Raw genomic sequence first — 72,089 nt, 5'->3', positions numbered from 1 at the left:
AGGTTTCTTGTCATCTGTGTGTCTGTACCTCTGTAATACAGCTTGGAATGTGTTCAGCTTCATTTTCCTGTGGTACATACTTTTCCTATATTCTTTGTGTCAGATAACTTGCTCTTTGGTTGGATATTTGCTCCCAGGAAGGATACTTTTGTCTGAGATCAGGAGATGCAGCTGCTAAAGCAGCTGCCTGACTTTACCCACTGAGACTGGTGGGAACTGAACTGCAGTCCTCAGCAGCACTTCCTGAGGACACTACCACAGCCTCAGCTTGTGTGTGTGTCTTTGCTCTGGAAACCAGTGTGACTTGACCTCAGAATAGATGTTCGAGGTTTTGGGAATGACTTATCTTTCTTTCTGGAAACAAATTATGTCCCATGTTCCCTGAAAAACATCCTGATTCAACTCTTCTGGTGAGGGGTCATGGACACAGTGACTATCAAAGTTCTGTAGCTTGTTCAGTGCCTCCCATCCTGAGAGAACTGGAGGGATGTCAGTGGAGGAAGGGCTGTTTGGAGAGGTGGGGGGAAGGAGACAGAGAAGATAAAACCGAGACTGCATAAAAGTACTGGTATTTTAAGGGGATGATTTAAAATATTTCAAATTTTGCTGAGTCTCATGGAACAATAAATATTGTGAAAAGAAATGATAAATCACTATGTTTTCATTATTTCTTGTTGGTCCCACTGGCTTCTGTTGAAAGTAAATATTCATAGTTAATTTTGGTACAGCCCCAAAACAGGATCTTACAGCAAAGCATTGTTCTTGTTACAAATTTTAGAGTGTTTATGAAAATGAATCAATTAGTCAGCTAGCAGAATTGAATTTCAAATGTGAAATGAGCTACCCATATTAGGTATAGCCATACATAGAAATGATGTGCACTCTGCCATAAATTACACAGACTCTTTATGCTGAAATACTGAAATGCAATTAATTGAATTTGGAAGATTTGAAACTCCTTTAATTTACATTCTTTGAAAGATTGCTAATAATTCAGACCTATTCATTGGAGAACATGGCTAGAAAGAAATATATAAATCCCCTAACATGGCAGCTTTTGTCACTATTTTACTGTTGCTAAGCTAAAATTTACCATAAGAAGACCTGTGTGGGTAAATCTTCAACCCCCATAAAGCCATCTCTAGACAGGCAAACAGATCAACCTAATGCTTTTCAAATTCCATGGACTAATGATGGATTTTAGACCTCATTATTTCAAGAAGTCTATTTAATTTTGTTTTCAGTGGAAATATTATGTAATTGGTAATTCCTTGCAGGACTGATTCACCAGCCGTGACCTTAATTCCCTCACGCGTTTATCCATTTCCCTTCTTCCTCCTACCTTCCATGTGAACAGACAACTCCCAATAAAATAAAAAAAAATCAGCCTTCTGAACAAAATTTCATTTCTTCAGGAAAAACAGGCTCTTGCCCACATCTGCTGTGAAAAAAACCCATATTTTTTCTTGGGTTGATAAAGAAGAACCTCCTGTATCAAATAGCTGAAAATTAATGTGCTGATATATGCAGAAGAGGGAGTGGATTTTTGACAGGTTGTGGTTCAGTCAAGAGCAGAGAAGTAGGCAGCAGTATGTAGGGCAGAAAGCAGCTCACAGCAGCATAGGAAACCCCGGTGATCTCTGAGGGTGATGTCCCTTGCCATCCTTGCTATCTCAGCGTGTAATCTGTCACGGTTCATGAAGCAATGTTTTAAAACCAGCAAGGTATCTTCCTACCATTGTTCCCACTGACAGCTCTCCTAGAACCTCCCCAGCTTGACTGTTGGAAACCTTCTAACTTCAGGCCTGAATACATTAAGGAACACGACATAATGTGAAAATATAAAAAATAGCTGTTCCTGATCAGCCTAGAGCTCTTTCTAGCCAAGCATTTGTCTCTGCTGCAGTCAGTGGCAGGTGCCTCGTCTGCAGGAGCACTAAAGCAAAGCAAACCAAAGCTGATGCTTCCCTGGGGTGTTCTCCCTGCTCTTTTTCTTTTTGCCCCTGGAGAAAGACACTGGCGTGGGCAGACACGTCCTGCAGGCTGAATCCAGCCTGTGGTGCAACATTTGGGTAATACAGTTCTGTGTAATAACCATGGAAGAAATTGTCCTTCTTGGGCAATACCATGTAGCCTTTCCGAGAGGGCAGATGGTGATTTTCCTCCTGACACTGAGTGCTATCAAATTTCTAGCAGAGTACCACTGAGGTCACTATCAAGTCATATAAGTGAGGGAACCTTAGATGTGAAGTTTGCACTCTAAGTTCAGGGTTCATTTCCCTCAGTGGATTGTAGCCTCTCATCTTTCTAAACAGGACCCCAATTTTTATGCCATGCTGTGAGGCTAATTATTCTCAATTTATTTGCACAGCCCTGCATTTGCCATCTATTATTCCTGAAATATAAAATGATCTAAATTCTTTTATATCTGGCTGCACTACCTAATTGTTCCTCATTTGTTTTTATTCTCTTCCAATTTAGTATCATCTGCAAAGTTGGAAATCATGTTTTAATATCATAATTAGACCTCTAAGAACCTAAGAAAACTGCTTGTTGAATAAGCATACAAAAGGCTTGTTTTTGGTGTTTTGTTTTGTTTTTCCCCACTCCTGTTCTCATTTTAATGGAGACTTAAAGTGAGACAATAAATTAGAAATGCATGAAATTATGAGCTAGAAAATTCAAGTTGTTTGCCTGTGGGCCATAACATTGCAGCAACCAGAAGTGATATGAAGAAGTAGTTATAAGAAAGTTGTTTAGTAATGATGATAAGGATGCAGAAGCTGAGCTGATACATGCCCAGCTCCTCACCAACTGTGCTGCATTAGAAGGTGTGCTTATTTGGATGGTGTCAGGAGGTTATGCTCCTGACATTGCTGGTGTCAGGAGCATAAAAGTTCCCTTGGCCAGGTAGGATGATACTTCGAGTGACCTTGTCTAGTGAAAGGTGTCCTTGCACATGGCAGGAGGGTAGTAGCTAGATGATCTTTAAAGTCTCTTCCAATTTGAACCATTCTATGATTCCTCTTCTGCCCTATCAATATGTAGTCAATGTGCAGAGGGAAGTCAATTAGCAGCTGTGACTTCGATGCAGATATTATTTTCTTACTTGAGCAAGTCATTCTCTGCCCTCAACGTTAAAGATTATCCCATCTTTACAGTATGGCTTACAGCATTTCCTGCACCTCAGAGATACCCCTATCTTACACCTGTATAACAGAGAAGAAATTAGCACACTTACAGGATGACAGAAGAGGGCTCCTTTAATTATGCTGCTTACCATACTGCAGCAGAAAACAGTTTGACATTTTCTAAGACCAGCAAGGCAGAGCAGCTCAGGAGTGTTTGCTTCAGTCATCTGGCAGTCTCTGTCTTAAGAAGAATGAGCACCATATAGTATCAGCCTTTTTTTTGCGTCCCTTCGGCTCAAATTGTAGCAGGTGAATGCATTATTTCAAGATGTTACAGAGCTGTATACATTCCAAACCACTATGTATTTTCTCAAATGTGTAGAAAGAGAATGAGGGAATAACTGTCCCATAAACAAACAAACAAAAGCAAAGCACACAGGAGATCTCTCTCCACTGTGCATATTTCAGTCCGTGTTCTTCTGAGCAAGATGAATGTTGGCATCTGCAGCCCTCTCAAAAGAGGAGCAAATCTGATGGACCATCCACATACAGAATCAGCCCTGAAGCTGCAGGCCCTGTTCAGACCCCGAATTGCTTTTTCCCTTCATTTCCAGGTAGAATAGATGCTGCTCCTTCTTGCGCTATACCAGCATGTAACCACCCTCAGCTGATTTCCAGGAGGGAGTCACAGACTTTTTCCTGTGTGAGTTCAGACAGGTGCGGACTTTGCATTTGTGCCAACAAGTTTATGTTGACTGTGATGCCCTCCTCTTTCCAGTTCAGACAAGGCTCAGAATAGGGCACTTGCCTTGAATCACTCCCTCATGCTGGCCCATACCATGACTCCATTGTGAGAAGTCATAAAACTAAGGGATCAGGCCATGGGGGGACAGCTACGCGTTGATGTTGGCTGCTTTGTTGCTCTTGATAAACTGGGTGTGAAGAGTGAAGCTCATTTTCCAAAGACACTGCCATTAGCAGAGGGTGCAACAGATGCTGTTGGACATAAGATTGGGTGGGCAATCAGACTTGTGGAATCCACCTGATCATGTGAGTATCTCTGGGCCTGATTCTGACTTCCTCAATGGTGTTAGTGAAGAACAGCCCTTCAAATTCAGAACTGCTGCAGTAGTGACAGGATCATCATATAGCACAAGATCAGAGTCACGTTGGACCAGCCAGAAGGGATAGATTTTTTAATTGCATCCTGTGGATTTTTGGGCCCCCACTTTGTAGGCACATTCATTACAGGTGCAACTTAAGTCATTTATATGTCTTCCTGGCTGACAGATATGTTGGTTAATGTTCTATCTGCAAAATTGTGCCCACAGGTATGTGCAGCTGTTGTTCTGAGCAAGCAGAAGGAATGCATAGGTGTGGTACTTTAGCAACTTTGTCTCTTCTCTGTAGGATGCCAAAAAGAAGGAACACATTTTTTAAAAGTCCAATTGATTCTAATAGGATAGGATATTTAAATATAGTTATTAAATATCTTCTCTGCAGGGCAAGGTTAAGGGCATTTGTGTAATGTAACTTCATATTTTTCCCTAAGTCTATCAGACGTTACTCTTAATTGTAGCTTCGTCTATAAATTTGCAAGGTTTGGAGTGGCCTGGTTTTACATGACGACATCCCTGCAAAACCTATGATGTTGCTGGGTGACTGAGTCACTTAGCTTGGGAAGAAAAAATGTTCATGAAATGGTTGCAATGAACACTTTAAAGTCTGACTTTGCTTCTGTAGAGATCATCCTGAATATGGATTAAATTGTTCTTTGAGTGCATGGTTACTCTCCTAAATCTAACATAGACTTTCTATTCTTTCATGAGATGATTCAAACATTTCCAAGAGAGTTAACTGACTACAATTTACAGATTTTAAGAAAAATGTTCTTTAACATTAACACATACCTAATACTATTTTATAGTTCAGGAGTACTTTCAAACATGCCCATTATTTCTTTAAATATTGAGAATTACTGACAATGAAACCCAATACGTTACAGCAATCTGAATGTTATTCATATGCCATTAAAATGCTAAGGCAACTCTAGGAGTTTAAGAATCAATATGCAAAATAAAAAAAAAGGAAGAAGGACAAAGGCACCTGAAAATGCCATCTCAATTAAGCTTGGAAATAGGAACTGTGGTTTTTATGATGAATAAAGAATTGTCAGCAGAGTTCTTTCTTTTCATTTCTACCACTATTGTATAGCCTATTGCTGTTGCATTTTACCACAGCCCTATACTTGCAGGTCTTTGTGACACAACACTGAAGTGTGGATAAGACAAGCACCAATATACTCAATGCAATTTTTTAAAAGAATCAGCACACCATTATTTCCCTCATACCTTACCTTGTAGTAACACAAATGTTTCCTTAAACTCCATACTCCAAAACACTTCTTGTAAAAATGTACTTTGAGACAGTAAAAAACTGAGTTCAAAAGGAAAGCCGAAGATGAGATCCCTCTTTAAATCCAGTATGTCCTAACTGTGAAAATGTTCCAATACTGGCCCAACTGAGTCCTAAATGTCTCATTTCTCTCCTTCCCATGTCTCATCAAGCAAAAACAACTGGATGAAGCCTCCTAGTCCCTGAGAGTGACATGGCTCCCGTGCCATCCCTGGGGTGGCCACAACCCTTCAAACACACAGAGGAGCTGAGCATCTATGGGTTCTTGTACACCATGCTTTTCTGTCTGGATCAGTACAGATACCCTACTGTGCAGTATCTGGTGAAAATCTGGCACACAGATATTTTCTGTAGTAGTTGTTGGTAGAAAAATTCCAGTCGTCTCTTTGCCTGTATTCCCTCAGCCCCATCTATCCAGCACTGTCAAAAATGTGAAGTCCTGTGGAGAGCCCTGAATGTCTGCCTTTGGATAAATTTTATCTTCAAATGGCATTCAATGTAATTAAGTAAGAATCACACCAAATTCCCACATTACAGCTGGATTCAGTGGAGAGGGCTGTGGAGTAGTTTTGCAGAAATCGATGTGTTCTTGGACTCTTTGTGATGCAAGTTCCTTCAGATTTCATGGCTTTGTCACGCTTTAAATTGCGTGTACTGGACTGATCAGCCATAAAACTATCCTTTATTTGAAATTAAATGTGGAGAAGTTTAAATTGTTCTGTGTGTATACAGACATAAGTAGCTCATCTTTGGCAGTGCTCAGATTATTTATACTGCAGCTGCAGTAAATTTGAGTTGCACCAAATGTCGCTCTCTAAATGCCAAACTGATTTTCTCAAGACCTACTTTTCACTTGTTATAAATATTACTTGTTACAGCTGCTAAAACTCTTCAAAAGAGGAATGTCACTTGGAGTGCCAAAACAGTAATGTGGATCACAACAGGACATTTATTTATGTTTTTCTAAAAAATTAACAAAGTGACCTTTGTATGCATTTAAGGACTTGGGGGTTGCAGGAATTTGCCTTCTCTGTAGGTAGGTACGCAAAGCTTTCCCATAACTTCTGATGAGTGCAATTAATATTAATATAAAAGTTTGGTACATATGTATGGAGGCAAGTTCAACATGACCGTTTTTCTAAAACTGACTTAATGCAACCAAGTCCGGGAAATATTCATTTAAAAGCTGACAAAGGAAAGAAAAGAAAATATGAATGTCAATTTATGTAGTCTTCTTGCTGATTATGTTATTTTTTTATTATCTCTAAATATTGTCTCGTTTTGTTTTGTTTTGTTTTGTTTTGTGTAATGAAACCACAACGATAATTCACTCTTTGTAATTTAAGACCTTCAGTTGCTGCCCAGCAATTACATGATCCATAATTCACAACTTTGAAGTGAAAAGGAAAGTCCTGCATCCTTTTTAGAAACTCAGAAAATGCTGACCTCAGGTTCAGTTCAAATTTTCGTTAATTGAGACAAATGAAAGATTCATCACTACATATAAGAGTTGGATTACAATAATATTTATTGTAATTTTCTTGATTGAAGGGAGGGGCAATTTTCTGTTTTTACATCAAGTGACAAAACAGAAATGAGGAGAATTTGTGTGCATCTGTGACAGATCAGCCACATTTGGAAGAAAAAGGAACTGTCTTAGATAACTTGTAAGTAGCCAGGTAACTCTTAAACTTCCAAGAGTGTTCTGTCTCCAGTCATGCAATTATAGCCAAATATTTTTGCTTGGACCAGGTGAAAAGAAAAATCTGTGTTCTTAGATGTCCAGTTTTTAAGACCCCAGTTATCATGATTATTAGTATAGATGTTAATTCCACAATGGGGCAGTGGCAGCCTGACAGATCTTGCCCTTCTGCAGCTTTAACTTTCAGACTACATTGATCCTAGTTACTGTTTGTTATTATTTTATTTTATGACCAGTCACTTTTAATTACTCAAAGTCTTAGCCTCACTTCATTGCAACTCTAGAAGCTAAGTTTCCAGAGTGAAGAGTGATTTTTCATCGGGTTTTCACCGGTCATCTTGTTTATCTAAACCAGGAACTGTTTGAATGGGATGGTGCAATGGGAAAAAATGTCAGGTCAGGCAATTATCCACAGAAATGGCCTTATTTATATTTAATTTTTTCTGCTTCACATGTCGATTTCTGAAATACTTCCAAACCATTTTATGTACTATGTTATGAGTGTAATTTTTATTGATCTCACAGATCATTCATTGAAATTTTCACCAGAGTTACATCAGCATGTATGGTTTGCCATGGTTTTATTATTATTATAACTTACGTTATGCTTCATTACTAGTCAAAAAAGATTCTAGCAAGACAAGAAATATTATAACTTAATAAAATTCTTGCCAGTGGAGTTCTTTTGAAAGAATATTAAGAGGAGGAGTGTAATGCAGTTGCTCTGAATCCATTTCTGGAGGAACAATTATTTTCCCCTTAACTGTAAAGGGAGCCTTGGAACTGCAATTCCCTTGGGTTTGTGACTCCCCTTGGCCATCCCCAAGCTCTGGAGGAGTCAGTGGTGGCCACCACCAAGGCCTCCTGGAGGGGTGGTGTACAGTGATGCTGAGCCTGTGAAATACCCTCAGGCATATTCTAGGGGCCAAAATATGTTCCACATAGTCTGGGATGAATTTGTTGTTATTGTTATAGTTAGAAAAGGTTACCGTACAAATTAAAGCAGAATTTTTTCTTTGCTTTAGGTCCAAGCACAGAAAAAGAAAGAATTCCTTTTGATTGTTGGCAGGCATTCTGATTTAATTTATCAGAATGTGGGGAGCTTGTCCTGTATTCAGCAGTACCAGTCCTTTGACCTGTCCAGAGACTAGACATAGGAAACCTGAAAACAGATGGGGAGAACATACATGGGGTAGAAAGGAGATAAAAAAAGAAATCAGTACAGCTAGAATATTCCAAAACAAATTCATGCTCTGCTGGAAGAACAAGAACTTTGAATGTTTGGGTTAGCTGGGGGGACATCATCTGAATTAGATCCCCTTGAAAGGGTGAAAAAACATCGCTACTCTCTACAGTAATGCCACAAATCTTCAGCATTTGTGATTGTTGTTATTACCGTCGCATCTTGCTTTCAGTAACGAAAGTTTACATTTCAATTGTAGTTTCCAGCTTGAGCTCACAATTCACAATTTCTGTAAAAGAGTTAAGCTCCATTGCAGTGAAGCCCAGTTAAATTTTTTGTTCTGAGTTTGCCATATAAACTTGATTTCTTAAGCGTATTTTCCAGCTCTGCTTTTCTCTTATTAGACTCAGGATATAATGACATTTTCAAAACGCTTTCTATTTATAACTTAACATTATACAGTGTCAAGAATAATCAAAAGCATAAAGAGATGACAGAGAAAAATCCCATTTAAATGAACGTTACGAGTCACAGTTTTACTTAGAATGCCTGTTTGAGGAGCTAAAATTACCTTTTTAGCAAATGAAACATGCAGACAAAAGCTAACAGAAAATGGAAATGCTCAGTACAGAACTTTATTAGCACAGGTTGTCAAAGTTCAGAGCTAGGTGGTTTCATCACAGCCGTTTCAGGACCAATCTCCAGCCCTCAGTGTGACTGACTTTTTCAGTGTACAAGGAGTTCACCCCAGCTGACAGTTTCTCTTTCTGTTAGGCACCATTTTCTCTATTATTTCTTCATTTGGTCTTCATTTTCATTGCCCCGGGAACAAAGTACAACTGTAATTTCAGTATATCTTTACTCTTCGTGTCTTTATTTAAACTGTGTGTTTGAAAGAAGTGCTACCTTCAGAAATCTGAATAATTGCTATCATTTCGAGGCAATGACTTTATGACAAGCAAATTTTGATTAAATATTTTGGTCATTTGTATATATATGTATCGTCTTAAAAGATATCTTATTATTATTTCCATCAGTTGATTGCTTTATTGTCTCTAGGATTAAGGCTTCATTAAGATTCAGCCTCTCAACTGCTTGCATAAGGCCAGGCTACTTGACAGATAAATGCTGAATCAGATGATGGCAGTGCCTGTTTGCATTCAGAGCTGGTAATACCATTTGAATCTTTCATGGTGCTGATACAATGAAAGCAAAAGGTGTGTAGAAACTGTTAGGTCCTTAAGACAAAGCTTATCTGGGTTTTTGAGGGACTGCGGAAGTGAGAGAGTTATCACCTCAGTCTGTCTTGTTGACTGTGGAGCTGACGGTGTATTTGGCTAAGGACAGGAGAAAGAGACCTTGAAATCGTATTGCAAGTTGTGGCATAAGGATGCCAGGAACCTTGAAACCTTCCTGTTCCCTCTACTGCTTCTGAAATACAGACCCGGTACAATCTGCTCTTCTTGTAGGACCTACAACTTCCAACCATCCCTGGGCATCCAGCAGCTCTGCTCTGCTCCTTTCCCCTGGCCCCTGCTAGAGCAGTGGGATCATGGAAATAGCACGAGCCTGGCTCTGGTGAGGGCTTCAAATTCAGAGCCATAGCAAGGCCACAAAACACAGAACAGGCTGAGGCATGACTTATGACATGTCGTACATTGATGGTAAGGCACGGGAACTGTAAGGTAAGGCACACATCAATGGTGTCAGCACCTACTAAGTTTTGTACCTTTTGGTACATTAAGGATTTTGATACACTGCATCAATATATTCCCTTATGATGCTGGTATGGCTATGCCTGTGGATATACCTGCATGTATATCCTGATCTGTTCCAGGTGCTGAAACATGTCATGTCCTGATAATCAAAAGCATACAATGTTACATGTGTAAGAGAAATAAATAAGTTATTTATAAATCATAGATATTTAACTTTGGTCAAAGACTTTGATACTACTTAATATTTGGAGACTCATGGCAGAATCTGTAGCCTTGAGTTTGGGTCTTAGTTTTCCTATACAATGTAAAAGAAAGACTGTGTGATTCATAATGGTATGCACAGCCCTAAGCAGTGAGCCATCTGGGGTAGCAATAGCAAAGCCCTGAGGACTTACTCATGTTTTAAATCCCCACCCTCTCAGAGGCTTAGGTGCTTAACTATGCATTTCCCTCCACGCATGATTTATAGCCATAAAAGTAGGCACTTAATCCTCTTCATGGAAAAACAGCTAGAACAAGAATCAATCTTTCCTTTTAAAAGGGAACCAGAGGAGAAGTAGGTGGTGATTCCTCTCACCTCCTCCTCAGCTTCTTTTCAAGAGGACATCTCGTTTCAGTCCTTTTTTTCTGCTGGCACACACTCAATCTGACCTGGAAAGTTCCCCAGTATACAGGCTACTGGAAAGGATAAGTACTTTCAAACTCTGCCCCAGAAGATGTTGCTGATTGTATAGAAGATTTAAAGATTCATTGAGCTAGAGAGTAGAAGTAAGAGTAATCCTGATTGGCAATGTAGTGGTTAGGCCACTTCCATGAGCATTGAAGGCTAATCTATGCTTCAGGGACAATTTAGATATTTTCTATTACAGAGGTTTTGGATAACGTATGGCAACAGCTGTAGCAGAGACTGGTAGTAAAGACTTTCCCTTTGGAAACAGTTTCCCTAGCCAGCCACTCTACAGAGTCAAGTTTGCCTCTTTATCCCAATAAATGAAAAAAAGCTCCAAGATGACCTAAATTAATACCCTAGAAAATCATAACACGAACTTATGCATTATGCATTTCCTTTAGAAAGTTTTGGAAATTAATCAAAATAATTTGGTTAATTACCTCATTGTGATAAAGGTTTTGGGAGCCAATTAGACAAAGCAAGCAAAGAGAGCTGCAAGCTTGAAATACAGAAGCAATAAAGTGGAATGCTCCTCTAAGGAAGAAGTTGGAGATGACAGTATATAAAAGGGAAGTGTCTTGTAGGTGAAAGGCACAAGAGCAGTAAAGGACACACAGGGAGGGTGATAGTGTGAACTGGTGGGGAGTGCAGGTGGGATCAGCACAAACTGGCATAGACTCATTGAATGGCACTGCTTGGAAAGAAAAAGCTGGCATTACAGCAGTCAAACAAGGACCTGCTACTGCTGTGTGAAAACCATGCAAGGCTAGTTATCTAGCATATATATAAATATATAAATGTGTATGTATTTTAATTTAAATAGTGAAATGCTTGCCTTGCACTGTGTTGTGTCATGTTGTAAGACTTTCGCAACAGTGACTGCCTCCTTGGGTATTTGGACAGTATCTAATTATCATTGTTGGTGTAGTTATTTTCTCCAGCCCCTCCACACCACACAAATACATACATACACTCACCTTCTCTCTTTTTCTGCATATGCAGAAAACATTTGTCAGGGAACATTTAGGGAAATGATACAGAATAATACAGGAGCTATCAACAGGCTGTAACCTCTGTTAGAGAGCACCAGACCAGTGCTTTCTACCTGGGCAGTGTGGAAGAAATCTGAATTGAAATCTTGAGGTTTTCTCATGTGTGTAATATCATACAGATATATGCAAGGATTGGCCCTGGCAGCATCATCAACCTCTGTCTACAGTAAAGAGTTCCACAGTCGTCAGTTGTACTGTGTGAATGAATGAGCTGAACAGGGCGTGTATGGTATTAGTCCTCTTACTCCAGTGCTCTGCACCACTAGCAGCACTGCTCGATAGTGCTGCTAGACTTGCAAACTGTTGCTTCCACCTTATAAAACCCAGTATCACAGGCACAAGTCTGATAGTGTGAAGCAAATTTAGAATTTCCCCCTTTCTGTATGTGTCATTGTGAATGGCTACAGATGGTTCTGTTCTGTGCAACGGTCTGTTGCAGAAGGTAAGAGGTATGAATGTGTATGCTTACATATGTGAAAAGCACGTGCATGTCAAATGTAAGCTAGATTGGTTGGATCAGATAACCCAGAGTTTACCTCAGGTTCAATAAAATTACTTATGGAGGGAGAAAATGCTTCACATGGAAAAGGGAGAGATCTTGTAGCTGCAAGGAAAGCTGATGATATTGATGATAAATTGATGATAAGCAAAATTTAGACCTTAATGTTGGTAATAATAATGTTGGTAATAATATTTCTAATTGATGACACTAATACGGTAAAAGATATGGTCTTAAAAGCATATAATGTGTACAGAGTTATCTGTCAAATCTAGCTTGCAAGGCCATAAAGCAACATGAATGGGAGCTATTGTTAGTAAAGAATTTATTTCAGAGAACTCATTGTGTTTTCTCTTCCGTAGTATAGACTAATCTGAAAAGACGCTGAAGGTCACATCTGGAAGATGAAAATACATTTTCCCATAGAGATGTTAAGGCTTTATGATTATGCCAGAGCACACATTTAAGTATATGGAACCATTAAAGTTTGACAAGGCACCTGATCTAGATGAATAACATTTCCAAATTCCAGAGGAATCATTAAGGTAAAGTAAGAAAAGCCTTTAGAATGGCTTGGGTTTTTTTTGTGTTTTTTTTTTTTGTTTTTTTTTTTTTTTTTTTTAACATCTTTTTAACAGCTAGGGCAACATCAGAAGAAAAAAGAGAGAGTAGTGGTATTTCCGTATTTTTGGGAGAAGGTCAAAGAAAGAAGTCTATGGAATGAGTAATATGGAAAGAACAGCCACTGCTTTTAAAGACCAGGTGATCAAATGTGATGAAAGAGTAAGATTTCTGTGCAGATAGCCCTGAATAGCTAGAGAAAAGTAAACTAAAAGATATATTTTGCCTGCGCATAACAGCCTCTTGAAACTATGTCATATGTAGACATGCACAAAAAAAAAAAAAAGCTAGGCTGAGATAAACACAGAGGGCTGGTGAAATGAATTTTAAATGAATTTAGGAATAAAAAATACAGCATATAAGCTAAAGGGAAATGCTTCATAAAAAGAGATTAAACAAATGAGGCAGAACTAGTGGTCAAAGCTGTGCACCAGTCTTTGGTATACAAGAGGGCAGTTGCTGGAAAGAGAGCTGATTTTGCAAGAAAATGAATGGAATAAATGCAAAAATATGGCTCTGTAAAGACAAAATAATAGTTTTAATAGTATGCTTCTAGGAAAGTGAGACTGCTTCATTTAATTTAAAGTAGTAAAGGAATGCAATTAACCCCATCCCCAGCAGCACAACACTGAATGTCAATCAATAATAAGAACTGGACATTCAGATAATAAACTATCTGTGCAATGCTAACCAAGGTTAATAAATAGAATATTTAATTTCTACATATAAATATACTTATACCATATACCTGCATGTAATACAGTTATTGTCATAAGTGCTAAACACATACAACATAGATTGGCGGCAAAAGATGGACAATACTGTGCTGAGCTCTAAAGGTTTTAATGTGGTTTGCAGAGTAGCCATCTGTCTATCTGTTTTATTTTGCGGAGGACCATTCATCCTCTTAGCATCTCTGTCATGTTCCCATTCGTCGAGCAAATAATCTTCGGGTAGAAGCTGACAGTTCTTTAATGTAGCTGTAGGTTATTTCTGAGGTTAATCTCTGTCAAGCTTGTACTGCTCCTTTGGTTTTTGGATGGTATCTTTAGGTTGTGGGCAGAATGAGAAAAGCGTGTTGCACAAATGGTGAATCAAGCAGTGAGTAATGCAGGTCAGTCCAAGTGAAGTAACAATAAAACCTTTAGACCACATCATATTTTCATCTTCATGCCACTTATGTCACAGATAAATGTTTTTAAGAATATACAAGAGAATTTTACTGTGCATTTTAGCATGCGTTTCTTTCTGCTTGTAAAGTCTCTTATTTCTGTATTGTAAGATCAGTTGTGCCGAGTTACCCCCATGAAGAGGGAAAAAGACATAAAGCTCTCTAAAATTAAGTAGAAGACCAGCTTCTCTCTCATAAAATTCTCAGAGTTTTAAGTGCCAGTTTCTCACAGATCTGCAAAGTCAGAAAAAGATGTGAAGTTCCTACATGGGAGCTGGGAATCAGCTCTTGTGAATATTGTCATGTGAAGCCAAACTTGATCTCCCTAAAGGACTATTTGTTATTGAACCTCACAGCTGTGGTGGCTTGGGGTATAGGAGGGGTGCTGCAGATGAAGAAGTGAAAGGTTCTTAGAGCCTTTGTGCAGAAGTAATTTCAAGGAAAGAAATACATATTTTGGTGGTTGCCATTTTTATAAGTTTTTAAGATTTTTTAAAGTTGAGTCTCTGGCTTGGACTGTTAAGAAAATCCCTAGATAATGAGAAGTGGGCATAAGAAAATAATGTCTATTTTGAGCTGGAAATGTGGTTGGCAATAGCCACATGCTGAGCTTATGTATCCACAGGTTTAAATTCTCTTCATTGAACTTATTTCATAGCTCATAGAAGTTTCAAATGTACTTTATTAAAATTGCTGTCCAGAAAAAAAATATTAAAAAACATCCCTTCTTTGTGGAAAATTTATCTCACAATTACAACTGCTCAGGCAGTGTGCTTGCCCACTGCATTTTTTTTTTTTTTTTTTTTACAATTTAACATTTTTATTTATAGAAACACAATTTTTAAAAGCACCCACAACAAACAACATCATGCTCCCCAGGCCAGTGTGTAAGATGTGTTAGAATCTCCATTTGTCTGTGCTGTGCATGCTCATTTAGATTATGGTAAAGTGGGTATGAAACACTACTGGAACACAATGCAAATGATGTATGCCTCTGTGCAGTGAGATAAAAGATTATATGTGGTATTAGAGCCATAATTTTATGCTTGTTAGTCACCCAATTTTGATTAAGGGAACATTTACTTCAAGAATAAGTCTTCATTGCTGTTCAGACTTTCCCCTTCTACATGAAGTTGTATGTTAGAGAGCAGAGCAAAAAGCAACCCAAGACTAGAACAGTTGGGACTGATGTGGTTGAAGTAGAACAGTACAGACCTAACACTCCTCTGCCCTGTGGAAGAGGTACAAAATGGAAACATTGGCTTCTGGCTTCAACAGTAGTTTGGGTTTAAAGGTACTTGGGCCCTCAAGGTAAACACTGGAAATTTCCACATTGCTCGTAAAATGCTAAAAGTGACCCAGAATGTTTTCCCTCCAAACACCAAAACCTTTTCAGATTAATTCCACAGTTGTATGTAGTGTAGGGTTTTTGAAAGCTCCTAAAGTTTTTCTACAGCTACCAGACAGATGCTCTTGAACCAAGTCAAAAATCAAATGAGAAAGGAGGTAGAGCTTTTAGCCAGGATCATACAGGAAATTTAAAAGTTTCCTGCTGCCTGCTAATTCTCTTTTGTGTGAGTGTTATGAGTAAAACCAGGAAATGTGGTTTCTTCCTTTCTTGATAATCGAGTTGAGGTAATATAGGTGAGTAATTATCCCTTCTGACAGGTAGGATGGGTGACTCAGTGCCAGAAGAAAGCGGTTCTTAGATGTACCATGAGCAGAGAAGTGTGAACATGAGTGCCGTATTCATTGCTATTTGGATTCAGGAAAATCCATTCTGATGAAAGATGCAGACGTCTCCTCTGAGGCCTATATTTGAATATGTGTTCACTTCAGTTATAATTGACTTGCTGATTCCTACTGCTTCCTGGCATTAAGTTCATATGTGCAACAGAGAACAAAAAAGTCTTCTTTAAGTACATCTGAATTTAAAGCTTTGGTTCAAACATTTGGGGAATGAAGGGTCTCAAAATACAAACCATTAGCTAAACTTTCTTTATATTGCATCTTGAGCAATCTGTTTGCTCCTCTTATATATGCCAGCAAAATGGGGTGAAAAATTCTTCTCCCAGCTCACAAAGGAAATAGTCTGCCATAACTCAGATATTTCAAACCATCTGTCCTTTGAAGAATGACACAACTCTGCAATATACCTGCGGTGGTTTTAAATTCCCAGCTCACGTATCAGTCTCTGTTGTGTTGCAGAGGGTCAGGCCAGGGGCAGGGGGACGCGCTCCCAGCCCAGTGCTGCTGTGGCTGCCCCACGATGGGGAGCCTGGCCGGAGAGGGAGATCAAGAGCTGGCTTGGGTGGCTTCTGCAAGCAGGACTCAAGCCTTTGGCAGTGGGATATGCAGCCTGGAAAATGTGGCTTTTCACTAAAGAGGAGTGAGTGGGATCCCCTGCCACCTACTTGGTGTGCACAGGCTGCTGGGAGATTTATTATGCCAGAGTTTTCAGTTCCGTCAGGGTGACTTACTGTTTATTTAAACCTGTATTAGCCAGGATATATGTCATATCATGTTTTTTTTTTTCCTCTAGCTGTTGCTACTGTTTCAGTGAGCCCTGAGGGCACATTTTCCTGTAAAACGGATAAGCTTTTTCATGTAACACCCCATTAAGTAAAGCCCTTTAGCAAGGACAAAGAGCCTCTGTAGATCCTCTCCTGGCATAGAGTGTTTACAGGCTGAAACACAAAACCTGCTGTTTCATTAAAAAAGAAAAAGAAAAAATCCAAAAGTTACCAGTTAATCTGCTGATTGCCCTGTTGATTTTTTCCACGGCTACACGTACTGAAATGCTCTTTGTCTCTCTTTGATATTTTCCAAGAAAGCTGCTGCATCTTCTTCTTTAACCTCTTAATAGTGGCTTTGTGAATACCTTTCAAACATTTGTTTTTGTGTCAAGTTTGCATACTTCAGATGTATGTAAACGAGAAGGGTGTTGGAAGAGAAAAGGGGATTCAGGCTATTGTAGATGTGCAAGGCTCTGAGAGCTGCAAAATTAGTGAGCTGCAGGTGTGGAATCGTTGTACTGTGCTGGATTGTGCCTCCAGCTGTGGAAATTGGGGGAAATGTGCACAGCTGGAGTGTGTACACAGTAGTGTGAGATGTCAGGTAAATGTCCTCTAGAAAATGGCAATTTGGGGCCAGAAGTATGGTCTTTGTGCAGTGGGGTGGTTTTATGAGCCTTGACTCTTGGCTTGCTTATGTGGATTAATAAAAGACAGCAAAAGCAGTCAAAAAAGTGTGACTGACAGGTTCAACACATTGCATGGCTGCAGAGCTATTCAAAACAAATTGTATATGTGGAGCTGGTGGCCATGTCAGTGGTATCTTCCTTACGGACTTGTTCTATATTCTTAGCTACAGATCAGCTTTAGGCAGCTTTTTTTTCCTCATTTTTCTCTGCCTGCTAAAGTGTTCCTGTCTGTTGTTCACAACTTTAGTAGAATTTATTTCTTTCCACCTACCATGCTTACGAAATTTGACTCTGAAAGATTAGATGCAAATGTTATGCAGGGTTGACCTTTTCATTTACAGGGTAACTAATTAGCTTGACAAGTAACACATTTAGTAAAATACGTATATGTCATTAGATAATCCTGCCTACCTCTTTATGGTTTCTCCCTAAAATGCATCTTCTGTTGCAATTAACTGCAGGCTTGCTATTGACTTCAATTCGAGCAGGACTATGGACCTATACCAAGTGCAAAGTAACTCAGCACTCAGTCTCTAATCTGGCAACCTCATAGTTTCTTCTTTAGTCAGGCTTTGGCACCACAGTGTAGTGCTGAGTACCTTTTCCAGTTCTGCCTCCTTTTTGCTATAGGGCAAAATGCAATATGAAAAACAGTAAAATATAAACACTTTTAAAGTAAAATTCAGGCAAAGGCAGACGTTTCTAAAGTTGACTAAACTCACACGGCAGCCTGGGCGTGACTTTAAGGTGAATCTGTGCAACTGGCTAGACAGCTTCAGCTAAGCTCTGCGATGGTATTTATGCACAGACCACTGTGCTGAGCTCTGCACTGTAGTTGCAATTTATATTGTTACTTCACCGATCAGCAGTTAAAGAAAGAGATGATCATATTCATTACTTACTGTGGGTGGCGTCCTGGTATTCAGAGGGTCTGAGGAGAGGTAGTTGTGTCCTTCATTGAAGGAAGGGGACAGAAGAGATGGTTATGTAGACGCAAGGGGTCAAAAGAAAAGGTCAAGAATTTCATGCAGGTCTTCTAGGTCAACAAAAAGGGGATGGACATGTCAAAACCACAAAGCCCACCCCATATTGCCTTTGAACCATTTATGGCCTTGAACAGATCTTCTCAACCACAGTGAACCTTGAATGCTGCATAGATTGGGGTCTGATGTGGGATAATTAGCATTCCCTAGCTCTGGATTACAGCGTTTAGTTTTTGTTACCACCTCACAGTATGGTGTTGCAACAGAGATGAATGATGCCCTGGTGCAAATGGTAGGCAGTGATACTTCGCAATTCTCATGAACCCATCCTGTGCTCTTCAGTGTCCTTTAAACCGTTACAATTAGCAAGAATAAAAAAGGGAGAAAATTCTTACTGGATGCAGCTAAAAGGGAGGCAGAGCCTGTGACTGCATACGGGAAAGAGTCCACGTTATTTTATATGGATATTTTGAACTGTCCTGTTCCTTTTTCAGATTTGTTTTGGAAGATGCTTTTATTTTTATTATAAAATACATCAGTTAGCTGCTTCACTGTTTTATATGCATTTTTCTGATCCAGAATTGAGCCTGGTGTTGCCATTAATTCATCTGCTTTATGCTTCTTTATTACTATATTGTTCCTTGTCAATTTATTGCCTCTGCCTTTAGTGAAGCAGAGGTAGTAGCTTCACAGATGGAGAACTAAATCATAGAGAAACAATGTGACTTTTTACATGACCTATGAACACAAAAATTAATAATCACTCTAATTGACAGGTGTAGGCACTGCATGGAAGTGTTATACATAGCTTAGTTATGTTGGCAGTGCTGCTTTGTGAAAAGTTCAGTTTTTATGAGAGAATGCATGAGATATTAGTGTAAATTTTCGTCTTTACATTTTTGCTTATGGTGCACCCATTCACTGAAGGTTTTATGTACCTCTGGGCCCTCTCCTGGCTACCACTGGGTCGGATTTCTCTCCTCTGTTACTAAGGTGCCAAGGCCAAAGCTGCACCGGTTTTGGCTTTTGGCACGGTCCCTCAGCAGAACTGCTTCTTCATGAAGAAGCAGTTTATCCTCTTTATCCTCCCTGCTTGCTTTCTCTTTCCTTCATGCTAGTTTTCTTTCATCCCTTGTGGCCTTTTCTCATACTATTCCTTTCTCCTTTTCTTTTGGCAGTGTCTCCAGTTTGAAGTTTAGAGCAAGTCTTCCCTCTCTTCTGAAACATTTCACTCCCTTCTGCCATTCACTTTGTTCTTTCCCCCTCCTGGGAGTGAGTGCCAGCTAGTGCTGGCATCCTCCACCCCAAGAAATGTAGTAGATTGCTTTGCTAATTCCTATGACACAGAACTTTTTTTTTTTCTTTTTTTGTTTTCATTCTCTTTCCATTTTGCCTGTTCTGCGTTGGGCTTATAATTCTCTGTTGAGTTCAGCACAGCCTCTGGAGTCATTGAGGGGCTTGTATTAGCAGTGTATCCTCTATGATTCATATGAGGCATACAACAAAATGCTTACCATATTTTACCTATGTAATTGTACCAGGGCTTACATGCATACAGAAGTAGTCCTTGGATAGATCATAATATTACTTAGCAACATAAGGCTAAGGGGTCAGGCTTGAATAGGAGCTTATGGGAGGTAGCTCAGCCAAGTAAGACTATTTGAAATCAAGTGGCCTGTACGGATGTCACTGCTGGATTTTTAACAGTGGGGTGATGATGTCTGAAAGTCTTGTTAGCAGATATCTTTGAGAAATGAGGAGGACGGTGAAGTGCCACCAGTTGAAAGAAGGGCAACTATCTCTTAAGATACAGGAAAAAGAAGAGCAAGGGGAGTACAAATCTGTCAGCTTCTTCAACACCCAGATGAATGATAATTGATGATAGAGGCAAAATCACAGTTTATATGTTGCCCAGTGGTAAACTCCAGACTCAAGTGCTACTTGTGTAGTGGTTGGATTCCCCCAATGGTTTTGGAGAAGATGATTCCAGGTGAGGTTCTCACTCTGAATAAAGCTCTCTAGGAGCCTCTCTCTAGTCCTTAACTATACAGGGAGCCAGGGGAAGTAAACCTTTGAATTCAGGCTGTATTAATACCCTGCAGTGAGACTTAGTGAGTCTAAAAGCAGTGACTGTATTCTATATGCTTTTCTTTATAAAGTTTTCTATATTAATCATAGTGATTTGGTTTACTAAACTTTGTCATCACAGTTCCTCAGTAATCAAAATTATTGCCTGTATCTTGAGAGGGGTGAGATTAGAAGAGCAACCCAAGCTAAATCTCTTAGTGATCAATTATTTTGAAGAGATTAATTTGCGATGAATTTTTAAACTATATGTAGTTATGTATTATTATACTAGGGTATAACTGTTATTGAAGCATATATTTCTACATTAAAATTTAGTCATATGTATTTATTATGACAGCCATCTTAGCTGGATGTAAATTAAGCTGGTATTTTATACAGACATAATGAGTAGTAGAATTATTCCTCTAGAAACTTGTTCTTCTCCAATGTAGGTTTCATGCCTATTGAGGTGCATGAATCTATCTGATGTTCATAGGAAAGTAAGAAACATAGAAAATGGTACCAAAAGAGTTCCTGAAATGTCCTTAGTACATCCCTTTTTCCCCACTATTCTTACATTATTTCTCAGAAATGTTTGTCTGTCTATTATAAACCAGTCTGTCTATTATAAATATATACATTTAATATGGTCTTAGATAATTTGCAGTTACAGTGGTGCTAATCCCTATTAACAGAAAATGCTTACAGAAAAATATCTTTCTTTTGTAGCAGCATGGGTCATGTGTGTTTATTTTGTGGGAATGTAAATAGTTTTTCTACCAAGTGTGACTTAAAAGCTAACAAATTAAAGTCTGACTGAGATGTACTTCTCATCAGGTATCATATGGCGCAAAAGGCTAGAAAGATCTTGGAACAGCAAGAAGGGACACAAATGAGGTGGGAAATACAAAATAGATCAGAACTTTCACCCACAAACTGAAATCCTCATACCTTTTTTTTTTAACCAGAGGAAAAACCTTCCTTTACTCAGATGGTCATTGCAGCACCTGGCACTTTAGCTTGCAATGGCAATGCCTTTCCTGTGTACCAAAGTGCTTAAATGAAAATTTAACATAGGTTCTTGAAGAAGAGAATTTACTAATCAGCAAATGTGCTGCTTTGCAGATGTGGCTAATTGTGTGAGCCCGACTAAAGCACCATTTTGAGAGTGTGAATTGGTTTCACAGAGCTTTTCTCATTTTCCCTCATAAAAGCCAGCAATGGAAGAAGCTTCTTAGGGCCTGTGACAGCCAGGGAGGAGTCTATGATATATCATCACCATTGGACAAGTTTGCTCTGAGCCCAGTCTATAAACCTTAAATTGTCTGGTAGGTAGCCAAATACCAGCATTTTTCTTTCTTACGTATCCATAGTCAATAGTCCCCGTCAATGAACCACTTCTACAAGAGGAAACACTCCTGTTAGAATGGAAAAGAGCTAAAGTCTTAGGCTGATTCCTCTGCTACGGGTTGAACAAATCACCCTGAATTTTTGGTACAATGAGAGTGACAGCTGGGAAAAGCAATTCATTAAAGACAATTGCATTATACTGAGGAACTGCTGTCTGAAATAAAACAGAAGATTCAGTGCAGAAAGAAAAGAATCTAAAATAGGGTTGAAATAGATTGCCTTTTTCAGATCGAATGTTAATATTATTTGTAGCACTGCTTTTAGGAACTCTGCAGTGGTCTGGCTAAGCACCACTGCTGGCTGGTTACACATCTCATCCTCTGCAGCACTGCAGGGAAGCCAGTTCCCCCAGGACCATCTTCATCTCCACCTCTTACCCATGGAGAAGATGGAGTGTCTGGGGCCTTGATACTGCTCCTGCAGAATCAGTTTTAGGGAGAAAGAGAACTGGAGAAGTATCTAACCCTGTTGGCTTTAAAATTTCACATTTTGCACCATCTGCAGAACAGGAGGAGAAGCAAATTAAGAATCCTTCACTTCCAGTCCTTGAACAGCACTCCCAAGGTCATGCAGCAATATACTGTTTATTAACCTGGGCAGGTAACAAGGATGTAGACTGACCCTAGTGTCATAAGTATTACATATGGTGTGTTTTTAAAAAAGCGAGAAACAGTAGATTTAGTATTCTAAGATAAATGTATAGAAGGGTATACAATACATTATACATTAGTTGTTTCTGCATACATCAAGCATTTCATAAAGTGATGGCAGATGTTGAAAATCTCTACTGGATTGAAAAATACTAATATGCAGCATTTATGGACTGGAGAAGATTAGACCATGTTTAACTTCCATAGTTCCCTTAACACATATAACAGCATGACAAGCTGTGTATAGCACATGACAAATTGTGTACGAATCTTTACCAAATAGACTCTACTCCACTACATATGCTGGATACCAATACTGGAAAAGAAGGGGTGGCCTTTTTATTGTGTGTATCATCACCTGCCCTTCCTCACTCCTATATGGATCAGAGATCTGGTCATGGTAAAATTAACTCACTTTTTCTTGCTTCTTGGCTAAAATATCTGGATCCTTTTGGATAGTCGTATGATAAATCTGTTGGTAACTTTTGCATTGCCTTTCTAAAGTAATTTGGCTTGTGTGCAGAGCTGAACTTCCAGTGAAGTCTGAAAGGCTTTTTTTCCCAGTTTAGAAGATGCCACCGCTTCCTATGTGCAGCAATAGTTTTACCCTAGAAGAGCGTAAAACGACTCTATTAGAATAGCTTCGAGTTTTCAGATGCCTCTCTTGGGTACATTTGCACAGAAAATGGTCACATTGAAGTACTTAGGAAAGAGAAAGGCTTCTATCTGGTTTGAAGCAGGCACAGTGCGCGTTAGGTAGGTCTGGATGTCTGTGTGGGCTCTGCCTTTGCGGTGCCCTCCTCTGTAGGACAGGATAGCCTTGAGCACCATTAGAAGCATACCTGCCTCGTCGTCTTGGCTGTGCTAGCTTTGATCCTCAGCCTCTGAAGATGAAAAACTGGTTGGTGTCAACTACTGCAGTGACTTTTTGCTAATTGCCAGGCTGGATCAAAGAGCAGAGCATTTTCCTGGGGGTCACACCAGGACGTTGTCTCGTGCGGGTGGGCTGGAGGCAGGCTGCGGGTGTAAGGAATGGCTTTGCTGCGGTCTGCTGTGGCTCTGTGTGACAACACGATGGCAGAAGCAGGCTGTTAGGGTAGGTGTTGGGGACAAGCCAGTAGCATTAAGGCAGCAGATAGGAGGCTGCATGTGGCGTCCAACTCAAGCTGAAGTCTTGGTCTGGGCTGCAAGTTACCCAGCCTTGGTGCCACCAGGTGTGGCACACATACAGCTGGCTGCCAAGGGACAGGGTTATCTAAGACGCTGCGAGGCTGGTGCAGCAATGATTGGAACATTTTCCATAAATATTCCTTGAACAGAAATGATGGTGATGAAATCATAAAAGTAATTGGCTCTTGCAACTTCTTTTTTGGAAACAAATTGCACCTAAAAACATGTAGAGGTGTCTTTCTTTTCCAGAATATTATTGAAAATTAATAGACCATCTGAGTCTGCGGTATCATAAAATCTGTATCAGTTTTTTTCACATACCTGCAGATTCATCTCCAGCAGCTCTCCATCTGTTTGCAGGCTGTTTTCTAAACCAGTATGATGCCTCAGGTGCAGAAGAGTGACAATAATTAACAATGTGGCCTACAGCATCTTGGGGAGCAATTAATTTTAGTGAATGGATGGGGGAGGAAGAAGAAGGAAGGTAAGCTTTGCACATTTGTCTGCTTGTGCATGCACGGCTGTGCATATTGGATAGATGTACATACAGATAACGTATGTATGTCCCATAATGCATTCAGGCTTTCACTCTTTTGCAGTGGCTGGTGTGCACAGAAGCTTATTGAAAAAGACAATGCCATCTGCACTGAGGAGATTAGGGTGTGTCAAGGAATATGCTTTTCCACTTCTCACATTTCTGCTTCTCTCCAACCTGTCCCTGGAAGAATCTCAGCTTTTAACCTGTCAAAACAGTTTTAAAGCTGGTCTCTGATGTATAGAAACCTGTGAGATAGAACCATGACAGCTACATACTGTCAAAGGAGTATGACTGCATAAAAGAAAAATAAAACCCCAGCACTTCTGAATAAAAGGACAAGGAAATGTATGAGACTGCACTGACATGTGGGGTAGTTTTTTCATGCATATCTATGTGCATACACTAATCAGGAAATACTGAATTTATATATAAGACCATTTCACTGATTTATACATTAAGACATTATAGTGTGTATATACAGCACTGAAAATAAAAGATATGCACACCTACAGAGAGGTTAAAAATGAAAACCATATAATCAACTGGAATTTTTTCCCCAAAATTTAGGTCCTGAAATTAGAAAACTAAATCCATTTATAAGCTCTTAAATGCAAGTGGCTTCATTTCAGATGTGCTGAGCAACTGCTGCATCTGCTGGCTTCTGTTATTCAGACTGTTTCTGAAAGGCAGCTGTCAGGAAGGACATCCTGTAGGGTCTCCTCTGACATGTATAGCTAGCAAATAGGCAAGCGTGACTGCAGTACCTCCGTGCCATAGGAATACGGCTGGAGATATGGAGAAGTGCTGCTGAGTTTTCTGACTGGCTGTGTGATCTTCAGGGAGGAATCCAGCAGAGATGCTGAGGGAGAAACTCCAGCACACACTAATTAAGTATTTTTCTGCTTTGACTTCTTTACCCCTTTTTCATATCCCTCTGTCCCTTCTCCTTCACACACTGGTGCCCATGCTGAATGTAGAGGCTGTCTGAACCAGCAGAAGAAACTCTTGCAGTATTAGTTTTGAGAGGGGGATGTCACAGATGTGACTGCTTACTTCTGGGTGCCACACAGGCAAGCTAGGTGTTTCGAAAGTGGCTCATCTCACAAGTGTGTGGTCAGATTTGGCAAATGGTTGTGTTAATTAAGAGCACCTGAAAGCTTAATAGTTAGCCCAAATAAGGTGGTTTCTAAACCTTTGACTTTATTCTGCAATTTTGTAATCGCACAAGCATGCGTGCTGCGGGGAGAAAATAGAGTGCCCCAGCGGAAAGCTACTAGTGCATTCATCCCTTCAGAGAACAAACTCATTTGCCCTTTTCTTTTTATGTCTGCTTATTCAAACAATTAGATAAATTAAAAACAAGAAGATGTTCTGCTCTGAGCCACTCTCAAATGTTTTGAGGCAGTAAAATAAATGAGAATCAGTAATGTAATGCGAAACTGATTTGAGCATGTTTACATGTTATTAGGAAGCTAAAAGGTTTACTCATGCCTTTGGTTCTGAGTTGATGTAAAAATATGTACTATGTCTGTAGAAACAGCTGCATGTAGAGGCTGCTGTTAGCTGGCTGCTCTCTGTGGAAAAAAAAGAAAAAATGACTTGAGCATTTGTCTTTTTCTCCTCCAAATGGCCAGGCTATGACAGCAGGGAAGACTATAGACTGTCAGGATGTGAAACCTGTCGTTTGTGCATCCAAGAGAGGACTCTGCTATGAAGGTAGAAGTATTTTTCTGTAAGGAAATGACATACTTGGAAAGAATGTAAACTTCTCTGGAATGTGAGCAGTGGATTATGTTAATATCTGCGTATCAACTTTGCCTTCTTGATTCACTTCATGCTACATCAATTATACTATAACTTTTCAAACTGCTGTCTGTAAGTAGTATTGTTAGCTACAGCCAAAGGTTGGAAAAATATTATCCTTTTAAAATTTAATTGCTTGCTCACCAGGAAAGCAACAAGAAGAAAAAAAAAAACAAACGTATCCTGTATAGGAATGAAATTCCATCTATTTTTGCTTCTAAATACAATTTAAAAAATCAGAAATTACCACTACACCTTTAATATCTTTGAATCCTCCAGTTTTGGCAATATAAAAAATTGCAATGTGAAATTTAATTTTGATTATTATATATGCATGATATTGCATACAAGTATAAATACATATCACACAGATATTTCTATTAAAAAAAAAAAAAAGAAAATCAGAATGTGTTACTTTGCCAAAATGCAACATTCCACTCTCACAACAGCTTACTCAAAACCCATTCTACATGGGGAAGTTTCATAAAAGTCAACACATTCCCATTAATTTTCTCATACCACTCAAGCTGCTAACTCCAGTGAAAGCTGTTCAGTTTGAAAATTGTCAACCTGTAATAGGTTCCACAGGCTGATGTTGGTTTAAAATGTCGTTTTTTCACATCCTGGTTTATGTTACCCCTGTTTTGCATTGTAAATGGAAATGAATTTATGACCTGAAAAAGAAAGCAAATGGTAGCGTAGGGAGCTTTTCTATAATGAAAAGAGTAGAGAGTAAAGCAGATGAAGCAACTCCCAGTATGTGATTTTTGCATGGCTGTAGCTTCTGTCACTCAGTGATATTTCTTTAATTTCTTCCAGTTCTTGGTCAAATGGCTACTGAACATAAAGGATGAGATGCTCTTAACTCATACTTTTAAAACACTTGTTAGCAAAACTAATCTTTCTCTTCCATATCAATAGGGGTTAATGTTATTCCTTGAAAGTATATCAGTCTCATTCTCCAAGAAGAGTTTCCCAAGTACTAAACATTCCTTGTATGATTAAAGGCAGTCTGGGTACTGACCTTCTGATGTTAAAGATAACGCAGAAGGAGCTACATAAATTACACCAGTGAGTAAAGACAGAAGAAAAAGTATAATGGGAGTGATATCTCAAAAGTTTTACTAAAAAAATCCTTACTGGGAAAAGCTCGCCCTCATTAGCAGTCAACAAAGAATCTAACAAAAAGAAAGCAGTACAAAGGTGGCTGTTGAAAGATTAGCATTTGAAGATAGAGGGGAATAATATGGAAAGAACTGTCTTAGGCACAAATCCTGTGCTGCTGGAGAGCACAGCTGGAGCCTCTCCCCTCCCCAATTAGCTGCCATCTACCTAAACAGAGGAATAATGCCAGGGCAAGGCATATTCCTCCTGAGAGGTAAGACTTGTTTGGTTGTTTTCAGATCTCTCTGCGTGGCACCTGAAGACACAAGAGAAAACAAAACCAAAACCGAACCAAACCAAACCAAATGAAAAACAAAACAACACAACAACAACAACAAAAACACACACACACTCACAAAAACCCCAACCAACCAACCAAAAAACAACAGAAAACCAAACCAAACCAACAAACAAACAAAAACACCTAAAAAACCCACCACAACAACAAAACCAAAAATCCACACAAATGGGAGGAGGAATTTTTCTGCCAAAAACTTGTGATATTGAAGTGATATGAGTCCAAGGAATTTGAAGGCTGTTTGGTCCTGCAGTAACAAGGCATAGAAGAAGGAACAATCTGGTAGCAATACTGGAAATGTACATAAATTATTTTGAACATGCCCTGTTGAAATGTTCTTGGTTTCAGAGAGAACTGGTTCCTTAGCCCTGTGTAATGATGAGCCTGGCCTAGAGCAGTAAGAGAGAAGAGGAGGCACTCAAATGAATTATAAAACAGAATTCAAAGTACACTGGTAAGGCAGAGGGCTTATTTTCAGTGCTCGTCTCTTTTCTGCTGCTGGCAATCCGTGGTGATGTGGTAAAGCTAGCAAGCACCAAGCAAAAATTGAAGCAAAATAATAAAAGATGATGAATTCTTCTCCCTGTTTACTGTCAATGAAAGACCTCTTTGTTTACACCTCTAAGAATGACTGGCAGTTACTGTATTCCCTGTCTCCTGACATGTAGTTCGTTAGCCATGCTACGCATGTTTTAGTTAATTTAATCTTTCCTTTGAAGTCATTCCCTCCAGCTTTGTCATTTGTCTTGCTTTTGTCTGAACTCTTTCCAATTCATCCTGGCATGAAGGTAGCCAGATTGGGCTATTTGGGGCCCCCTTTCAGGAATGTGCTGTCAGGAAGGACCACCCAGCCCTTTCCATCTCCCAGGTCACTTTAGTAAGCTCATGGGATCACTGGTGTCCCTGGTGCCTCCCTGCTCCCTAACTATTTTACAGATGGCACAGTGTGGAGCAGCTAATAAAAGAGCTGCAAACGGCACTGGCTGTTAGTTTGGGGCTTTTTTTTGTTGTTACTGAATACCACAATCCCAGTTCTGATCCTTCTTCTTGTGTATATTCCTTAGGTCTTTTTCAGCGTTGCTACTTTTCTGTTTTCTTTCTCCCACCACATAGCTGTGCTGCAGTAGATGATTCATCAGATATGCTCCTCTGCATTTTTCCAGTATGTGTCTCCTTCAATGTTTCTAGGCAGTAGCACCAGGCTTCTTAGTGCACTGCCTTAGGTATTTGTGTTTCTTCTCGGAGGGCTATTCCCATGAATTAAGAAACTGATTATTTTCTAGATTTCATGAGGTCAAGTCACCTAATAGTCCCCACAATACAAACAGCAGATTTTGGCTCAGTTTGCTGCTATTTTTCACTTTCCCAGGTCCCTCTCCAGAGCCTTAGTCAGGAAGACAGGCTATGTGGTTTCTCAACAGCTTCCCCTGGTATGCTCCTTGTTTAGAATTTAAGTTAATTAACACTTGTTAACCTTCAGCACTTGTTGACTTTCAGCGATGCTTGTACAATGGGTTCTGCAGCCTTGAAAGTGGGACTGTAAATAATGGAAATATCTTGGGTCAGTATTTAAAAGAAGAGATTGCTGTCCCATCCCAGAGCAAAAATATTATTATTCTTTATGAAACTAACACATCTCCTCTTCATTTACCCAAATGTAAAGACGGTGTCCAAGGGAAGGGTAGTGGAAATACCTTGTCAGGTGTCCCAGTGTGATATTACAAGTAAATAAACTGTGGTAGCCTGAGTATGTCCAAACCAATGAATGTAAGAATATTTCAAAATATTTCAAATGCCTTATTAAATTCCAAGTCTTGTATTTATATCCTGTTTATATCTTGTTCCATCAACCGTGTAGTTCATAGTTCTGCCAAAAAAGCTATCAGGATGCTATGCATTATTTATTCTGTAATATTTCATGAGTCATACAAGGTATTCATCTGGATGTTTATTTGCTTGATTCTTTACTGTGCATGCAACTGATTTCCCGTACAGTAACACTTGCTAAACCTGTGTTTTGTTCTGAAGATTCTTGCTACTTTGGAAGGTGTCCAAGCTTTCTGCTTTTGTAGTTCCTTTTTTTTCACCACAGCTTTTGAAAAATAGCAGTTAAATGGTTCTCCAAATGCTAATTTTGTAATCTCCTGTCACATGCATAATCTCAGTCTACTGATTCAGAAACATTCAATGCGAGTGTAGATCATGAGGAAAAGCCATCAGGATTAATGGTGTCCATGGACAGCCAAAAGAGTGGTAAAGCTCTGACTAGAAAATCATTTGATATAGAGATGTGAAAAGCTTAAAAAAATAATTTGGGTGAGCGGTAGAGGGAGAGTTTTCAGCAAAGAGATGGAGACCCAGTTGGATAGATACAAAGCAGTCTTTTGCAGATGTCAGTAGATCAATGTGTAGAAAGTAAGGGGATGTGTGTGTGCGTATAAGCTGGAAAGTGGCTCTGCGGAGAAGGACCTAGGGTTCTGTTCAACGGAAGCTGAACATGAGCCAGCAGTGCTCTGGCAGCCAGGAGGGCCACCCGTGTCCTGGGTGCATCCAGCACAGCATTGCCAGCCGGGCGAGGGAGGTGATTGTCCCGCTCTGCTCTGCACTGGTGCGGCCTCACCTGGAGCACTGTGTGCAGTTCTGGGCAACACAGGATAAAAAAGATATTAACCTGCTAGAGAGTGTCCAGAAGAGGGCTATGAAGTTGGTGAAGGGTTTGGAGACGAAGCTGTATGAGGAGCGGCTAAAGTCACCTGGTTTGTTCAGCCTGGAGGAGACTGAGGGGAGACCTCATGGTGGCTACAGCTTCCTCACATGGGGAGGAGGAGGAGGGGCAGGTGCTGATCTCTTCTCTCTGGTGACCAATGACAGAACCCGAGGGAATGGCAGGAAGACGTGCCAGGGGAGGTTTAGGTTGGACATGAGGAAAAGGTTCTTCCCCCAGAGGGTGGTGGAGCACTGGAACAGGCTCCCCAGGGAGGTGTCACGGCCCCAAGCCTGGCAGTGTTCAAGAAGAGACTGGACAATGCCCTCAGACATGTGGTGTGAACTGCGGGGTTGTCCTGTGCAGGGACAGGAGTTGGACTCAATGATGCTTGTGGGTCCCTTCCAACTGAGGACATTCTATGTTTCTATGTAAGTGCACACACACACACATACATACATATGGTATATGTCTACATCTTTAGACTTATAAGTAGTAAAGGAGAATCCAGAAGAAAAATGAGTATCAAATATCTTTGAGTGACAAAGTGATGGGCCCTTTGGAGGTCAAATTAATCCTCTGAAAAGAAGGCAGTATGTATCAGCACTGAATGTGACCATATTACTTGAAGAAGAAAGGTGGTAAGTCAGAATCACATATATTCATGCATGTGGGGATACACAGTGCACACATAAAGAAATAATGACATGAGGAAATTAAGGTATGCTGAAGGAAACCTGGGATAAAACTGGAATCAGAAGACATCAACAGAAGATCAAGACTGGGAAATCAGCATGCGTTCAGCTATGGTACTATAACGCAGATGCCACTAACACCTGAGTTTCAGAAAGTAAGAGTTCATTTGGGAGCATTTTTAAAACTACTAGCATTGCTGCCTTAAAAAGGCAGGAATGGTCATACTAGATCAGAACAGTGATTCATCTTGTCTAGTGTCTTGTCTGTGACAGGGTCTAGGATAAGATATATTGGAAGAGCAGCTGAAATTCCATAGTAGTATTCATCACATATTCTGCTCACCATGATGCTTTGTGCCATCTCTACCAGTTAATCAGCATCATATATTATCCTTCACACTGTTAAAAAAAAAAAAAATAAAAAAAGGTTAAGCTTTTACATACATAAATAATCAAGAAAAGCAATCCTGTGCGTTGGACAGCTGTTTGTTGTGTGGGACTCGTGTGTCTGCTTTTAGGAAGGATTGGGAAAGCATCCTCAGGTTTCCCTAAATGAAGAACAGGAACAAGAACACTTTCCAACTTACTGTGTGTTTTGACAGAAAAATATTTATTTATTATTAAGGAGGGCCTCATATTAAAAGATGCCATAGAATTATTTCAGACCGGCAGTCTGTGTAGATACTCTATTTTGGGAAATTCTGTTTGCATTGTTGCACACTACTAAAACACGAAGAAGTTTCTTCTGCTTTAAGTTTCTAATGCTCTCGCTTTCTGACCCTGCATCTATTTTAGCAAATGCTGTAGCTCAACAGGAGTGGATCTCTGGGTGGATCTATTTGGTGCTGCGTATCTGATGTGCACATTGTACCTGATTCCAGATTAATTTAACCTTAGACTAGCTGTACTCCGATCCCAGGAACTGAAGACATATTAGGGGTTGGAGAGCAGCGGGTGCATTCCTGAAGCTCATCTTCCAGTTTAGTTTCACTTGGAGGCAGTCCAATACATGTACCCTGAGACTGATCCCCAGTGCAAACCAAGGCATGGTAATCAGGAAAAACTGGGATATTTGGCTTCAGAAATGTGTTCCCAATCTGAAAAAAAACCTCAGTGGAGAGCTCTATTATAAAACAAATGTACTCATAAATACAAATAAATTGTGTGCAAAGATGGATTTCCTCGTGGTTTTGTTGTTGTTATTTGGTTGGTTGGTTGGTTGGTTGGTTGGTTGGTTGGTTGGTTTGTTTTAATCAAAGTATAAGTTAAAGGATTTGATAAAGATCCAGTATCTAACCTTGTTTACGTAACTGGAACTTCATCTGACAGAGAACGTCTACCTTCCAAAGTATTATTTTTATGCACATTTAAGCACAAAACCAGGCAATATATTCATGGAAAACAGATACAGTAAGCTGTTAATGCTGTTAATTTCTGTTTCTTTCTTTCTTTCTTTCTTTTTTTTTTTTTTTAATGTAGTTTATTCAGTAGCTGTTTAAAACAAAAAGAAATGTAAGGGGAAGGCAGCATGTAACTGTAGCAATTAAACACTAACTTAGTAATTTAATAAATAGATAATTTCAAAATTGTGTTACTGAGGAACAGTATCAGTAATTATTATTGTATCAAAATTGATGAAAGATTAGAGATAAAAAAATGAGATATAGTACAAACACTGCCTGTGTACCCCATCTTTCATCACCAGGCCTCTCCCGAGGGTGGGATTAAGACACCTGAGCTTCAGTGTCTGTGTGTGAGCAAACACATGAGAGTCTTAAGATCTCTTTCCTTCCCCAGCCTAAGGGCAAGGGCATCTGCAAAGCCATTAAGGACAGTCATCAGTTGCCCACAGATGGCTCTGAGGGTCCTCTGGGGTGCCCAAAGGTCCCCCAGATGTCTGCCTGGGGCTGGTCAGTGTTAGAAGGGGCCAGGAGGTTTTCTGCATTGCCTGGGAGCTCCTTGGCACCCGAACAACAGGAGTTGCCTGTGTTTAGACATCTCAATCCCAGGCAGGTGTCCAAATGAGTTCTTTAGCATCCACTAAAAATAGAGTTTAGGCATTTACATGTGAATGCCTCAATGTAAATGTCTTCACACCAAACTGAATCCCATAATGTTGAATGTGTAATAACTCCATATGAATTATCAAGACAAAGTAGAAAAACACATGACCACATCCAAAATCACTGTTTCATTTTGTACGGTTTTTCTTTGTACATATACCTGCAATTAATTGCCTCCAGTTAATTTGCTTCGTCATTGTTCCTTTACAGACTTCCAGCAAGCAAACTAAGCAACTGCTTGATATCATCTCCTGCTCATCACCTGGTATTATGTGCAATGCTGTGGCCCTAATGAGCAGATCTTGGTGATATATCCATTGTGTCAGGACATGGCAGAGGCCAGCTTTCTGAGGAGTGGGCCAAACAGCGAAGTGGAAAAGCTCCACTGCTGTCAGAAAATTAGCTGTTTCAGTAGTGCCTGATCACACTATGCTGGAGCCATATTCTGTGTGTCTATACCCATACCCTAAATAACTATAGAGATGAGTTTTCTTATAATAGCAATAATGAGGCTGATTAATGCCAGGCAGAGACCAGTCAATTTCTGTAATACCAAGATAGAGCCTTTTTAAATAAAATGAGCTTCTGCTTCTGGCTGAATACTGCTAAGCCTCAAGAAATAAGTAAGATTTTATGAATTTCAGGATCACTCATCCTATCACGTATTCCCCATCTGCCCCTCAATTTCACTGTGCCTGTGTGCCCTGTCCTTTCTTCCCTGTCTCACCTGAAGGACGCGCTCCTCATTCATCTCTGATCTGACCTGCTGCCTTTATTTGTGCTGTAATGCCGGTATCTTTGTCCTTTTTGCCCAGTCAACTCTTGCATAGTGAAACATCCCAAGATTTTAAAACAGCTGTCACCAGGTGTTAACTGAAGATATGCTGGAAGCTGTGATTTTGAAAGGACACTGTGGTAAAAAGGATTAATGAAAACCTGTTACATATGGAAAATACTTTTCCTATCTAGCAACAGAGGTGAAATTCATTCAAAAGCAGGAGGTCAGTGCAAGGGGAATAAATCATCTAATGATAGCCTGGGAAACTAAGAAAGATAAAGATTTGTGGTGGATAAATTTCATAAGGGGAGAACAAGACTAGGCACATCTCCCCAGGCATCGTCAGGGCTGATGAGACATGAGGCAGCTCTGGCCAAGAGGCTGGATCACCACATTTGCTTGGTGGCAAACCCGTGTGATCAGCTCCAACATGCAAACTGATGTGCAGCCCTACCTACTATGCAAACATGTGGATTTTGGACAATGTATGGCTAATGTCAAGGCAGCTGAATGCAAATAAATGAAATTTGTCTTTCTTTGCATTTGCACAGTCAGATGAACCATAATACCAGACAGAGGTACCAAAAAATCCTATCAACATATCCAAATTTGTGACTTTCTCACTGATTTTTTCTTTTTTTTCATATCAAGTTGCCTGGAGTTTCTTGAGCAGCTTAACTGAATATCTAATTATTTTGTGTTTGATTACACTGAGAAATACATGCAGCTTTTTAAACCACTGTCTTGCTTCAGGGTAGATTGCTGCTGTCTCAAAAGCTCCATTCCTTCCCTTTTTGCAGTTGCTTAAGATGAGAGTTGTGAGATTAAGGACATGGATAACAGATCTACTAAGCAAAGAGGGAGTTTCAAAGGATGTACAGTTCTATGAGCTTTGTTGTTCCTTACAGTGCTAGATAGTGCACTTAACATCTGACCTTATACGCATACTGTAGGAAGCTATGTGTGCCCTGGGGTCACATGCAGTTTAAATGTGTACCATGGTTGTTTCCTAACATTTATTTTGTCATAATGCCTAAAAGCCATGACCAGCTGGGTGCCACTGTAGTCAATTATATCTAAAACTACATAGTCAAAGGACTCCTTACCCCAAGGATCTTGAAAGTGATGTGTGCGTCGGGGCCCTGAGCACACCAGACACTGCAGCCTCCTCCCCTCTCCTCTGGTGCTTGGTTGCCTGTGCTCAAGGCCATCAAGCTCTGATGTGGTGATGCTGAGGAAACAGACCAGTCATGAGGAGAAACTCTGAGAAGCCTTCTCTGGAGACCACCCCTTAGCTCAGGAGCTGCACTACAGCTCCGTCCCTGGCACTGTTTCCCTCCATGAACCACACTGCAGCCATTCCTGCCCTGCCCATCACCTGCTCTTGCCTCCTTTTCTTGGCTCCGCAGCCATCTCATCCCCTTGGCAGTGCCTGGCTGTCCCAGGTCTATGGCAGGCCTTGGTTGCTCTTCCTGGGCCAATTCTGCATGCCAACTCTGGCTGCAGTGGGATGGGGCTGTGAGGGGACTTCCCTGCCCCACCCTGCGCCACTGCCCCAAAGCTCTGTGCCTTCACCCCACAGCCCACTCTTGCTGCTGTCTGACAGACATGTCTGGTGCCGAGTGTGTGTTATTTGTGAAGGTATATTTTGCCCATAGTTCCCAGGTAGATGTGCACATTTAAAGGCATATATCCCTTGACCACTTGGAGCTTTACCACACAAAGGCGCTAAATGAGAATGTCCTGTGAAATTTTTTAACTGTAGGACAGAGGAAATTCTTCAGCAGAAGAGGTTACTCAAAGGGAACTAAAGAGCAGCTCAGCTATGAAATAAGCCCTGAGGTGACTGTGAAACCACTGAAAAAGAAGAAGTGAAGGATCTAGCTATAATGTGAACGTGGGCACAGATGCCCCTTTTGGAATAACGTGCTTCAATTCCAGGCTTTGTGAATGACAGTGCAATTGCTGTGTCTCAGTGTTCGTGCTCCATCCACTACAAAGAAGAGTATAAGTGGGAATAGAAATATGGGAATAGACATTCTGGTAGTAACTAAGCTGTACCAAAATGCTATGTACAAGCCGATGGTTTTATAATGGGCACATCTGCCCACCTCAAAAACCACTACAAAAATTGGCAGGATTTGCAGCATCTGCTGGAAAAGTTTCAGCTTCAGAACAGAAGAAGGTGTTGAATGTTGGATTTTTGGAGTGCAGCTGCACAGGTCCTGTTATTCTTAGTTTCTTCTCATGCTCTGTGAATGAGCCCTAAAACCTGACGTCAGTAGGCACATTTTCTTTTGCCTTTTTTCTGGATCCCCACTGAGATGTTGTTTTTTTCCCCTACTGCTGAAAGCCTGCTTTGAGCTTGTTATGGTCTCCTTGTGAAAATCAGGCTCCCCTTACACTTTATCCACTTAACAGAGCTAGCAAGCTTAACTGATATTTCCATGAACCTCTTACTCTTTTTCTAGAACTTCTAGTGATTTTGGCACTGCATCACTTAAGAGATGTCAAATATTCACTGCAAAGCTTCTTTATACAGTTTATATCACATGCTCTTTTAGTATAATGCTAAAGTGGTCTAAGCTTTCCACTCTTGCTGTAGGTAATGCACATCTTGGAGCTTTCTATTACCTTGTGAACATTTTGCACTCTTTCAAAAAAGGTAAGTTATTCCTCGGTATAGGAGTCTTCACAGTATCACACAGTATGTTTGGAATTGGAAGGGACCTCAGAAGATCATCTAGTCCAATCCCCCTGCCAGAGCAGGAACGCCTAGGTGAGGTCACATGAGTCTTCTCTGTAACTTGAACATAACTGATTATCCTCATGGGATTTCGCCACCTAACTGCTCCGCAGCTACTTGTTTCAGCCTTACCTCCCCACCAGTCCTCACATTCTTTGGCAGTTCCATCTACAACTCATAAGCAACTTCCTCTGCTCCCTGCTTCTGCAAAACTAGACTTGAAATTACTCCTGCTTTACCATGAGCAGGCTTCCTTCATCAGGAAACCAAGAGTTCAGTCAGTTGTCTCAGTCTGAAGTGAACTTCGTACCTGCCTTTTAGCAATAATATAGTAGCTATGTTCCAAGTTCTATGAGAAGTTTCTCAATGCCATCACTGCATCTGTATAAATAGGTTTCTAATGTCTACATGTTTATACACCCAACTGGCCCATCAGGCTCTGTTAAGTTTGTTTTACAAATGCTTCTCTTGTTCATGGTTCTGTAATGCCACCCTGTCTTTTATCAAGAAAAAGCTTTTCTATTCCAGTCACTTGCTCTCTGCCTCATGAACAAGATTTCTTCTGAAAATTGTTGGTTTTTTTTTTTCTATAATACTCTCATTTATATTCTCCAGATAAAGAGAAAGTAAACAAAGCAAAAGTACATGGAACCTCCAGAGCATTTCAACTTGGTCTTGTGTTGTCAGCGAACAGCTATCATTCAAGTTCAATGACAGGCAGAAGTCCTGCCTCAGCTTTGCTATTCCTTAGAACTCCTGGATGAGCTTCAATCTCCAAGCATACCATTTGCTTCTCACTTTCCTACAACTTCCCTGGGTTAGTCCTATATTGCTGGCCGGTGAAAGACACCTCTTCTGCATGGGTTCTTCCATTACCAGCTCCCAAGATGGCCCTTGCAAAAAAGTGAAGTGCACCTTCCTGCTTTACAGGAACCCTGGAGGATTGTATTGCAATGGTGGGCTTTGTTGGAGCACTCCAGTGTCATCCTCTTAAAAAATTGCTCTGCCAGCAGCAATGGAATGACACAAATAAAAGGCAAGTAAAGTAAACATTTGCAATGTCAAAAGTAAGACAGTCACAGAGCCTTATAAAAATGTAGGCGATGGGAACACAGGAAACCCAAGATTTGGTTTATCCTTCTTATCAAATCAAGGAGACCCTGTGGAACTCCTGTTGGCAAGTTATGAAAGTGGTTCTAATATGCATGAACAAGGATGCAAACACAGTCTACGCAGTGTGCCCTCAAAGTCCTGGCTGGTAGAAGCCTGCTGACCCTGATGTGCCAGGCTCTGCTTCTGTGACTATTTAGAATCAAAGACTTTCCCATCCAGCTCATGGTTTTCCTAATCCCTTTCAGAATATCACTGGCTTCTACCCACTGCTTTGGAAATTATGATGTTCCTTGGCAGGGATAGGTACAATTATTGCCTGCTTAGATGATGATAAACAGAATCAGATAATGTCTGCTGTGGTGTTTGATTAGACATCCAAATTTAGTTCCTGTAAAGGCAGGAAACCCTTTTCCACAAGGTTTCCTAATGATATTCTTTCTGTTCTGGGTGACTTATATCATGAAAGTGTCATTTGCTACTCAAGACTTGGAGAGTTACATAATTATATAGTTTGTGTGTGCTACATACTACTGGCACTTGTTTGAGACTACATTAACAGCTGAATTTCCCTGAGAGGGTACTGAGTTAAGGGGTGACATTCACCCAAACTCTGTCCTTGGAAGCACTAATCTGTACCTGGCTACATGAAAAATACCTGTAAGTCCTGTTATTTATATCCGCAAGCAAAGTAAATAAGATCAAATGATATAGATAAGTTTACGGTCACAGAAGCGCAGCTAATACTTGACTTAAAATATGCAGTTCGACTTCTATAGTTTGATTTAAAATTTTACCTTAAAATAAATATTTTAACAACTCTAAATACTTGGCATTGAAGCAGTGCTGTAACATATTGTAGGAGGTCATGTATTACTAGGGCTGGCTGTCCTTGTGGGGCACTTCAGTAACAGTGCATCACTTACATAGATATGAAAATCCCTAATTGCCAAATGTGTGGAACAGCACACTTATCTTTCATGAAGTAAATGTAGAGGGAGATGATGTTGCTAAATTGATCAGCAGTAGCAAATCAAGTCATAAACAGGATGGGGATTTCCATTCTTCTCATATCACAATGATGTGGTGTCTAAGCCAGTGACATTATGGTCTAAAAATAAAGACAAAAATCTGCTTCTGGGGCTTTCATGTAAGCCAGTGAATATGCTGGTACATAGGCAGTGTTCTCCTAATGACATACCCCAACCTGATCTGAAATGTCATCAGTCTTTTTGTAGGATAAATTTAGGTTAATTGATATTTGGGAAAGATCAGATTAATCCTCTCTGTGGTTTAGTAGCTGGAGAATTTATGATCTCACTTGTACATCTGAGACTCAAAAGCACTTGCCTGGGAAACTCACAGTTCACTGTGATTGCAGTTTGGTTCCCTTGTGAAGAGGGGAAAGAAATTTCTGGTCCTTACTGCAGGTCTCTGGAGGCTATACCTACACATGAAAGAAATTCAGTGCCATGGGAAGAGGTCCAGCCAGTGCCGAGGACCTGATATTGGCAATTTTTCACCATTTCAGGTGAGCTTTACTTCAAACTATCTCTGGTCTGGTCTGAAGAACAAAATGTTCGTAGCAGCTGGAGGGCAGTACATGTGTTCCTCAACCCCGTCTTCCAGTTTGATTTAATTTGGAAAGAATCTGCTTCATATCCTCCGAGAACTATCCATCATCTGAGTCAAAGCATGCCAAGTGGCAACAATTGTGAGATCTGCCTTCAAAAGCACGTTCATGATCTGAACTAAAGCACAAATGTAGGCACATTCTGTATGAAAATAAAAACAGCTGCATTTATGTCAGAGTCCCATACTTTGGAATTTGGCTATAAATTCTTTAGTAAACCCAACATGTTGCAACTTGCCCCATAGCCACTTCAGTATGGATGCCTGGATTTATTATTTCATTGTTTTTAATGTTTTGCAGCTAAATGCTAAAGAAGAAACTCAGAACACCCTGATCTAATTTACTAATTTGCTTTAAAATCACCTTTAATAAACTATGTAATTGTACAGGGAAATGGTGAATTCAGTCCAAGCATATTATTCTCTTTGTGTAACTCCTTTTTCTGTGATGTTCACATTCAGATGCTGCTCAGGGTTTATATCATGCTGTATGTTTACTAAGCTGCCTGCTTACCAAGCATTAAGAACATTTGCATGTATGCAACATTTAAGGAAATATGAAATAATTTTGGCTGATTTTTGTCAAATAAGCAAATCTAATTCAGCTTGCTCTTGGATGATGGAGTGGGAGTTTAATATCCTTTTTGACTTGATGTAACTAGCTTGCTATGAAAAAAAAAAGAAAGAGTTTAAAGCTAACAGATTTTTTTTTCCCAGTTTCTGTGCAGTTTCTGTGTATCACTGTAAAAGCAGATTGATAAAAATTACCATTAGCTGGAAATTACCTTGACTGAAATCTGAGGCATGTAGCTCAGCTAGAGGTGCTGGAACTAGAACAGTCAAACGTAGTTCCAATTAAAAATTATAAATTAGAGCTGCAAGAGTGTGGGACTGCCTGCCTGGTGAACAATCTTACTTTCATATACATATATAAAAAGGTCACTGAGTTCCTGAACTCATACTGATTAAAGCAAATAGACTCTGTCTCATATGGTCTCGAGAGAAAAACAAGTACTTTGAAACTACTCTCCTTAGGATGTAATATTGTGGCTGAATTTCCCATCACAGGAAAATTTATCCTCTTGTTTGCAGATATAAGAAGGAAGGAGTAGCTAAACGGTTAGGAAACTAATGGTCTCAGAAGACCCAATTAGTTAAGAAAGTTTGTCAGCGGGAAGGAGTCACAAGTTCAAGCTCCCCTTCTGCTGATAGGAACTGACTGTGTGCGTGGCAGCTTTCTCAGGTGTGGATGGGTCTTGATAGATAAAGATCTGTTGCTGAATTAGTCAGGCTCAAAGGAATCTTAAGGCCACTTGGAGAAGCTGAATCTGCTGTAAGAAAGAGGGGCGTTCCACAATCACCGGGGTCCTGGCGTGGCGTGAGTCATCGGACGTATCATCAGTGAGACTCCGGAGCACGGACAGCCCACGATACTCATTTAACAAATCCATGCTTGGAGCATGGACGCGTGATTAGAATATAGTTACGTATATAAGGAGACTTGTTTCTGTAATAAATGGCTTAGCGTGATTCACATTGAATCGACTGGTTTTGCTAAGTCCTTGTTTCGCTCTAACACTCAGGGGACTGCGCTCTTCTGGCCTGGGTCTTCTGTGCTTGGTCAGTCTAGAATAGTCTAGGAAATAATTTAAATTCTCATTTTCAAGAGGGGATTTCTGTCTGGTCCCCAGACTCCTCCGAATCTTAGAAACCATCGCTAAAGCTGGTACTTTTCTATGAATGGCAGTGTTGATGGAACAATATATTCCTGTGAGAACACTTTTTGCCAAGCCAACTGTATTTGTGCTTTTATCTTTCACCTCTCAGATATATTATTGCAAACTGTCTGATGAGTTGAGCAGACTTTCCCACGTAAGGTCAGATTTCTCAGTAGCAATGTTTTCAGGGTCACTTTTCACTCAAATGAACATTCAGTTTCGGAGATACAGCTAGAAACCAGCTTTAATGAAGAATTTGCCATTGTGCAGTCAACAACCAAGCTGAGTACTTTATACCTGGAAGATAACGTTACCTGATGTTTTTATTAGAAGGGACATATGTGGTGATGTGAGACTTTTTGAAACCAGTGGATTCTCTCGGCTTGAAACTCTGTGTCAGAAACCACTGAATAACCCCTCCCCAGGAAACTTCTCCCTTTGTATCTAGCACTTCACCATGACCCCATGGATTCCCAGACTTGTCTCATTTTACATATGGCTTGTCTGCAACATTACTTGGATGTGTTACAGCCCTAACTGATGTACTCTAAATTTGTCAAAACACTGTGGCTAGACAAGCTTCAAAATCAAAACAGGAAAGCAAAGAGAAAAGCTCTTGATTATGGAGATGGAGCTGCTGCTATGAAAGCATCAAATTAAGCATGGTAAACTTGTGTCAAAAACTAATCTGTTCCCCAAGCTGTAACTGAGCACTTTGCAGAAGGCTGCCTTGGTAGCTGAGGATTATCTCAGCAGGCTCTCCCGAGGTGGTGCCTCCTGGAGCAGACGCCCCTGCTCTGGATCGCCTCATTCCTATGATACCTGTGCAGTGTAAGCATGGCCCTGCATGTGAATCAATCTTCAAAGTGCCTGCTAGGGACGTCTGCTTTCCCATCCTTCTGCTAATCAATTTAGGGAAGCTTATTGTAGCACACTTTGCTGTTTGTGCGAATGCAAATGCAGCTTTGTTCAAGCTTGTCTGTGACTGGGATAGACAAAGCCCTTTTGATGTGTTGATTTTCCACACCCTGCTCATCCTTCTGTTTCAGAAGCTGTTTGAATTGCAATCTTTCTGACTCCTCCCTTCCTGGACACCAAGCTTGTGCTGTCAATCTTTTAATGGTGCCACATCAATTTACAAAGGATTATGTATGGGATGTTCCTAATAGTCTTGCAGAGTGTGATAAATTGCTCAGTTTATACAGAGGTTACATGAGGCATATTAAGAATACCGGTGTCAATGTGGTGTTTTGCTTGCTGCCTGCCTTTACAGTTTTTTTGAACTCCTGTCAATCATAATACAGTCTTCTGTTCACCTTTCTAAACAATGTCTGTATGTAAAAGCAACTATATACCTAACGTCTCTCTCTACCTCCTTATAATCAACACATCCATATATATCCATGTATGCAGGTTCAAATAAGGCAAGTTATTAAGTGGGAAAACCAAGGAGACTCACAGAAGATGAGCTTGACAAATACTATTCCTTTAACTAGGCATGAAATTTAAATATAGGGTGTGCTCAAGAGGGATGTACAATAAGAACATTTCCCTGAAATATTGGAAAGAATACTGAGACTGTGAAATAACGGTTTTGAGGGGCGAGTGGGTATAATGATGAATAACATATATTGCCCATAACTAGAAGGCTGTGTAATGGTGGCAGCTGTATAGATTTGGAAGATTTTTTGACTGAAAGATATAGATAGATAGACAGACAGGCAGACAGATAGATAGATAGATCGATCGATCGATCGATCAATAGATAATGGGGAATGGAAGCTAAAGCAGATTTCCAGGCATTTTGACTCTCTGCTGCTATTTAACAGCACAATCAATAGTTCTGAAAAGGGAAAGGCATTTGCAATGCTAATTGCAATTCACAAGTGGGGCTGTACTGAGTGGGTGGAAGAATTGGTTGTTTGCTTGCTGAGAGACGTTTCAGAGGTGCTGAAGTTCTGATACTCGTAATTCTTTTTATAAAACAATTATCTGCTGAGCCCTTGGCTGTCTAGAACACAGGAATAATTTCTAAATCAAAGAAATCAAGGAGGGTGGAATGTATTCAGGTAGTGATTTTCTGGCAGGTTTAGCTGGTTGTCTCAGTGCTCTCACTGAGAAGAGCGATGCGACGGAGAGCTGCCGACCATGGTGCCTGCGGGACTGACAGTCTTTGCTAGCCTTTAGGGGTTTACACGGCTCGTCTCTTCATCCAAGGTTTTGTCAGATATGTCCTGGCTTTTCCTATTTTCTGGTATCTACTTTTTTTGATTTCTGAATAATAAATGGGTATTTTTACCTATGGCATGACCTGAATCTGCCAACCTTATTTACCCTGATTAGTGTGCTACTCTGCGCGTGCAGGTTTGTTGGCCCCAGTGGAAGCACTTGCAGAATAAAGTACAAATTAGTGTGACGGAAGATGACAAGACTGAGCTCTTTCCTCCTCTCTCCCTCCTTAAGCCAGCGTGAATGTTCCCTGGACTCCACAGAGTGAAAACATATGTTTGTATGTATGAGACCAAAGGGCAGAATCATTTTGGGGGAGGAGAGGAAGAAAAATAAGGTTCTGATGCCAAGTCTTGTAATGCCAGTTCTCAAAAGTGCCACAGATCTCTAGGCATGTGGAAGCAAGGAATAGCAAAGGCCTCTGTCTCCTGGCACTCTGCAGTCTGCTGCTGCCCTCCCAGTGTCCCCCAGGATGTTCAGATACAACGTGGGGTCGGATGTGATGCTAAATGAATGTTACATCGTGCACTCAAATGCAGTTCCTAATTAGGTCTAAAATTCTGCTTTACACAGAGTAAAATTTAAATGGCTGTGGCACTTAGATGTCACAGGCATGCAGTTTTAAATACCTGACTAGGAATTATAAAAGAAGATCGAATAGAAACACCTAGGTTCTTTTTCATTATTTTTTTTTTCTTCAACAACTAAAAGCGGAGTGGCTGCTATTATTATTCATGTTTTTATTATTAAGAAATGGAAATAGGAAATTTTCTCTTTAAGTCAATTTGGAATCAGAGCAACGTTTTTCCTAAAACAAAATATTTTTTCTGCAAAACTGAAACTTCTTGTTAACTTCTGCCAAGTTCAACAAATAATTATTGGACAAACAGAAGGAGAGTCTTGAAAAGGTAATAGATTTTCTCTTTCAATCTCAGTACAGTGTTCTGAAGCTAATTTTAGCACATTCAACTTTTTGAACCAGTAAAAAAAGATCATAAAATAAATCAAATAATTCATCTTAAAGCATTTTAATAATCTCCAGCTTTGCCCTGAAAAATCTGATATTCTCTTTAGTCACAGTGAAATGTATTTATTACCTGCAGCAGTATATGAACATGATAACTCTGTAAAGTACAGGAGATGTCTATTACTATGATATTATAACATCTGCATTGCTTTGCACCAACGTGCTGCATAGTGGTGGGTCCTTTTCTGTAATGTCTAGGTAAAACCCGAATAACTCAGCTGATTACAGCGGGGTTACTGGGAATACATCCTGGAGTGGCTGCTGGAACAATGCAGACATAGACCAATACCAGAAAACCTGCCAGCTGATGGCAGAACAAGGAACAAGGGCTTAGGATGACTCCGTGATACTGCATTGGGTGTAATGCTTTCACATGGCTTCAAGAGTCTTGCTGTTAGTATTATTAATTTGTATTGCAGCATCATTCAGCATCCCTCAGGAGGACTGAGACTGATTGGTCAAGCCCTGAAGTGAGGGGGGTGAGAAGATGGACCAGCCAAATGGAGACCACAGGAACAATTTAGCACAGGGGTGGTTCAGTACCTGCACTCCAAAGGGCCGCCAGCCCTGCGGGCTAGAGGTGAAGTGGTTAGATTATGCTTGTGATTTAAAAAAAAAAGTCTTTCTTTTGGATATTTAATATAGAATTGAGGAGTTTTCAAAACACTGGTTCTGAATACTGACCCACAGCTGATAAATCTATGGCTATGAGCTCTTGTGAAACAGTTTGGAGATTTGTAACAAGATAAATGAACTCCAAGCACTTAATGAACTATTAGTGGATCATTATTACATCCTGTGTAAACATTGAAAAAAACCACAAATAAATACAATGGATGGCAGCTTAAAAAAAATCAACATTGATGACTTGCAACAGGTCCTGAAGCAGCAGTGAAGGTCTTGTTTCAGGGACTGCTCCAAATGAGCTCTAATAAGGTGTGTCTTGCTATCTGTGATACATGGCAATGTGAGACTCCTCTAGAAGACTCATCAGTGAGGGCTCATCTATTTTTCCCAAGACAGATTCAACAGAGACAGGGGCAGCTTGGGGTGGAGGCAGTGTGCCCAGATTGCAAGGAGCAGGCTGTGCCACATGGGCCTGGGCAGGTTTCCCCAGATCAGAGGGCCAGGTAGCTGCCTGCATGTGATACACAGCTTGAGTTAATGAGCTGATGAGGCTTGAATGTGGTCTAGGTGCAATACTCTCGCTCCTGGACATGAATTGTCTGCAGTGGAGTGCTTGAATGCCAAATGAACTTTCTGAATGAAACCCCCTGGGTGCAAAATGATATTTTCCTCTGAAAATTCCCAACCACTTATTCCAGTCTCCTGCTAGTTTAAGCATGTGAAAATGTTTCTATGAGAAGATATTATTCCAGTGGCTAGCCAGCCACCTCAGCCTGAGGTTTGGCGTGCTTTCCTTATTTGCATTTAATCATAACTTCATTATTTCTAACAGATTTTTTGAAAGTCATCATTTGTACGAATTGAAAGATCTGCGGAACTCATTATAAGAGTATAAGGTTAATCTGCAGACTGGTACAGAGATTCTTCTTCCTAAAACCTCTGATTATTTCTTATGTCTTTCACAGACTTCCATGCACTACTGAGGGTGTGACTAATGCTCTTCCTGCCTAACCCTACAGGCCAGTAATTTCCCTCAACTTTCCTTAGCAGTATGTCTACATTGAAATAAAGCAACATCACCCTTTTGACATCCAGACATTAGTAATTGGTGTAAACAACTTTAAGGCTGTGATATAAAATCCAGGCAAGTGTTAAAGCAAGGTTGACACCATCTTCTTTGACCACATGGCTTTGTGCCTTGGCACGTGCTTGGCGCGTATTTTCAGATTAACAGTGGCAGGACTTACAATTTCATGGAGTTCAGTGCTTCATCTTTCACCTTTAGCAAATCTGATGATCTCTTGCACCACATAGCTGCTCACCACAGTAGCGGTCTTTTGTGGCAATACAAAAAAGTGTACACCAAACACATGTACACCGGGTGGAATAATATGCCAAATGACTTTGACGAGTATAACACACAGTGATCTTCACTTCTGGCTACTTTCTGTCACAAGTTGGGAGGAATCTGGGAAGACACATTCAAATTTATATATAAATTAAAAATTAAATTAAAAATGTAAGAGGCTGACAGAATGAGGTTTGAACCTTGGAGAATAAAAGCATGCAGCAACACTTTTCATGTTCAGATATTAGCAAGAGAAGTAAAACCTATTTCATTCAAATAAATATGTCAGCTTTTTAAGAGTTAAGCCATTACATTAAAAAAAACCCAAACAATCTCTAAACTAGCTCAGATTGAAATTGGCAAAAAACCAGGAAGTATCTTGAGAATGAGAATAAGAAGAGAAGTGTTTGTGTCAGAAGAGTGACAGCAGCTTCTTTTACAAGTTTAGAGATGAAGAAACTAAAAATGTGTTGCATTATGTTACAAAAGGAGAAGAGAACTCCAAGTCCTCTGACATAATTTTATTTTGCAGTCACTGGTTAGGAGGCATAGTTAGAATTTGAAAATGAGAAGGATTATGTGTTCTTCATGTGCTCAGTTTTTTTCTAATAAATTGAAAAAATGCTTAGCACAGTGAAAGCTGTGTGAGTGTGACAGATACCAGTATTTTTGGTTTTGGAGTGGGGGTTTTACAGTATGTTGGGTCATGGCTAATGTAATGGTCGTAATCAAAGAAGTTTCGATGATGTCCCTTGTGATGGATATCACTAGGAACTGGTCCTGGCAGCCAGCATTTGAGTCTGTATTCGTTCACCCTATAAAAAATATCTGCGGGGGAGAGGGTGTGAGATGCCCTCCCCAAACAGCAGAACTAGAAACTTCGACTGGGTGCACTGGAGATGATAAATTCAATCCGAGGGCTTGCGGGATGCCTCAAGCCACACAGTCACTCTGCTCAATTTGATTTTGCCCAAATCATCTTTCCAAATACTTGTCTCACAGTGCTACACCCTTAATGCCCACCTCTGCATTTTGGCCTCTGTTCTGTCAAGACTTGGATGTGGCTCCGAGCATCCCCTTGTGCCACACAGAGCTCACCTGGGGCACTTCGGTCTACCTCTGGCATCTGACGTTTGTGTATCCAGCTCAAGTGCTGGTGAATGGACTGTTGAACCTGCCCAATTCTGTGTCAGCACTTCTCCATTCCACTTTTCCTGAATGACAAATTGAATATTTCATTCTTGAGCACCACAAGAGGCTCCCTCAGCAACTGGCAGATTTGACAGTCACACTGCACTTCAAAGAGCTTCACAGGGTTGTTAACAGTAGCAGGGGTTTTCATGAAGTTGTATTTTTAGCACAGAGTCTGGAAGAATGAGTTGACATATCGTACAGTGATGATAACCTTTCTCTGAGCCTGATAGGCTGCTTAATTTATGACTTCTTTTGGCAGGAAAAAAATCAGCATAGAATATTTAGGAACACCAAAGTTTCTGTAGAAGAAACACAGAACTATAAAAATGCTGGGTGTGCATTTATTAAAAGTAGCTCTGATAGTATTTTTCATTCCATAGAATGATTGATGCCCTAGTTTTCCCTCCCTTGTTTATTTCATGGATTTTTGGCTGCTATCATTTCAGTCAAAGATATAGAATTATAGTGAAAATGCACTAGCAGACTGGTTTGAACTGAATATTCTCTGTAATATTTGGACCAAAGAAAGAATTTTCTGTTCTGGAACATGCATTATCTGAAATAATTTCCAGAGAACAATGACAATATGTTAAATCTCTCTGTCTGATGAGTGCCCATGTGTCTCCTTTTTGACTCATCTAGGCATGTGGCCAATGATGAGTATTTTTAAAGGAAAAAAGGTATGTTTTAAAAATCTAACAGAATATGCCAAGGTCAGTGAATTGGCAAAAGTTGTTCAACCTTCACTTGATTGCCTCCCTTCTCCTTCTTACTTTCCTCATTCTTTCTTTTTATTTCACCTATTTCTGCCACAAGGTATTATCCATCCTTTCTAACAACATAATTCAACAAGGAATAGGAAACCAAAGCAAGTAGAACATGAGCTTGCCATTATACTAACTCATTGGCTGGCATGGTATTGTGTACAGACTTCTCCAGCTTTTTATTTCTTTTCCTTTTTTAAAGCTTTGTGTGTGTGTGTGTGTGTGTGTGCGCGCATAGATGTGCCTAACCCACTGTGTTACCTAAAATGTAGGAATTGACTCCATGCGGTAAACCTGTTGTCTTTTTTGGCCTTCTTTAGATTGATGGCTCTGTTGTATGAGTGAACTCCCTGAAAATTTACTCAGTTAATACCACTGCAAATGCTTGTCTAGACACTTGGCAAATGTTTGTGGTGTATATTCAAACTCATTCAAGGAAGAGCAGTGAGTACGTGTGTCATGGGCCTTCCCTCGGTGGAGAGGCTCTGCTGCTGCTCAGCCTCTGCTTTCTGCAGCAGGCGCTGTGAGCTGGTACCTCCTTGGACCTCAAGGAGGTTTCACCATCAGAGATAAGAGTGGATGGCTGATGTTCCTAAAATACATCCCATTGCTTGCGGTTGATTGAAACAGGCTGAATGAAATAAGCCTATTGAAAATTCAAATGCTGCAGTAGACAATTTCTAGATGTGAAAAATTAATTTCAGGACCACTGATTTATTAATTTCAGTTCTCATACCTAATGGAATTCACGTCTCTCTTTTTTCTCTCTCTCTTTTTTTTTTTTTTTTAGCCCCAACATTAAAAGGTGTACTGTGTCCTTTTATCTATGTTTTTGGTTTAACCTAGACACATGGGCACACATATCTAAAACCTGAATGGAAGTTTATCAGTACTATTTAATGCTTTCTGTGGATTTATCCACCACTTTTTATGTTAAACTGGGGGATTAATTTGTCTTGCATATCCTTGCATTATATGAGTTTGTCTACAAGACACAAAACATCAAAAGACATGGTTTTATTATTTTAAGGAATTATTGTGAGGTTTTCTTCCTTTCCTTCTGCAAAGGATATGAAACATTGAAAATCCACAAAGGTTAAAAACTCAATATAAAGGATATAGTATCTCTAAAGTCTAGGTAAAATTTTCTAAATCCATATTCTATGAATCTTCGATGTGACATAGAATCATAACTGCTGAGGCGGTGAGTGGGACAGAAAGCCATAGAGATCAGCAGCTCTCTGTTGTCTTTCCTAATTTCTATCATAATACTGATGGAGATAAACCTCTTCTAGAATTCTTTTATTCTTATTTGTATTTTTTTCTGATTATATTTTCATGTGTAAAACCAATAGGTCAACTTCAAACAAAGAACGAAACAGAACGGACCCTCTAAGTGAGCAGTGGTGCAGGTTGCAGGTGTGTAGGCGTCAGAGAGCATTTTCCTTTCCATGGCTGCCTGACTGACCCTTCTGCAGCCTCCTCAGCCTCTCCCCATCTCCTTCCTATCAGATATGTCTCCCTGCCTATGCTTCTGCTGTTTTGTGACAGTTATCTCAGGCTGTAGGTAGCAGAGACCTTATTTTTCCAATCCTGTCACCTTTAAAAGCGTCTGGGTTGCCTGGGTTATGGATTATGCTGTGAAAATATGATACTTACACAAAAACCTTGTGGACTCCCAGATAACTACTGTATACAAGTTTTTCTTTAATTTATCCCATTCTCAGCAGCTTTCCATGTTTTGGCATGTTGTTTGCCTCTCTAGGTGAAATTGGACCCTGCATTGCTGACATTTTCACCTTAATTACAATTTTATTAGTATGTATATTTTGTAAAGACCATGGGTTGTTTTTTATCTACTGGTTTAGGAGGCTCAGTGAGTGTGCTCCTGATCTGCATTGTGCTAATGGAGATTGTAGTAAAAAACACGGCATTTCTCTATGAGTCTGGGAAGCACTTAAGTTAGAAGGGTAAAAAGTTTCCTTTGCTGCTGAGCACTGGTAACTGAAGGCACACCGTGAGTCAGTAATGTGGTTGCTTAACCATTTTTCCTGGCCACTGAGGCAGGCAGGGAGGTGGTGGATTTGTTTTCAATTTGCAAAAGTGAATCCAATCCATCAGCATGGAGTGCAATAGGGAGCACGTTCAGATGATGAAAACCGATTGTCATAGTCCCTTTTGGGCTCCTTGGCACGCACATAGAATCGTAGAATAGTTTTGGTTGGAAGATACTCTCAAGATCATCGAGTCCAACCATAACCTAAATCTGGCACTAAGCCATGTCCCTGAGAACCTCATCTACACGTCTCTTAAACACCTTCACAGATGGAGACTTCACCACTTCTCTGGGCAGCCTGTTCCGGTGCCTGACAAAGCTTTCTGTGAAAAAAAGTTTTCTAATATCCAGTCTGAACTTTACCTGGTGCAATTTGAGGCCATTTCCTCTTGTCCTATCATTCGCTACTTGGAAGAAGAGAACAACACCCTCCTCCCTACAACCTCCTCCCTACAACCTCCTTTCAGGTAGTTGCAGAGAGCGATCAGGTCTCCCCTCAGCCTCCTTTTCTCCAGGATGAACAGCCCCAGTTCCCTCAGCTGCTCCTCATCAGACTTGTGCTCCAGACCCCTCACCAGCTTCGTTGCCCTTCTCTGAACTCTCTCCAGCACCTCAGTGTCTTTCCTGTAGTGAGGGGCCCAAAACAGAACACAGGATTTGAGGTGGGACCTCACCAAGGCTGAGTGCATGGGGACCATCACTTTGCTGGTCCTGCTGGCCACACTGTTCTTGATGCACACACATATGTGGAACGGCAGTGCAGACACCATCTTCAGAGCAGCTAATGTCTGGAGCATCTTATTAGCCTGGGCCACATGCCATCCTGGCTTGATCCATGTTCTGCAAATGGCTTCTGAAAACAGTATGTGGCACTGTATGCCAACGAGCAAAGCCCACCAGACTCGTACCTGTGCCACTGGAGTGTGGGACCAGCTGAGGTCTCTCTCCACTGCTGACAGAGCAGCTGTGGGTTGAGTTATCCACCCCTGCAGTGCTTTTGAATTCATCTGTTATTCAGAATGCAGCACCGAACCTGAAGGATGCTGGTATGGAAGCTACTGCTCTTGATGCCAAGAGGCCTCTGAGCTGTTGTGCCATTAGTTGGGACAGAGAATGTGTTTGAATTGTTTTTAATAATATACAGGTGCATTTGGTGAGCTGTGATTTGGATTCTGTAGGTGTGGAGGAAACCATGGAGAGGTTATAGTGAAGTACATTGGTGCTTTGAGGTGGGCCCATAGACAGATTAGTCACAGCATGGTCCCTCACTGATGATGGACCTTGACTTACGAACTTTGACGCAGAAACAGGTTTGCACAATCTCTGTGTGTCTATCCCTAAGTATTACTTTTTAGTTTGAAATTTGTTGTTGAGAAACAACTGAAGTTTACTGACCAAAATATAGCAAGCTAAAAACTCTGCCTTTGAATCAAGTGAACAAGGAAAATTTAAACCAGCTGAACTAGTAATAGTTATGTTATCCAGATTTCTCTAGGTATTATAAAAAACCTCTGCCGAAATTCAAAACCAACAGAAAACCACGTATATCATCATAACGGAGGAAAACATTTTTTTTCATGACAGGGGTCATAACTTTGCATCTTGATTGGATATTAATAAACTGAGTCAAGATTATTAACTAAAAACCAAGTCAAAGTTTTAATTAAATCCACAGCAGTTTCTATTTTTCAATGCACATGGAAAGAGGCAGGGTATGATATATTCCCCTGACTGAAAAATTTTCAAGTTCCAGCTGGACAGCACTTTAATTAACTTTATTTTCTCCCTTTTCTCAACTGAGGTCCCACTCCATTGCAATTCTGAATCAATCTTAAATGTAAAGTTTCGAAAAATATAGCTTTCTCACTGTGTGACTGCTGAACATTTTTTTCAGGAGGCTGAAAACCTGCAAACGTGGTAGTCTAAAAGTTGTGGTGGCAAGGGGGATGTGGGGAAGCCAGAGTGAAGATGGCAAATGTGGGCAGTGTGTCCCATTCAAGGGCTGGTGCACAGTGCGTGCTTGTAATGGAGCTACTTCTGTTTCTGCTGTTTGCCAGCTGTAGTGTGACACTGGGGATCTGCTCAGTAAAATGGTAACACTTGCACAACAAACTGTTTGTCCCTGGCTGGCTGACAAACTGAGAGCAGTGGTATCATTACTGGACAAGAGCCCAGAGTCTCCTCCTTGTCATCCTCTCACACTGAGCTAATTGCAAACAGTCAAAAGACAACATCTATTTCACAGGTTAAAGTTGAAAGAATTTGTAGAAGTACTCCAGAGTTCAGGTCAAGGTTTTCCTCAAGTCTGGCTTAGCGAGCATGGATAAATCTTCATGGGGGCTTTGCGCAACTCAGGCAAAAGGCTGGAGGAAGGGACTTGTCACTAGTGGCAGCCAACACCAATCCTTTCCTTGCCAGTCACTGGAAATGTATTTTATAGCACATTTCAGATGGTAAAATATGCCAGGTGTTATGCATGTAGTAACAGTAATTTATCTTCTCAAACAGTTTGGATTTCAAGAGAATGATACCAGCCAAATGGGATGGGCCTTTGTAAACTGATCGTTTAGGACAAATGCAGCGCATGGGTATCAATGTCATGTTTTATAACCATGACTTTATTTTTACCTGGAAACAGCAGAATTAAGACACACAGGATATCAGTTAGCAGGCTAATAGCATCTAAAACAGGGCGTAGTCTGTGACTTTGGCACATCAGAAAAGTGATGACACAGCTTGTCATGTGTAATGTTAGGGAACATGAGGATTCAATTATTAAATCCAGCTTGAAACTTAAAGATTGTATTTTTTTGGTTTAAAGAGTTTCTCTTTTCTACTCTTGTCAGTATTTTATATAGCATAGCTTGGATCTTAGTGGCTTTGGTAAAACCTTCTATTGGGTCTCCAAATGATCTAATTTGTTGAGATTATTACAGTTAGAGTTAGTGAGATATCAGAGGCAGTGTACTGACTTTTTTTTTTAATTTATCTTTGTTAGTGCTGCTTGTAGTGCTGCTAGGACAAAAGAACAAGAGGAAGCTTTGGGTGGAGGTGTAGTTGTTTAGCTCTCTGTCTTCCTTGTTGAGACAGAGTGTGATAATACTGCAGTGCAGAGATACTCGAGCTGGCATTAAACTAATTATATTGGGTACTGGAAGCATCCTGGCTACAGCAGAGTGGAGTCCAGTATGTTCTGATTTTCCCTGCCAAAAAGCCTAGCAGCTTGAGCACCAATGAACCAATAACAATAAACAGCAGTGCCTGCTGGATGGGATTTTACGGGGGAGTTTGTTTTTCTGAAATTTTTCCTGTTCCCTATGCTGCTACCTCTCTTGCTTCCATATTCTTTTATCTCTCTTTCCTAACTTCAAAAGAAAAAATGAAGCAAACAAGGATGACAGGATGCAGAACCTGTGGGCAATACATCATCCAACAGCAGGTGCCTGACTGCAGCTATTTCTCACATGAAGGGTCCGTGCAATAATTCCTGTGTTAAACAAAGCCAAATCCTTACACAGAAAATAGTCAGGAATTGAGTTGAATGAGCAGATAGGATGGATTGTGGCAATTGAGTGAAGGGCTCAAGCATACTGACCAGCAACTCAGCTCGCCCCTTTTGTCCACTCCATTTCTCATGCTTGTTCTCTAATTCACCTTGATCTCTCATTCTGCACCATTGTCTCTTCTCAAATCAAAACCCACTCTGTTTACTTCTTCCACACAGGTCTCACTTTTGCTACCTCTGTATGCAGACTTGGTTTCTGATAGGGTTACCTAACCAAACATTTGCCAGTCCCTGGTGGCCTAGCAAGGTTTCACTCTTCAAAATGTCCCCAGTTCTGCCCTCCATTATCTGTGAGATTTGGCCATCTTCACATCACTCCCCTTTAACCATCTGTGAAATTCAGTCATTCCTCATGGCATTATCCGTAACACTTGTTACCTTCTCACTCCATTTTCTGCCATGTCCAGTAATTCCTCATGGTAATTTCATTGAGCTAAATCTCATGGCATTTCCCAGTCGTCTGTCAGTGTACCTTCACAAACTGGGAAAAAGACTAACAACACAGTCACACAAATGGTGGCTTTCAAATGGCCACTGAAGAAATGATGTGGGAAAGAGGATAAGACAAGAAGACTCAGAGACCCTTTGTGAACAGGAAGATGTGGCAGGTTGATCGACAAACAGAAAGGACAATCCACAGAAACATGCAGACAAGGACAGAGGAGAGACCGGCTACTAGAGCAGAAAGGACTGTGGAGCCCATCAGCTGCTTTGAAGTGTGACAAGAAAGAGCAGAATTGGGAAATGGTGTGGCAGGAGAGAAGAAAAGCAAGAAGGGCTCCCTGGCAAAGGGAGCAGATGCAACTCCTGCAGTCAGGAGCGACTACTTGAGGAGTAAAAGGCACCATATAGGGACCAAGAGAGAAGTTATGGTGATCTAGAGACAGAAGAAAGGACGGGAGATGAAATTAGATATGTATACAAAAAACAGGCAGAACTAGAACTTGCATGACAGGGAGCTCTTGGCAGATGTGCACCAGGATAAGTCAGAGAACAGAAAGATGAACTTCCTTGATATCTCACTAACACCTCCAGAAAGAACAACATTATTTGGCTGACGAACCTTGTTTATGGAGGGGATGAGTGTGTGTCAGAAGGGCCAGAAGACCTTAAAGAACAGGGCTTTTGAAACCTGATGATAAAGCTCCAGGAATGCCTTTGGAAACTAATGCTGAAAATGCTTGCTTTGAGGTTAGGAGTTTATGGTCTGAAGATTGTAAGTGGAGAAAGGCAGGTGCATGGTAGTCAGTAACACAGAATCACAGAATGTTAGGGATTGGAAGGGACCTCGAAAGATCATCTAGTCCAATCCCCCTGCCGGAGCAGGAACACCTAGATGAGGATACACAGGAAGGCGTCCAGGCAGGTCTTGAATGCTTCCAGAGTAGGAGACTCCACAACTTCCCTGGGCAGTCTGATTACAAATTACAAATGTCATGCAGCCATGAAAGTGATTAATGAGATTCTGTGGATGTGCTGAATGGTGTACTGCAGGAGAGGGTAGGAGGTCTCACCAGTATTGTTGACAGTGGTTTTGGATGACCACATGTTGTTCCGGTCACCTACCTTTAAGAAAAACAGACTTAAAACAAAGGAGCTGTAATCAGGCAGATTGCCCAATCCCTTTTCTTTTTAGGATTCTAAAAAAGCTTGACTTCCTCAGCCTCGCCAAAGAGGTACTGAAGGACACATGCTTGCTGCCTGTAATCTAACCACAAAGAAATCAGCAGAAAATGTTGACACGAGAAAAAATAGGGATAAATTTGGCACGAATATGTTTAGACTGGATGTGAAGGATGTTTCTAATCAAGAGAGGGGTCAGTGTCTGAAATATGCTTCCAAAAAGTGTTTTGGCCAAAATGATCCTCAATAACAGCTAGTGAGGTTTACAAGACAACTTGATCAAGTGTGAGTGAATGTGGTTGCAAGTCTCTGTTCAGCTTATCTTGTGATTTGCCTGTGGTTTGGTACCTAATGCTGGTGCCAAAACAGAGCATCAGGATTCAACAATAAAGCATTTGTAAAGTGGCTACGTTTTCTTCATAAATTATAATAATAGCGAATACAGAGCAGAAATAAAATGCATAGTTTCATTCCAAACTGTCGTTTGCTTTCTGTGATTTTCATAATACTTACTTTTTTGTTTAATTTTGAGGGTCTGAAGTGTAGAAAGAAATAACAATTTTCCTAAAAGTTCGAAGTTCAACCCATATTTGCTGTTTATAAATAAAGCCAAACTTTTGAAAAGTGCTGGCAAGAAGGAACAGTGAGAGAAATCAACTTTACCTTTTCCCCCTCTGCCACTTCCTTTATTTCTTCTAAATGCCACCAACAGAAAATCTAACAGCCTGCTGTACCTGCCTGAGATATGGAGACCTTGCTGTAAGTTTTAATTCCTACAGAAATGAGACTTGACCAGAGTGTTCTGTGACTTAACATGCCTTAGGCATTCAGCCATTTTAATGTTCTCATGATTATTCTTTCTACAGGAATTGCATCCAATATCAGAGAAATGTGTTCAGTGAACTATGTTGTTTTAGGGAGTGGAAGAAGACTTGATATTTTAATAAAAATTATTTGCACGGTAGCACACGATACCCGGAAAACTTAAAAGTACTTATCTTAAAACTGAAAACTCAAACCTGAGTAACATGAAGACATTCATACTTAGACCTAGCCCAAGCTGTGGACTGCAGAGGAGAGCAGAGTCCTTAAACACATAAGGCATTTTACAAACTTTATTAGTGTTTAAAACAACTCCCAAACAGATCTGATTTTTTAAATTTTTCTTTGCTCTTAGCAGAAAAACAAAAATGAGGTGAGAGAGCTGTAAAAAATAGAAATGCAGAAATTTAAAATTAATGTGTTAAACGGTTTGATTTAAAATTTTAATATGAGATTTAGAACTTCGGCATTTAAAAGTCCAGCTCCTTCTGGTATCCTTTGCAGAAGGAAGCGCCAGATGTGGGTATAAAATGAGGATAAAATATTATATTAATTTGCACTGAAGTCGCAAATATTTTACAGTAGTTTCAGGTCATTAATCTATCTACCAGCTAAGGGAACTACATTAATAGCTTATGGGATTTACAGGGCAAGCATCAATTTAATGGTTCACCCTAAGTTTGGGGAAAATAGGAAAGGGCAGGATACTAGAGGATACATTATGTCTTGCTGCATTAAAATCGATGGCAAAACTTCCTTGGCCTAAAATGGCCTCTAGACAGTTTCTTTTTCCAGTGCTGCTGTTCCTTAATTTCCTGTCTGCAAAATGGAAGGAACCCTATTTGCTTGCAATGTATTAAAACTGACTCTTCCCCTCATAGGTCTGTCTTGATAGGAAAATAATGAATTAATTAATGAATTAATGTTTTACTTGTGGTTTTTTTAAGTGTGGCATCGGTTTAGGAGAGGAAAGATATCTGCAACGGAGTAACAGAAGATACCTGCAGGGTCACACAGTTTCACTTGCAGTATTTTCTAAGCAGCTCTCATCACTGGAATCCTGCCTGTGATTTGTCACTAGTCACTGTGTTCTTTACAGTGTAATATTTCCCTGTGCTCTGATACTAGGTGAGAAACCCTTTTTTGTTCCTGGCTGTTGGAGGTAAGGCATACCTTTGTAAATGGTGAGAGAAGTGCATTATGCAGTTTGCAGCTTATTCATGAGAAAGCTCAGAACAAGTACCAGGAAGTAATGTCATAGCTTAGTAGTTGAAGTACTGTCTTCACAGGGGAGATTCATGCTAGTACAGCACATATAAATCAGAGTTGGTACAGAGCATCATTAGGTATGCAACCTTTTTTAGGTGATAATTCCCATAATTTGGGTATTGACCTTGTTCTATGTTGTACAGACTTGTAATCTGTGTTTTTTTGAATGATCCCCACAGGTGGGACGTTTCTAATGTGAAATCACGCTGTGAGACACCTCTGAGTGTGCTGGGAAGATAGGATTATAAATATTCATTGCTTTTGCAACCTTGGGCTATGAATGTTTCAAATTTTATAAGCTAAGCCGAACTGGGCCTAGTCAGAGAATTTTTTTTAAAAGCCTCACAACTTTGCTAAATCCAGGTGATAAATAAAGCGGAATGGGTAAGAAAATGGAAGTTTTTCTGCTAGGTTGATTTTGAACCAACATGCCAATTTGATTAGGAGAAGTACATAAGCACAATATAAAATCTAATCACTTATGACAAAACCAAGTCAGGCTAGATTTCCCCTCCCTTGGAAATACAATAACTGCTTTGCCGTTCAGTTTCATCACTGAAGAACAAAACACCATGACCTGTAGATTTGATCATCTCGCAATTTGCCTCCCCGTCTGAGGAGCAAGCGTGGGTGCTGTCAGCCTCCCCCGTGCTGTCCCATCCCTTTCCATGGTGAGACCTGATCACCAGCCATGGGAAATAAAATCAGAGCAGTGACCAGATCATGGGCCTGGAGAAAAATCTAGCTCGAATTGTGTGTAATGCCACTAGCAGTTTATTTCAACAAATATATCCAACAAGTAAGGGATGAAGAGCACTAGGAGCTCATTTTGTTCCTTTCCTACTTAATTTGTCCAGGTACAGAAGAAGGACTCACTAATGCTTGGCCTGTGCTCTGCAACAAGATACAGCAAAACCCAGTCCTCAAGCCTTCTTCTTGTGGCCAGATACAAACATGTTTGAGTTCGTTCTATCTTAGAAACTAGCTTTGAGGATAATTCATTTCAGTGGAAACTGTAATCTTATATACCTCCCCATGATCACTGATGGATTCCGCAAGTTTATGTGGCAGAAGTTCAATATGAGCCCCTACTGCCACTGGGTTCATGGGATCACCCTGCCAGAGCCTGAAAATCATGCCCCTGCACAGCTCAGAGTGTAATGGTTTTCGCACTGGGTTGATACTCATGTGATGTCCCTTGGGTCACAGGTGAATCTCTAAATCTTTACACCACTGGCTATTGAGGGCCATTCCTCCTCACTCTCTCTCTTTTGTTGTCGCTGTTGTTTTTGTTTGTATAGAGTTTTATGTTTGATTAAGGTTTTTTGTTTGTTTGTTTGGGTGGTTTTTTTTCCCAACCAGAAAATACTCTAATATTGAAAGGTGAACACATTTTCACAAAATGAAATCAATATTTTCCTGTTAGTGCTGGAGTACATCTTTAAAGAAGTGCAAAAAAACTCACCCCAAACTCAGAGCTCAGCTTTAAGCCTCTCCTAGTTTGTGAGTTGTTAAGTGGTACGAATTCAGCGGAGGAATTGGGGATGGGAGCCTTGAGGGTGAATCACAGGAGGGAATTCTCGGGATCTGTCACAGTGGAACACAGTAGCACAGGACATAAAAATTGCTTCCAAATGTAGATCTCTGTGCAGAGTCTACTGTTAATGCCTCTTTTTTTCTCTCTACATGACAGTTGGTGTTGTTGGGGAAAAACAATAAGACAATTTTGCAATTAATTGGATAATTCTTGATGATCTATTTTGTTATAAAATGATGGGACAGTGTAAATCAGTGTGTATTTCGTAATGACTAGAGAATAAGAGTGCTTAGATATGTATGGCTGGGACAGCCAGTGCAGGAGCTGAGTCTGGGACTCCTCCCTGTCGCTTTCTTGCTTTTTCTTTTAGAGAAACAGGAGTTTACTGAAATCTCCTGGAGTGCATCCAGCTGTCATCTGCAGTTCAAGTTCCATCATACTTCAACTGTTACAAGGATTTACTTCCAGGCCCAGGGGCACCCTTCCTGAGATGAGATCCTTGGGCTTATCCTTATGAGATGCAGGGCATAGTTGTTCTACTTCTGCCACTAGACCAATTTTCTTGTTTTTCCCAGTGTGCCAATGTACCTATTTATGAATCTGCACTGGAAAACAAATCAGTGAAATGTTGCAAATTGTAAAATTATACTTTTAACAATTTTTATTATTACCATGAACCCAAATGGCAGTTGGACTAGTTGGTCCCTTCCAAGTGAAATATTCTAGTCTAGTCTAGTCTAGTCTAGTCTAGTCTAGTCTAATCTAGGCTAGTCTAAAAGGAGAGAGGAGAAGGGGAAATGTTTTGAACTACTTTCCCTGATGGACGGACAATGATGCTGGATCATCTCCTTTTTGATGTGATAAGCCCAAAGCATAATATCCTGTAAGAGACTTTCCTGGTGCTGGTGGCTCTTTAACAGGGTTTAAGGACACCTTCTTCCAAAAATATACTGTTAACTTGAACAAAGTGCAAAGCAAGTGGAGAAATAGTTAAAACCACAAAAATCTTTTCCCCCAGGATCTGGCCTGCAGCTTTTCCCTTCCCCTAAACTCATGGGATGACTCATACGCATTTACATTCCCCGCACTTCACATGGCATCTGCTGCTACACATTTGTTGCAGGATCTTGTCTTTGAACAGCTGGTGACAACCCACTTCCTCTTGCTTCCTTAAGCAGGCATTTTTCAATTGTTTCTTGTTGTTTTGATGTGAGACCCAGTGTTGGAAAAACAAGCCCATTTACTCCGATTAGAACCAGCCATTTAAACACTTGCCAATTAACAACCATTTGTTATTCTTCTGAGAACCGAGGAAATACTTTCCCTTTCTCTCCTTTCACTTTCTCTCCTTTCATTTTCTTCAGATGTAATTCCACATGAGCAGAGCAAAATCAAGCCCTTTTTGTGTAAAATGGTATTAATATTCCACTTGTTCTCACTCTTCCTTTTGTCCTACAGAGCTAGAGATGAAGGGATCCTTTGCTTTCTTCAAGCTAATAATAATTAGCTTGATGTCATGATAACCACGCTGTCTTGTTAAACACAGAAAAACTGCCACTAATGATGAGTATTACAGACATGACCTTTGGAAAAGCAAACAGGAGAACATCATGCTCACATTAGAAACAATGATACAAAACATGATTAATTTTAATTATTTGGTGCCAATTCTACTAACAGACTTTAAGAAAAATAATTTAACATGCATGTGTTTTTAGCAAAATTAGTGACAGTCTGGTTTATACTAGTCTAGTACATTTAGTGAAACAGAATCCTTCTTTCAGGGATTTGATCTCAACTATTTCTATGAAATCATACACTATCTTTTTATACTTTTAGAAAAGTCATGCACTAAAAACTGATCTAAAAGTTTAGCTACTGTTTTGGTTTCTTTTTTCTTTTTGTCCTCTCGTTCAACACATAGAGATTTCCTTACCAGGGACCACTTTATTACAGAAATATTTTAAGGAAATAGTAAACTTTCAAGTGTGACCATCTTGTTTCTATTTTTGAAAACACTGTTACTTATCTCCAATAGCTCCAGTAGCAGTTACTTGAGAAAATGCATATAATCCTATCAGACCTAAAGCAATAAAGGTAAGGGCTCTTCTGCTTTAGGATGCTTGCTGTGTTTGTTACTGATTTGATGGTTACACCATTCTGCAGGAATTTTCCAAGTATTTTTTCCCCTTTTTCATAATTCATGTTGAAGTTACAATCTCTATTATTTAGACTGTACTGTACTGATTATTCCTATAAGTAATATCTGCTCATATCTTCACCTATACTCCACCTGTCCCTTAGAATATAGGTATACTTATGGTACATTATGGCTGTTTAGGTGTTCTGCATATCTGCGCAGAGGCAGCTTTGACAACTGGTGCATACTCTGTCACAGAGGGCCTGACTGCAGAGAAAGGGGCTTTTTTGGAGGGTTGCACTCACTTCCTAACATTGCTGGGTATGTGGATTGGCCCTCTCTAATACACAGTTCTTTGGGTCCTGAATTTATATACTGAATAAGCACATGTATTTACCAATAGTTGCCAAATTTGTTTTTTATTTCTTTGTTTCCTGTGGCAAGGGAGGATTTCAAATCACTTTGCTGCTCAGCGCAAATTGAAAACAGGATCTATTTTTGTTTCTCATTTGACTTCCCAAGATGGATCAGTTGAAACCTGTTACAACACTGATTTACTTAAAGATGTATTACGTGCACTTCACTCAAATGCTGAGAGAAAAATAGCTTTGCTTTTGCAGTTGTTTGGCCTGAAACCACAATTCCCTATGGAGCTGCATGAAGAAGCCAGAAGAGAACTATCCACATTTTTTTATGCATACAGCTTTATTGAACTGATTGGCCCATGAACCTGTGCCCTTCTTAAAACATATTTTAAAAGACAGTAGTGGGTTATAAATGGGCTGAAGGTGCACCTTTTATTTGTAGCTGTGCAAATCAAGGACTGATGTGAAGCATTTGGATTAATCTGCTCCCCCAACCTGACATCAAAACAGAACTTTACAGCCTCATAGCCAGAGATGAAAGGTTTCTCATTTCCTGAAATGCAGTGCAAGTGCCAAAAGAGATGCCAAAAGCCATGATGTTCGTTTTTTTTTTTTTTGCAACAAACCACAAAGGTTAGTTACACATAACTGTTAGATAATTCTTACTGTATTAGCTGTAATTTCCACTTGAGCACACCTTTGGTTGTGGTGCTTTACAGCTGAATGCAGAGCATCTCTCGGTCCTTGGGGCAGTATTGGTAACAATTTACAGTGTGGCAACCTGTGTTACACCTGCTCTATGAATAGCAGTGTCATTTGTCATGTATTTGAAAAGATTGCCTGTTCAACATAGCTGATGACAAATTTTAGATTGAGATGGATTTGTCCTCTAGTTCACAGACTGGCTCTTTTTTTTTTTTCCTGCAGTGTCGTTCACTGCAGACTAGCCCTTCTGTGCCCTTTTCATTCCCTGAGAGAAGATAGATCTGCAGATAGTTGGATATTCAACACCCTTGTTTCAATTGTCATGTTATCTGAAGAATCTTGTGCTTTGCTTCATGTTCCTCAAGTAGTCCTCTTGATTATTTACTATGGCAAAGCTGGGGTAAACTTGTTTGCTTCTCTTTTTCTCTCTGCCTGAATTTGATTTCAGAAAGTAATCTCAGATAGAGATGCTGCTGCTGTTGATTTTGTTGCTGCAAGTGGCAACATAGAGTATACTTTACCTTATACTATATGAAATGCCAAGAGCAGAATGCATTCTTTTTATTGTGATTTTTTTTTTTTTTGGGGGGTGGGAGTTTTTTCAGAGCAGGTGTATCTGAAAGCCATGATAGTTGTATTCAGCAAGGTTTTATCTGTAATATTTAATTACAAGAGTTCTGTACTGGAGGGTTTTGTGGCGAGAAAACAGCTGAGGGCCCATATGACAATATCTCACTTTTTTCTCTCTCTCCTCACTTTTTTCTCTCTCTCCTGTCAATTACCCTGGAGTCATCCCACTTGCTTAAGCTTCAGGTCAGTAAAACAAATTTCAAAGCAGAATCTGGTATATGCTGAGACACTAACTTCATTGCATGCCTGTAAGAAGTGCATATTTTTTCATCATCCTTTTCCCCTAATGTGATTGTTCCTCTGATTTTATTCTACAGAGGGATTCTAATGCCCATTCAATGTGGTTTCATTTAAAGAACTTCTGCGTGTCCTCAGTTTCTGTCAGCATGCACTTTATTTCTGTGGGGGTAATTCTGAGGAAGAGTTGTTAGTTTTGTTTATACAATTTGCAAAATCATAAGGTCCATAAGGGGAAAAGTTTATCACAGAAGCTTGATAAGGTAGGTAGACTCTCATTATGGAGAATAACAGTAAATGTTTCACCATGTGTTCCAGATCTCACAGAATACTTTTATTTATTTTATTGTTAGTTTCAAAAATACCGTGTCAGTTATTATGAAACTGAGAATTTGTATCCCTTTTCACATTTGGTTTGGATGTAAAATCAGGCAAAATGTTGAAATGCCAGAGTTCCATTAAATTGGGACAGAATTGTTTGACATTTTCAATCATAATAATATATTTTTACATTCCTGAAATGGAACAGAATTTCTGTAGCCTAAAGAGAGTTATAGTACTGGTCCTTATACTATTTCATGGCTCCCCTCTGCTACTACAGTCCTCACGTTGAACCGTAGGATTCTTATACTACACCACATGGAAGAAACACATGTTGAGTGACACACTGCATTGCAGCTGGAGTCCTCTAGAGACCCTTGCCCCAAAAGGGTAGGGGATGAAATGAAAAAGTAACAATGCAATGTAAATATGGGGAAATGTAGGAAAAATGTGCTGTAAAATACAAGCATTTGGATTTCCTTATTTTCCGGTATAGTTCAACGGAGTGTTTCTACTGAGCTCTACTCATTACTCTATTTCCAGGTGTGTGAAATGCTATATAACACAATTAAATAATTATTATATATTAAATAATAAATAATTATATATAATTATGTATTAAATAATAATAATGCTAAATATAATGCTACATAACAACTGCTCTATTATAAATAAAAATTTCAAGGCATCACAGTTTTTACTGTTGTTTTGGCGAATACCACACTAGAGGTTAAATGAGGTGTAAAATCTTTCAGTCCACAGGTACATCTTCTGAACATGGAGAACACTAGTTCAGTACAGATTTTAGGGAGAAACACACTACATCAAGGTGGCCCACTGCAGGAAAACACACTGAATAAATATTAATAATAGTGAAAACTTTCAATGACAAATTGTCCCACAGGCTGGATCAAGCAGTGCTGCCACTTATCCTGTGCAGGGTGAGAGATGAGAAGGAGCCCTGGCTTGAGCCTTAGCCTGTTTTGAAGAACCTCCTGAGTCCAAAGCCATCCCAGAGCACAGTCAGTAGTTCTCAAGAAAGGATGTACAGTATTACTGGATACCCATACCTTCTACTTTTTTTAGGAACTGGCTTAAATTTAACTCCATTTCTGATGATTGTTGCCAGATATTTAAAAAAAAAAAAAAAAAAAGGAGAATGTGAATAAATGAAGAGAGAATTAGATGTTCTTTGTTGTTTCTCTATGAATATCCCATATATATGGGATACAGCATGTCTGGCACACCCAAAACTTTCATCAGAAACATGAATAAAATATAATGCCAGGTATTTATTTTACTTTATTTTCTTTTTGTTGTTTTGTGTGTAGGGGGCTGGTGGTGGTGGTGGGTTTTGTTGTTGTTGGTTTTGTTGTTGTTATTTTTGTTTGTTTGTTTTTTCCCTCCAAATAACCTTCTTACTCTTGAGAAACATAAAGACAAGCTACATAGGCCTCAGTTTCCATTGGCCAAAAATATTTCGAATCCTTCAAATGAAAGCATACATTTGGACAGAGGAATCCACAGATAGCGTTTCATTTTCTTCTTCAAATGTACTCTGGTGAAAAGGCTGCTGAATTTTTGTGAAAGATGGCTTCCTGAGAATACAGTGAATTTCCCTTCTATTCTTCCTTCTCTCTGGAGATCAGTCTGTCTTCTGTTTATAGAGAGTAAATCATCCACGTCATACCTCCTTGGATTCAAGAAACCAACTAGTCCCTCATCTCTTTGACATTTTCTTCTCCACCATCTGTTCATCGTTTGCTTTGATGGTCAAATCTACCCATCAAGGGCAAGATTCAGACACCTATAAGTACTTAGGATCATAATCATATTGCAAACTATTTTATAGAGGCATATAAAGTGATAGGAAAAATCATCTGCTGCATTATATCAGGTAAAACTAGGACATTCTGGGAACTTGGATACATACAAAAAAGTTGGAATATAGTCTTCGTGTTTATTCTTAAACATGCAGAGCTTTGTCTATTTCTTCATAGATAAGTATGCACACAATTTTGTTGTGAGCATTAAAAAGTAATTATCTGATCTTTGACTCCCCATATTGCTATTTGTTCCACGTCAGCATCCTCATAACAGATTCACTGGCCCCTTAGCTACAGCTAATCGCAAGCAAGAGACAAATGCTTGGAGGGCTTTCCCTCTGTTTGATCCTTGTAATCAACTTTATTTCCTCTACAGAATTCCAATTATCCCATTAAACAATGAGTCAGGATGCTTATATTGATACAGGTGCCTTAATTGGTTAATTTATACTCATGCCAGCCCCAGCTCAGAATTCATTTCCCTGAGGCCTCCTTAGATAACCACAGTTCCTCCTAAGCCATAATGGTAATTCCTAGCAGGTATAGCACTTGAGCACTATGTTTAGACCTGTACAAAAGCACCCGTCACCACACACTAATCTGTTCTTGGCCATATGTATACATGCTGTTGAACTTTTATTTGCTTCTACCTTATAATTTCTAACCTATTTATTTTTAATTGTAAGACTACGATTATACAACTCTGACCGTATGCTTTTAAAACCAATTTGCAAGAAAAAATTCCTAATAATATTGCTTGTTTTTAGCAGCACTCCAAAGCAATTAAACACTTAGTAGATGCCAGAAAATTCAGCTGCATATTATTTGCATATGCTGTCTGGTGAGTGACATTGTTTTCATTATTGACTTATGAGGATAGAAATAATAGATGGATTATTTACTGAATTGTCTTTAACTCTGCATCAACCAAACCAGCTAATTAAATGTGTAACAACTTTCATTGACACAAGCTGGGAGATTTTCAAACCAAGGTGAGGAGAAGGACAAGTGCTAGGCTGTGGTCTGTAAGATTCATTCTCACCATAGCAAGGAGATAGGATGTCTAGTCTTGTAAATCATCAGAGGAACCAGACAGAACTACAGGTAGATTAAAAAAAAATAGTTTCTGGGGAAATCAGTTTTTCAGGACCAGGCAAACCCAGTAGTGAACTGCCAGGATTAGGATTTTTCCAAATGAACATCCTGATGAATGTCATGAGCAGGAGTTTCCACTGTAGTCCCTAAAAGTAATCTTCCAAAGGAACTATAGAAGAATTAAGTGGCCCACTGAAGAGACTGTAATAGTTGTTCCCTGTCTTCGTTTCCACTTTAGCTTACTTCACCTATTTAATTTCTTTCCCTCTGCTGATGTAAATTAAGAATTCACCTTCTCCCCTCCTTATTCTGCAGTATTAGCTGGCAGCTTGCAGGCAGGAATGGCTGTAGAAGAAGGCAGTTTCATCTCTGTTTCATAGGTGTAGTGCTGTACTTGGTGAGGGCAGCCATTTGTAGAGAGCAAGCGACTTAGCCTGCATCTTTTTAGTTGCAAACTAACACCCAAAATGAGGGATGATTCTGATTTTCTGTTCATTGGAATGTATCTCTGTTTATCCTTTCAGAAGATACAACCAGTTCATATGAAGTAAATTAAACAAGTAGTGTCAGCAAATGGTCGTGTACAATACGATTTGCATTCTCTCTCTGTTGTGGCTCAACTGTATGACCCAATACCTCCTTGAAATGTGCTAAAAGCTTCACAAACATATTTTTTAACTGAAAAGCAATGTAGTTTGACTGGAAAACCCCCATTCACTCCACGATAGTGGCATCTGCAGATGATACATTCCCGCAAAGCATCTTTTTATACACACAAGCTGATGGAAAATTTGTCAGTGGCTTAGTCACCATTCAGCTGAATCACCAATCTCTTTAAAAAAATAGCGTGGTTGCAGGGATGGATTCATCTCCCTCATAGTAAATTAGATTAAATGCAGTACAACAGATACTCTGCAGAGGTATATTTTGGGATAGCAAAGAAATCATTTCTTGTGGGTATTGGCCAATATTTTATATTGCTCAAGTAGCATCTTTGATAGACTGGGGTGCACATTACTGCTACACAACAGTATGAAATAATGTCATTTCCAAATGTGCCACCTTCAGGGACGCCGCTTCTGGAAATTACCACAAAAAGAGTGGCGCTTCTTCTCCCAGGCACAAATGAACTGTATAAAACAAGTTTCTCTTCACAAAAAGCATAATATCTACAAGTGAATAATATCTGCATTTAGGACACCTGCCTTAGAGAGGGAACCACCTAATCCGGTGAATTAGTCCCAAGACTAAGTTGCCCTTTTACCTAGGCTGCCCAAAGACAGTAGCTGGAGTGCTTCAGTACAAAGCCATTCCTAGAGGACACATAGAATCATAGAATGTCCTGAGTTGGAAGGGACCCACAAGCATCATCAAGTCCAACTCCTGTCCCTGCACAGGACAACCCCACAGTTCACACCATGTGTCTGAGGGCCTTGTCCAGTCTCTTCTTGAACACTGTCAGGCTTGGGGCCGTGACACCTCCCTGGGGAGCCTGTTCCAGTGCTCCACCACCCTCTGGGGAAGAACCTTTTCCTCATATCCAACCTAAACCTCCCCTGGCACGTCTTCCTGACATTCCCTCAGGTTCACGGTGCCTGCCCCTCCTCCTCCCCTTGTGAGGAAGCTGTAGCCTTCCCTTGGGTTCTGTTGTTGGTTGCCAGATAGAAGAGATCAGCGCCTGCCCTTCCTCCTCCCCTTTTTCAATTCTGCTTCCTACGAAATTCAGTCAAGATCCATTCCCTTTTCCGAAAGATCCACTGAGATGTTATTTCTGTATTTCTGCATTTCTGCAGATTTATGTGGTGGTATCTGGTATTTTGATTCCTTTCATACAGTGTATACCTTTAATGTCTTCCATGAAAAATGTGTTAAGAAAGAGGGTAGAGGAAAATAGATGGACTAGTCCGGGTTACTTGATGACCTATTCAAGCCTTCATCTCAAATTCAAAATGCAACAATTATGAAAATCAGAGCTGAGTGAATCCCAGCAGTTCAACTTATTCACCAGAAATATCAGAATTTGTGAATTTTTCTCCCTTCTCACTGATTATGTTTGAGAATGTTCTGTCTCTGGGGCTTCTGCAAAGTTTCTACCCTGGTTTCTCTTGTATCTACAAAAATATGAATGCAGACTGAAGGTTTTTCCCCTCAGGTGGGACACTTCTTGGATCTCCTTTGTCTGGCCACTGTTTTCGTAAAGGATGGAGAAATTTTATTTTGGCTCAACTCTAAAGATACTTTTTCCTTTTATATCCACCTTCATTTTCTACTGTCAGGAGCATCCCTCAAGATATCATGAACAGGCTTTGTGGCATCACAGGCTTGAATTGCTGACCTTGCAATGACAGCGCTTGTGAGATTCCCAGATCAGTCTTTTACCATTGGGAAATTGATCGCTGTGAAAAAGTTTCAAAACATTTGAGTCTTCATTGAAAGCAACTTCAAGCCTTCTTGGATTTTACTCCTTAATTGCTAGGATTTGCTTTATAACATCTACAGCTAGGAAGTAACACCCAAGATGTTCTGGGAATTTAAGTTAATTCAGCTTGCAAAATTTTATACTTCTACATAAGTGTTATCGCTACATATGTTCTATCAGAATTGTAGTAAACCCAATATGGCCATTCACTTTCCAGATAAGAAGGGGATGTCCTTTAATATTAGAACAAGGATACCCACAAGCCACAGAAGGTTTTCTATATTTAGACAATCTGTTTACAGATTTAGGGTTTTGTAAAGGAGTCTGTGCTGGAAAACATTGGTGTGCCTGCAGCGAAGTGGGGAGATAGAGAGATCTAAGATAACTATGAACTACTCCTACCCTTTCTTTTCCTTGGGTTTAGGCTGGGTCTGTCCCAAGGGTGAGGAGCTGATAGGGAAGGTGAGCGGACATACTGCTGGGACAGCTGGATGGAGAGCACCAGTGAGAGAGCGCTTGGCAGGAATGTGGTTGAGAGAGGCTGGGTTGCAATGCTACGGGTGGTAACAGTGCTGTGTTTCCTGAACAACACACAGAGCTTAATTTTCAGGGTCCTAATAGTTTTAAACACTCCCATTGTATGAAACAGTACACAGCCATTTTATTCAGCTGTGTTTTAATGGCTCTATTAGCACTTGCCAAATTTTGTACATTGTTCATTTCAAATATTTGCATCGTGACCTAATGACTCTTTTACAGCTACTCTAATACATGCTGAGTGTGTATCATTGCCAGCTATTCCATTGAAATTACAGGTGATCACATCATGTGCATTATTTGAAATGTATCATCATCACATGTGCCGTAAATTGTGAGCCTTGGATACATGCTTTAGCACCAGTGGGATTATTGGCAGACTATGATGTGGAATAATCATAAATATTCATGCAGAGACTGCACTTCATGTGTTCATGAATTGTGTTCAGTCTTGAGGACTCCATCAGTTGCTAAAATTCCTCAGAGATGGGAACTACACAGAGAACTCCCATGCCAATTAATTATTCATTCATTTTGCATAAGGAAACAATAATCTTCAGCTCAGTTTGATTCAATATTTAAAATGGAAAGTGGATAAAGCCTTTCTTTCTGATGGAAGTGAATAGCATATGAAAAGCTTCCTGAAAGACTGCACATCCTTTCCACATGCTCTGAGTAAGATGGGTTAAAGGGTTTGTACCAGCACTGGGGGACAGCCACCATGGCAGAATTATTGACTCACTGTAGAAGTGTCACAAATAAAATAGGTTTGTGAAGGTCTGAATAGACTGACATTTGCCTTCTGGGACCATGAAAAGGGATGGTAGTGCAGCTGAGAAGTCCATGCAGAAAGGAGGCTGTAGTGCTTATCCAACTGACTGATGTGCAACAAGAGTTGCCACTCTCCAGCTGCCTCTAGTGCAATCACTAAACTGTGGGGGACCCTCACTGTTACCAGCTCAAGGTCAGCCCTACCAAGGCAGCTCATTGGGTTCTGACTGCCATGCATTTCAGGGGTGAGTAGAGCTAGACCAGCGCAATAGTCCTGGGCTTCAGTGAGTTTGAGGTTTTGCTTCCCTCTGGGCCCACAGTGTCTAACAAGAATCTGGTAGCCAATGGTCTTGTAAGTGGCCATAAAATACTACAAATAACCAGCACTGTGCTTGGAAAGTCTTTCAGAAGATGCACGTAAAGAGAGTGCTGATGTTTTGTGTTGAATTAGTAGTGGTATCTGGATCAAAATCATGTCAAATTCACAGCACTTTTTTTTTTTCCCATGCAAAAAAAAGCTGTGAAAAGACACAAACAAAGGTGGATATAATTCCCACTTCAGCACAAAAGGTAAAGATAGCGCTGTCCAGAATATGCCTAAATGGTTCCAATATTTCTGAGTCTGTCTGAATAGCTATATGAGAGATTTGTTTGCCAGCTATCCTGCTATCAACAAAGTTTTGATGGTAGCCTAAGATTTCTATGTGTCTGTTAGGCACTCTGCACTGAGCTAGAGAGGATCCAACTCATAGTTTCATCTGCCTTCTGCAAATCAGGGCCCCAGTATGGGTAAAGCAGAGCGTCATTCTAGAAGTCCCTTAATTTTAGTGTTATTTTAGTCAAAAAGCCAGCTTGTTATGCAGAACTGGTCTAACTGATCAATTCCAGATGCTATAAGAAAAAGTTAAGATTTTGGAATTTGTGCAATTTATCTTCAAAGATGGGGATGTGCTGAGTTCCCTTGCAATTTCTGCCCATGGTGGAGGCATGTTGCAGTTGCAGGTGGGCCACCTGCACATTCCTTGGCACAGAAATTGGTGTTCCCGAGGTGGAAGCTCTTTCCCCAGTGGCAAGACAGACAAGAACTAGAAGTGAAAAATGTTCTCAGTTTTCTCAAGAAGAGACTCCTTTTATCTTTCCCTCCTAGATGATCAGCATTATCAGCTGTTTTGAGAGACAATTTGTGCTGGAGCGGTGGAAAAGGAACAAAGCATGACTGAGGGATACATGGAGTACAGTCCTTTTCAGAGCTTACTTTTAGACTGGAAGTGTTCGTTTTGATCATCCTCGACAGATGTTTTCATAAGCACGCAGAATGGCCATTACTATTTTACCTGACAATTCAACCTTGTTCACAAAATCAAGGAAACATTTAAATATCCTTAGATTGTAGATTGTAGCTTTTTTTTCCAGTTCTTTTTTTGACTCAGCTAAAAAAGATTTAAAGTACCTAACTAATTTTTACAGAATATGACATTTTGTTTACAATACACAGGGAAGTGGGTTTCTGAGATTGAGCAGATTTCCTGTGATTCACTTGATCTGTGTAGTGGGCCCATGCAGAAGACATGGTAACTAGGAGACAGCAGTTTCGAGCCAAATGAAGGCAGAGAATGACCACAGGCCATGGTTGTAGAGACCCATATGTTATAATGAGTAACTGATGAATAGCCTGATCCCATCCCATGACTGTCCTTAGCTCATTCCTGTGGAGATGTGTGGGCGTGTACTGCTCTCAGCCAATTTGGTGGCTGCTGGACTAACTTAAATGATAAATCGCATGATGATGCCTGTGTGTGATGCCCCATGCCATACATGTGGACAACATCATCTACATTATATGTCTTATCTTGAGATGAAGCAGCATGTCTACATGTAGCATTTCTTTACCTGTGATCAGAAATCATAAATAGAATTATTTACTTTCAAGAAAATCCTATAAAAGCTGTACAGACCACAATGATGGTGAACATGGCCAGAGATGGGATATGTGCAGAGTGCCATGATCTATGTGAAGGGGCTCATCCAGTGCTGTGATAGCTGGGGTTCCCAGCATCAGAAGGGAGGTAAGATGGCTATTACCTTTTCT

Source organism: Streptopelia decaocto (assembly GCF_964273445.1).
Source record: "Streptopelia decaocto genome assembly, chromosome: 1".
NCBI lineage: Eukaryota > Metazoa > Chordata > Aves > Columbiformes > Columbidae > Streptopelia > Streptopelia decaocto.
Note: the sequence above shows the minus strand (reverse complement) of the source record.